The 65,162-nt window shown below is 36.7% G+C and overlaps 1 long non-coding RNA gene across 2 annotated transcripts; it reads left to right on the top strand.

Annotated features, from left to right (window-relative positions):
- Positions 1–19,209: 19,209 nt before the first annotated feature.
- Positions 19,210–31,506, top strand: LOC128084398 (uncharacterized). Of its 2 annotated transcripts, XR_008208513.1 has the most exons (4): positions 19,210–19,312; positions 19,526–19,618; positions 19,765–19,945; positions 30,188–31,506. It is a non-coding gene; the product is annotated as an uncharacterized LOC128084398 (long non-coding RNA). The 2 variants fall into 2 exon arrangements; XR_008208512.1 differs by lacking the exon at positions 30,188–31,506 and having other exon boundaries at positions 19,765–20,415.
- Positions 31,507–65,162: the final 33,656 nt, after the last annotated feature.

Here is a 65,162-nt window from a genome sequence, read left to right as displayed (position 1 = left end):
TGCCAGCTGAAGAGGAAAATAAACTTTTGTTTCACAGTAGCTTTTCAGACTTTTCAGACTTCAGAAACACATTAATTGGAGTTCTTCTGTGAGAGTCTTAAGCTTAGTATATATAGATGGAAATTGTGAAAGGGTTTTTTTTTTTTTTTTGTTACTTTCTCCTTTTCCCTGCTTTGAAATTTTACATCAAGGTCAGGTTAGAAGGCTATATGTGGATAGCAGTAAGTTGCTGGAATTCCTTGTAAATTTAAAACAGAGAGCCCCCAGTTAAGTGCTGTTAAGTGCTGTTTGCAGACAGCAGCACTAATATCATTTTCCAAAAGCTTCTGATAAACAGAATGTACCATTGTGATGCTTCAGACCAAAGAAGGAGAAAGAACAGAAATTTGCTGGAAATAGAAAACAACTCCTTGGCAGAAAACTGTACAAACAGTGGTGCATTGTATGTCAACGTCTTTCAGATGTTGACGGTCCCTCTTCCATCTTTGGTGTACAGAGGGACCAACTGATACTAACTGCAGATAATTTGTGTAGGGTTTTTATAGTTATAGGTCAACCTCTTTCTTTCTTGCATATCCTTGCTGTTTGTTGTCTCAATTTTAAGTTACATCGATAGCTCTGATAATAACATATTTCATGTGGGAGTGCTGGTTCAGCAGGTGTACAAAGCGGAATCATGTTTTGTTTTTGCTCCCAGCTAATGAGATTCAAAAGGCTGTGAAAATGTGGTTCCAAGTCAAATGATCAATAAATATTTGCTAATCCAAATAATTCTTCTTTTTAAGATCAGCCAGTTTTGTCATGAAGTCAATACTTAAAAAAAATTGATGGTAATGTTTACTCAAAAAAACTTTCTAAGTTACAGGAAGCTGTAATGTGGTATTGAGCATAGCCAGTGGATTTTCACCTGTGCTTTTATGGTACCTTTGCTTTAGGAAGAGGTGGTGGCTCACTCCTCCAGAAGGCTGGAACACCAGCCACCATCCCCAGGGAAGCCCAGGGTTCTTGCCCAGAGCTCCACACTGGCAATAGACTGTTAACCAGCTCTTTATGCTATTACTGAAACCTGAAATGTTTGCCATCTAATGAGAAACTTCTCATGCAAACGTATTTCCTGAGTTTGGTTTACAGCAAAGATGGAAGTAAATTCTAGTGATAAGGCACATTGTTGGGGTTCCAGAGACCTGGGCTGTATTTAATCTCTCATGTCTTAAGCCAGCTAAACTTGCCTGTGTTGGCTCAGAATTTCATGCAAATGCAATACCAAGTCTGATTTATGCTTTGGAAATGTTTGATTTGTTATTTCTCTGCTGAAACAATTCAGCTAAATAGTGGATGGGAGGGGGGGGAAGAGAAGGGAAGGGTGGGAAAGGAGAAGCAAAAAAAAAAAAAAAATAAAAAAAATCTTCAGCCAGTATTTCAAAATTACAGGGAAAAAAAGTGTTCTAAAAATATGAAGACATATTTCTTTTATATGAGCTATTTTTCTGTGGTCACTTCTCGTGCACAACTGGGAATTACTTCTGCCTACAGCTGTTTTGTAATATAGAATATTTTTTCTTCCTGGAACTTCATACTTTTCTGTACAATAGTTATGAGCAATATTTTTATACTTTGCTACATAAGCTTGATGTGATTATGAGGTACTGTGGATTTCTTGTAAGTGTTACCTTTAGAAAAAATGATAGGTGTATCTCAGATTACAGGCAAGAAAGCAAAATTGACAGCAGAGGTGGGAGCTTTTAAAAGATTCTCTAATCTGTAAATGTGTCTGGGGGACAAGAGGGTGTATAATAAAAGTTATGAAAAACGAGCAGCAGATACTGGAAGGAATACTGGGGAACTTGTTTGAGACAAGATGTGGCTTGGATTGGAGGAAGAAAGGATGTCACTGATATGGGAATGCTTTGTAAGAAGAGAAGAAAAGAAATATAGAATAGGACAGGAAGATGTTATGAAGAGTAATAGGGTACTTAAGGTGTAGTTTTCAGTCTGAGATAGGCTGGGGAGAGCTTCTGGGAAGAGGAGGAGGGATGGTCCAGAATTATGCCTAATAAAGGCATCGGTGGTGGGACTGAAAACTGCCCAGCTGGGGAAATGATGTTCTCATCACTTAAGAGATGTTTCTATCCCGAACTGGAAGAACAAATGGCAACAGCTGCCTTCCTGAACATACAGGTATAGCAGCAAGAAAAATCCTACAAACTGCCTGTAAAGTGTATATTTAAATTGGAATTGTGTTGGAAAGAGATAGTCTCCCTAAGGACCATGTTTCTTGGGAAACAAGGTGAAAAAGAAAGAAGGTATAACCTTTTGTTGCTGTTTCATGCCTCATTAAATAGTTTCTAGTGTATGCATAGCTTTTCTTACAATCAATATTCTAGCATAGGAGTGGTTCATTAAGACTCTGGGCAATGCCTTCCACAGATGAATGTTATCAATCTGATTATTATTCTGAAATTATCCACAGTGCCTGATTTCCTTCAGAATAATCGACAGTGGGGGTGATTGCAGGATATATTTGCATTTGTAATAGTCTTTTTGAATATAGATCAAGCATTGCATCTTTTTGCTTAATCTGAAATTCAGGTGGGATTAACATACTACTGAAATGCTGTGGATGTATCTGTGAAAACATCTATGTTACTCTAGCTGTGAGATTAGAAAGCTATTTAGAATCTCAGTATTCATGTTTCTTTTGCTCTCTTAGCTGTCTGAGCAGATGTATTTGTGCTTTTCACAGTGTTTATTTTTCTTTTGATTGCTTTTGTGAAAGTCTGGGATTTTGGGAAAAAGATGCAGGAAGATTCCACTCAGCTCTGACTGTAGGTTAGTACATTTTAATCCTTCTACCATTATGGTGGAAAGGAAAAATAAGGTTTTGTGGCTTAAAAAACAAAACAAAACAAAAAAAAAGCAACAAACCAAAGCAATTCATATGTAAGCACTTATTTTTCATTATTTATCTCTTCACGAGAAAATTTCCTCTCTCTAAATATTTAATTATTAGGATGCAGATCAGAAAGTCCTTGCTTAATATTTGATCAGAATGGGTGTTATTCATCACGGGAATGGTGTAATGTTGCAACAGTGATAGTTTCTAGAAATCAGAGGTTTTTATCCTTGGATCACTATTTTCTCCCTTCTAATGGCTGTCTAAAATACTTGTACATCAGTAGCCCGTTAATCATCATTCCTTACTCAGTAGGAAACTATTCTGTGTGTATGGAAGGCACAAAGTTCCTCAGTAGTTGCACAATGAGACTTGCCATTACTCTTTTAATCCATAAATCTCGACTTGCTGTCTTGTATCCACTGATGCAAACTGTAGATGAGACATCTAATATGAAACCTGCACAGAACAAAGCTTGATCTGCTATTTGCTGCCACAAACAAGCATGCTGAGAAGCTGGTGGGCTACAGATTAGTGTCTTTTTCCTGTTCAGTGGCCAATCTTTTCCAGTATATAATCATTCCTGTGCAAGATGCCAGTCATCTCACATGAGATGGCGATGCAGTCATACATCTGTATGTCAATTGAGAATGCATATTAGTAATATACTAGTGGTGATACCAAACTGGGATCAAGATCTGGACTGAAGCAGGAACTGATGGAACCAGCTTGTTACTGTGATCTGTTCTTATAGCTTAAAAAACATCATGGTTATTAAAAAGAGAAAGAAAAAAAAAAAAAAAAAAAAAAAGGGAAAAAAAAAAAAATTGTTTGCAAAAGGGAACAGGTAATATGAAAAAATTCTGTGATTGTGCTGAGTATTACAATTATGAAAATTAACCCGCAAATTTTTCTTGCTCCAACTGGTCTATAGCTTCTATTCCCTACTATCTCTGTGATATTTTTCATTTGTTAGTGGGGAGAAGAAAGGAAATGTACTGTAAAAGAAACTATTACAAATGCTTCTGTTGAGTTTGTATTTTAAATGCCAATTACTCAAGCAGGTGGCAAGCTTAGCTTAGCTTAACTAAAGCTTAATTGAATGTTTGCTCACTACTGAGAAGTGTGATACCTAAATACTTTGATGCTAGGAAGTCAGATTTTGAAATCATGTCTTTTTCCAAAGGGACTGATGAAGGAAATATTAGGAAATCTCTACTCATTTTCTAGTGTATTATGCTGTATGTGTTTCAAGAGCAAATGAGCCCTTTTTCTGAAACCAGAACTTGGTGCTTGTTTTCTTCTTTTTTTTTTTTTTTTTTTTTTTAAATTTATCTTTAATGGTTGGAACAACAACTTGCATCTGTAGCGCTCAATTTTTAAAGCTGTCATAAAGGTATCATTTACTACATAGAAAGTAAAATGAAATGTGCCGTTAAGCAATTATCAGGCAAAAATGCTAAAGGAGAGATGTTCATCTGTGTTGCTTAAACTTATTTTCACTTTACTGGCTTCCCTACTGTATACTGTGATCACTCATTAAGAATTGCACAAGCTTTGAGCTGTAATTTGCTGTGCACATTTATCTAAATCCTTCATTCTGTGGCAAATGTGAAGACAATTCTTTACATTCCAGCATTCATATTTTCTGGAGTTACTTGGTTTGCCCTTGTATTATTTTCTCTGATGGAAATGAAGAATTCTGCTTTATCATCTGGTAAAATATATATATATATATATATATATATATGTATATATATATATATATATGTTGCTAACTTAAAAGAGAGTATAAGCTGAATCAGATAGAGAAGAATTGTTCCTTTCTGTACTTGTTACAGCAGGTAGAGTCGGGTTGCGTTGATCTCCTTGTTTCCATGGTTTCATATTTACAAGGTGTAGTGGAAATGCTTAAGTCACAGCCTGAACCAGTGGTTGACCACCTGATGGGAAGGCAGGGCCAACCCAGGGGAGCTCAGTGCATGCAGTGCACCTGAGTGACTGGAAGGGGTGGAAACAGGATCTGCCCCTTCCCAGACCTCAGTAAGTGGTTGTTGGAGATCCCTGCCTACCTGAGGCCTTCCAAAGGGTAAGCAGTTTCTTTCCTTTATTTCTGTGCCTACGGCTGGTGCATGTGAGCAAATCCTCACTTGGGACTAGGACTTTGCTACTCTGCTGTCATTGCTCCATTGCATTACACAAGGGCTCAACAGCATTGATTATCACTTATGCTGTTTTTTGACAGGGCACCTTTCATTTTATACACTGATATTTCTCTGTTGACCCTACACCAAGCGTGTGAGGCTCTGCTGAAGTTGTGTGTGAGCCGAAACAGTTTATGGAATTGCTGCAGAAGTTAACGGAGGAGTTTCTTTTGTTCCAAAGAAACACCTGTTTGACTTCAGAAATAAATGAAAAAGGTGTTAAAAAAACACCTATGGTCTCCTTCTGGTCCTACTTCCGAATTTTAACAAATACGGTAAATATGTTGAATTATGTTACTGTGACTTAAATACTTAAATTCAGATATTATTTTAAGGGTGAAAATCGAAGGTGGAACAGTATTTGCTTGTTTTTAATGGTCAGGAATCACGCAGCAGTTGAATTCTGCAGTTACTAAGAACAGCTTCACACAAGCTTATTTGTTTTATGAGCATAAGGGTTTGATTTCTCAGGCAGTCCCTTGAGAGATTAGACTTGGCCACAACAGTAGCCTCAGAGTGTTTCATTGATCCCCTTGCATCTGGTGAGTATTTATGTGGATTGAAATAAAGACTTGTTTACACTGTACATGTATATTTCTATCTTGCCTTAAGACTGAAAGTGAGGGCTAGAGCAGCTTTAGCTACCTTCAAATTCCTAGAGCATGTGCTGACCTAATGCCTCTCCTAAAGTTGTTTACTTTAACGCCTCCTGAAAGAAAACGTAGTGGAGATATGTGTACCATCAAGTGCAAAGATTATACAAAATGGTGGTGCAAAGCATACAGTAAGTCTGTAAAAGACTTGTAAAACCCATCCTTTGCATTTTAGAATGCTGTTGTGTGTACTGTAACTCCTCTGACAAATGTGTTCCTCTTTGCAGCGCGTGTGCTCGGATGTGTTACGTTCCCTTTTCACTTTTTCCTCCCTCTCCAGTCAGTTCCTAGGAGCACTTCTGTGCACTCAATACTCTGTGAATCCTCGCTGCTTAGTCCCACTTGTGAAGGCATGGCAAATATGGTGTTTATGTGCATTGTCTCTATAGCCTTTTAAATAGCAGGGTGCCATAGATCGAGTGAATGGCTGATTATTGGTACTATGTGGATAGAGAATTAAGAATTATTAGGGGAAAATGTTCAGCTGTATGAGAAACACACTATCCTGTTTGCAATCCAAAGTTCAAATTCATTGAGGCGCTCAGCGTAATTAAATATTTTTTTCTGAAGATCTTGAAGCTCCATGCATTGAATGTGTGCTTAATGTTCTACATACGGATAATCACTTTCAATTAGATTCTAAACATATACTTTAAATAAATGCCTGAATACTTCACTGAATTGAGTACTACATAACAATGTTTCTAGTAATCAATGATGAATATATCAAAAACGAATATGTTTTCTTTGATCTGAGACACTAAGGGCACCTATTTCATATTTGTGCTTAAGCACTGGTAGACTTTTTCAGACGTGTTTTTGAGATGTGTTTTGTGATCTATTCACCTTAATGAATTCCCTTTTTGTATGTGAAAGGATGGAAGGTAATGCAGTTTATTTGTTGTGAGTAAACTAGGAATTTTATTATTGTCCAGAATATAAGGGAGGAGAATACTGCACGTGTATCCCCTGCCCCCCACCTCCTACTGGTTTGTTGCAATTTTGAGTGGCTGTTTTCTGTAGCCAGAAAAACAAAGGATTGATATTTATAAAGCCACATTCCTCCAAAGTGCTCCGGAGTTCATATTCACAGTTGTTGCTATAATTACAGATTAAAGGCAATTTGAACCTCCGCTCTCACAGATTTCTAACACACTTCCTTATAATACTTGTAATTTTGAATGGAAATAGGTCTGATGATTTTTATACCTGAGGGAATGATTTAAGGAGGCAGTGAATGGTAACAAGCTACCAGGTTCTACCAGGTGCAAAATGAGAACATCTGTCTCTACTTCCTGTAACAAGAGCCTTTATTAAAGCAAAATGCTGCAGTGTTGGCACCATGAGCAACGTGCACTGAGATGCTGTTAAAATACAGTGCATCTGCAAAGTACCCTCTGCATTCATGTAGTCACAAAGGGTAGCTTTATTTTTATCTGTTACTGTTTTTCAAAATAATGCCAAATGAAGGTAAATAATTTAAAAGCTTTGAAGGCAACAAGTAGTGATAATTCTCCATTCAATAATTTCAGACTCATTCCAATGGATTTTGAATCCTTTTATTGAAATGCTTCCATGAGTTGCCTTAAACTTTCTTCATTACGATACAAAATTGGTTACTTTGAATACTAATGTTTAGGTCATGCAGCATTTATTACTTTAACTAGCAATATCATCCTGAATGTGCATCTCCCTTAGATGAATGCTATCTGGTTTCAACAGCTTTTAATTGCCAAGTGATGTCAAATATAAAATATAAAGAAGCTCTTATTTTTTCTTCCTGGAATTATTTTTCCTATAAGGTTCTTTTGTACATCATGATTCAGTAGGAGAAACAGTGTCTGTAGAATGGTGTTTTAAACATAAAAATGAAAGATTCTCTGGAGAGTACGTACATGCTGTCCAGATAGTTTTAGAGAAATAGTTGTACATAAGAGCAAATGAATGTCATGCATTCCTAGGGAGAACTACATGGGGCTGTGTGTATGGATTTTACCAACTTTATATGGATAATTCTTAGTTTTAACTAATATTTCAGTGGAGTGGGAGCAGACTTGTGGTCAAGATTATGACTGTAGTATTAAGTAAGTGCTGCTAAATATGTGTGTATGAAGTCTTTGATTCCTTTCATTTCTGGTGAGTTTATTATTTGTTAACTGAGTAATAGAAATATTCAGAGAAATAAATTTTAGTTGTCTTGTTGGACAACAGAACTTGTTTTTATATGTCCAATGAAGTACCTCTTTATATCCTTCTGTTAGTGAAATTAAGTCTTGAAAATGTAAACCTTGCTGAATAATATTCTTCACAACCCTAAAATGATATGTTCTCATTTTAGTTGATAGCTATCTTAGAGAGTTAGTTTCTTGGTGGTTTTTTTTTTGTTGTTCCACATTAATATCTTGTTACAGATATTTTTTTCTTGTTGCTACTTCTGCACTTGTTGTGACTGCCATTGTATGATAATGTATTTCTTATCTTACAAACCATAGGAATCTTTCTTATGGTGAATCTATACCAATCTTAATGCTTTCTGCGTTTTATCATACATTTTTTTCTTCCTATTTTAAAAATTATTAGATGTATTATGCAATGGTAGTTTATAAACATTTTGTACTTCTTGATTTTTAAGTGCATTTTCTTTGTTTTGGTAACTATCTTATTCCTCATAAGATATTAATACCTGGAGTGTTACTCTTGGGTCATATTCATCTGTACGGGCGATCTGTATTGGACAATATGTACAAGTGATCTGGTGAATTGATTTCAGAAAATCATAGCATAATTAATTCTGGAAGGTATCTTGGGAGGTTGCTAGTCCAGTCCTGAGGTCAGCTCAAGGCTTCATTCAGTTGGACTTTGAAAGCTTCCAAGGATGGAGACTGCACAGCCTCTGTGGACAGCCTGTTCAAACTGCCCTAAAAGAAAAAGCCTTTCAGGTTAGTATTCTTCTGTTTATGCCTGTTGTCTGTCATTCTCCAGCTCTGTTCTCTTATGGCTCTGTCTTTCTGATAACCTCACCAGGGAAAGCTGCTCTGCACCAGGGAAAGCTGCTGAGCTTGCATTTTGGAGGACTTGAGCTGGAAATGATATATAGACAGGGTCTGAGCGGTGAGTTGAGGGGAGAGTAAATCACTAATTGTGATCATGTTAATGCAGCCCATGATGCTCTTGACATCCCTTGCTGCCAGGACGCACTACTTACTGCCTTGTGTTTGCCTTGCTTTTGTTTTGTTTTTAAACAGATCTCCAACATCTTTTTTTTTTTTTTTTTTTTTTTTTTTTTTCCCTCCCCCCCCCAAAGAGCCACTTCTCAGCTAGTCACCCCCAGCTTACGTTACTGCAAGGAGCTCCTTCTATGCAGAAACGGGGTTTTGTATTTGTCTTTGCAGAGCTGCATGAGATTACAGGTGGTCTGCTCCCCCAGCCTGCCTGGTTCACTGCGAATTGCAGCTATGCCCTCCTGCATATCAGCTGGGGATGTCACCTGAATTTGGTGCAATCTGAAAACTCAATGAGTGAATGTTCTGCTGTATCAAGATATTAAAACACGACAGATCCCAAAGGAGAACACAGTGGGAGGCAGTACTGAGGGCTTTGCTGAATTCTCCACTGCTCTCCTCTCATCCCCAGTTCCAGCCATGTTATAAGAAAAGGTATGCAGGTTGTTTAGGCTTGGTTTGTCCTTGATAAATCTGTGCTGACTGTTCCCATTTACCAACCTTGGCACGTACTAAGCAATATGAAGGCTGAATAACTTCTCAAATGCATGAAATTGACAGTTTTGTAAAGCCATTATGCTAGGGAGTAATTTCAGAGGAACTGTGGTGTACATAAGAAACGCAAATGAGAGAATTTTGAATGTCTAGAGGGTACTGTTGACCTTGTACTTTTTCTTTAGATTCATAGTTTCTTCATGTCTTTGCATTTAATTTCTATTCCGGGTGTGAGGTCTCAGGCACAAGGGAGAACAGGAGAATTTGCTGTAGATGTGTTCACTTCAAAATGTGAATACTGATTTTTGTAGTAAAATATAAAATTTCTGTCAGTCTTGTCAGTCTTGCTAAAAAGCTGAAACTGCCTTTGTTATGAAATGTCTCTGAGCCACAAAGGATCTTTTACTTAGCACTGCAGTAAAATTAATAGATGTGTTAGGAAAGTTGTGGTCATGCAGCTGATAAGCCTAAGAAAGTGAAACTTTCTTGCTGTTAAGCAAGAAGCTTTTGCTTATAAAAGCAACAATTCTTTTAAAATTTAAATTTCTGACTTTTTACATTTACCTTTTTGGGCTGCATTTAGATAGATAACTGGCTTACAAACATCACAACAGAATATACAACCTGATTTTATGTGCAGTGTTCCTTTCCACCTCCCTGTTGGCAGCACTGCAGTGGGAAGAGCTGGAGCTTCGTTTTGCACTATGGTGTAACAGAAATTGAGGTTCTAATGTAAGTGATTAACCACACACTAGCAGAAGGGATTGTGAGTAAAGGAAATTTAAGTACTAATAATTCAATTGGAAAAAATTGCACTCCAGTGGATTATCACACGTTAATTATCAGGAGGTGGTTTCATCTACTGGGATTATGCTAGTGCTTCATGTGGCCTGCATAGATGAAATCCCTAGAGCAAGCACTGCAAAAACTATATGATTATTTATTTTTTAAAAGCCTGTGTATAATGAGAGTCTCCAATGAGAATATTTAATTTTGACTAACCATCAATGAAGTTTTGTTGGAAGAAATATTAGAATGTCCTAGGAGCATGTCTGCATTTTCCTATATTTAATGTCACATTACTTTTTAGTTTCGTGATGTCACCCACTAAGACATGATTAAGCCCAAGCTGCAAGGGAATGACATATTCTGTTTTCTGGTTAAAATGTTTAAGCCTAATGTTTCAATTGGGATGGGAAAACAGAAAGTTAAATATAGGTGTACTTTAATGCCTGGCTGTCAGGTATATATGGCCCATAGCAGATCTAATTTTTTAATATGTCTGAGGAAAGAATTAATGAAACTATGTTTTAAAACCATTTTGGCAGTGGATTTTCTTTGATGTGAGCAGGTAAAGAAATGGACTGTTGGAAATACTGGAGGCAGTCTCTTACAGGTATATAGAGAGAAGAGATTAGGAACAAGGTTGTGGATATGCTGGTTTTTCTACAATTTGAATTAGGCATTCAATAAAGAATGAATGAAGTATTCTATAAAGGATAAACTAAGCTCAGTAGTATTTGAGCAAGGATGTGGCATGGGAGTTTTAAAATGTAATAGAACATTTGTAGCCAGTAAAGAATTTCCACACATGGGTGCCTTTTCTTTGAGTCTTTGTCAGTCTAGATCCTGAGTATGTTAAAGTTTGTTGGATTGAGTTGAGGAATGGTTAATCAGAATGTACAGACATAATTTTGTGCAGTACAGTGGTGTCTGAACTAGTGACAAGCAAATGGTTCCTGAAGTCAGTCTTCATTTATTAGCATGAACAGAGTTTTACTACTCCAATCTAAATATTTCTAGCTCAACAAACGATTTCTATCTCATGTGAAATATAGCATGTGAAAAGTGTGTTGTAGAAAGCTTAATGAAGACAATTTAAATTTTTATGAGAAATTATTATTTATTTTTTTTTAAATGGCTTTTTTAGGTAAAGGCTTTGGCAGGGTCTTGCAGCATATTCAGAGTTAGTGAGGTTTCTGTTTCTTGTTGTGTGGTAAAATAAAATGAAAGCACAGTAGTTACAGGCTGGTGACAGTGCAATTACTGTGCCTAGTATAACTTAGAAGGCACTGATCTACTGGCAGGGGTCATTATTCCTTAGAATGTATTTTCACAACTGTAATTGTACCTCCCTTTTACCTGAAAAATGACCCAGAAAGAGTACTGCTATTTGATTGTGAGTGTTCTACTTTCTTCAAGTTTGTGCAGCAGCATTTTTAGTTTTACTCGAGCATGCTGTTTCTTACTAGCTTGTGACCCACTTTCCAGGCTATAAACACATTTTAACTGAAGGAGAAAGCATCTTATCAGTCAGCTGTTATCGAAAGATTCCAGGAATGTAAGATTTCCTACATATTTGTTAATTGTGTTAGGGAACAAAGATTATCTGTAGCACAACTTTGTATTCAAGACTGCTGTATATGAACACACATGCCAACTTTTACTCTTTCTTATGAAGGAAGAAGCCATCACATCTTAAAAGCGAATAAGTTCTTCAGTGATGTTACCATTGATTTCTTAGGTCAGTACAGAGGGAACTCTGTACTGCTACTGTCTCAAGGCACTAGTTGTCTCAGGGTCACTTCTGTCTAGGGAAAATAGAAAGAAAACTGAAAAGGGAGCTGTTGTTTGGTTTGGCTTGGCTTTACTCATCTGCAAGAGAAATGCAGGAAGGTTGCCTGTTACCTGACTGTGTAATCAATGAATATACAGATGTCATAATTAAGAGATATACAGGAAAGTTAGGCTAAACAAGTTACCACACTAAAGAAGAATGGTTGGAAAGCTTGCCCTTGTCCTGGGCTCACTGAAAAGACTCCAAGAGGAACAATCTCCAAAAGAGACCCTTCCCCACTGGCAGTCACTCCACTCCTTCTGATAGCACAGGAGAATTGCCTTCACCTGTGCTCCTAGAGCTGACTCATTGCTCACCTCATGTGGTCAATCAGAGGTTCAGGCCTTGATTCAGCAGTTCCCATACACTGAGCAATCAAAACATTGAGTTTATATAAGAGTGGTTTTTTTTGTTGGTGTAGCTGAATAACTGAAACATACAGCCCCAAGCTACTCAGAACCACTGCTTCTTTAATGTGCAAATAACTTTCCCTCATTATAACAGAAACTATTACACAGAGAATATTGGAAAGGTGTTTTGAAATGTATAAAGCTGTCAAGCTTCTGGAGGAAGTCATGGGCATAGAGATAAACGTAAGAAGACTCGCTGCCTTTGTGGAAGAATGGATGAGGCAGTCAACCTACAAATAGGTTATTATGAAGTATGTGAGACATGCTGCTTACTTACATATCTCATGTTGAAGCAATTTAATCCAGATATCATTTAAGTGTCCTAAATCCAAGTCTCCTGTGTGAAATTACATATCATGGCATTTATTTTCTTTTATAAAATACAGAATTAAGCTCCTTTGAATAAAAGTTTAACCAAGAAGTTCTGACAGATTGCTGAAACTAAAGCAAACATCACAATAATTAAATCATTACTTTGATTATGAAAAAATTACAGCTAGCCCAAGGAGAAAGTTCTTTGTTTTTTCTTCTCTTGTTGAGAAACTGAAGCCATGCAAAGTAGATTCTGAAATTCATTTTCAAGAATCAGACTTTAATACCAGCAGTCTGTCATCATTCATAGTCAATGGGTGCTGTTGTTCTTATGGGAAATTGTATTTAGCTATCAAATGTTTCTCCCTCCATTTAGAATGAGGCATTTTTATTTGTTGTGAGAATGTGACTTTACTGTGGGTCATGATTCAATTTAATCTGTGAATTATTTTTTTTTAAGTTGCTGGATAAAGGACAATATGCAATAGATCACAACATAAACAAGATCATTTTCTTGAAGATTATTTGCCATGATTTTTTCAGTAGTACTGCTTGACACAAATCTTGACAGCTGTCATTAACACTGAACTGTTGTCTTTCAGCAGGTCAGGAAAGATGATGACGTATTAATGAAAATGTAACGGCCAGATGAATATAGAAATGCATTTTGATAGGAATAAGGATAAGATTTTACCTGAGAGCTTGTGTTTTCAGGTTAAGCAAGAATAGGAGATCTAATGCTCTTGTCTGATAACCATGCATTTCAGTAACCCTGTTTTAAACATCAAGACTCTAGTTCTACTTATTTACACATATTTAAGAATGATGTAAGTGTAGGAACACTGGCTTAATGTGTATATTCTTTGGCAGTTTTTTATTTATGTTAATAATTTTCTTGGCTTGTAAGAACTAGAGCAAGAATTTGAAGCTGTTTAGTATGCTGAATACATGCTAGAAAAATGAATGTAAAACAATGTCTTTATGAAGGACATATAATTGAAAATTTAGGAGATGACGTTAGAGTTTGGACAGCTCAGAAATTAATTTTTTTTTTTTAAGAAAGTAAATGAATTACTGGTGACTACTGAGAATTGAAGTAATCAGAAGGCATTTAGAAATCTTGGCTTAATCCATAATATGTATGTTGTCAACTTAGATTCATGATTTCTTATATAATAAAGGACGAGGATGTTTAGGTAATAGTATTCCAGGATGTAAGTGAATAGGAATAATTAAATGAAAGAGTAAATACTGAAATGATTTAGAAAGTGGAAGCTTTGCAAGGTTTAAACAAAAAAAATAAAAAGAGCTGACCATATCCTGTGTTGCATCCAAAGCAGTGTGGTCAGCATGTGGAGGGGAATCACACAGCTGCTCTATACTCTGCACTGGTGAGGCCTCACCTGGAGCACTGTGTCCAGATGTGGAGTCCTCAGGACAAGAGAGACATGGACCTGTTGGACCACGTCCAGAGAAGGATCACAAAAATGATCCCAGGGATGGAATCGCTTTCCCAGTGAGGACAGGCTGAAGAACAGCTTCAGCCTGAAGAACAGAGGGCTCTGGAGAGACCTGAGAGTGGCCTTTTTGTATCAGAAGGGGATCCATAAGAAGGAAGGGGACAGACTCTTTAGCTGGGTCTGTTGTGACGAGACAAGGGGAAAGGGTTTCAAACTAAAAGAGGGGATTGGATATAAAGAAAGTGTTTCACAGTGAGGGTGGTGAGGCACTGGAACAGTTGCCCAGAGAGGTGATGGATGCTTTATCCCTGTAGATACTCAAGGTCAGGCTGCCGGGGCTCTGAGCAATGTGATCTAGCTGAAGATATTCCTGTTCATTGCTGGGTATTTGGACCAGGTAGCTTTTAAGGGTTCCTTCTAATTCAAACAATTATTTGATTGTATAAGATATCAGTTGTACGTGATTTTCTTACCTAACTTGCATCTTTCTTTCCATCTTGGTTGTAAAATATACAGGAGAGAGAGAGAGAGAGAGAGGATAACTAGGCAGGAGACAGCAATAATAGGAGTGTAACTGTACATAGCTTATGAAGAGAATAGAAATTTGTTCATACTAATATATACTGAAGTATTATTCTCTGAAGTAATATTCTGTATTATTCTTATTCAATGTTTCCATAAGCATAAGAGGTATTTTTGATAAATTAACAAGAAGTCTGTTAGAAAAATATATATATAGGAAATATATAGGAAATGAGAACTTCCTAAGCTTTTTGGCGTGCTGATGACCCTGATGTTAAGGGAAATGGAGAAACTTTGAGCTTCATTGGTCTGCTATGATCTGTCAAAATCAATGTAGATTAAATTTATGTTGATTATAAGTCTAGTTATGAGTTTGTTCTTGAAATCTTATTACTCATAAAAGGTACAAGAATGAACAGGTAGGAGGTTCTTACTTTCTGTATAATGCCATCTGGTGGAGCATTGCTTTCCCGAACTAATTTATTCTCTATGCTTCAATCTTGATGGTAGTGTATTATAATCTTCTTTAACTTTTGACTTGATCTGAGTTTTCCCATTCTCCATGAGTTATTCCTGATCTACGGATGTAAGAGAGCAAAAAATAGAATTGTAAGTTTCTTATGAGAGAATCAGGATTTTAGGTGTTGTATTAAAAAAAAATAATAAATTTAAAAAAATTGGCAGCTATCTCAGGTTTCACGATTTATGTTTTTTTTTTCTTCCTTCTGATCTTGGGCCATTCATTAGTAAGATTATATCTCTGCAGAGCTATAAACATCCAGGAAATTTAAATCCTTAGATTGTGAGAATGCTTTAGGGGGGAAAAAGTTCAGGGTTACATATGTGAAAATGTCCATGAGCTTGTTTCTGCTGATGTGTAAGGGACTTTTAACAAAATTGAGATGCCATTGAAGAGCTGGGGGAAATAGATAACTCTTGTGAAATTGGTTAGATTATTACAGTAACATGCAGAACCATATTATGAGACAAACCGTAGCTCTGGAATCTCTTTTTTTCTAAAACCCATTTCCAATCCCAACCATAGCCTTAACCCAAGACCACCAGATATGGTCCAGAGGAGGAAGCTGTTAGGGGAGATTTCCTTTGGCAGCCCCTTTCTGACCCTACTCATGCTGAATATCTCTATATCTCTCTGCCAAGCTTAACCTCAGGTCCTCAGTGAATCTTTATTCTACCAACTGGGACCCAGAGGAATTTGTTTTGGCAGCCTTCCCTGGTTTGGAGCCCTTTTTAGCCCTACTCATGCTGCAGCTGTAAGAACTGCTTTTCTTCTCAACCCTAAACCTAGGAACTCAGTTGAGCCTTAACCCAAGACCAAGAGGCATTAAATTTTTGGCAACCAACTTCTTCCTTTGGAAACTCCTTTTCAGCCTTACTTAAATGACAGTTTTAGGCTTTCTTTCCAAACCCAACCAGCCTAAGACTAATTGTAGTCCTTGGGGATATTTTACAAGAGTGTATTGGGTAACTTATACTCTTCTAGTAAACTCCAGCAATCTTTCATCCTTATGCTAAATGGGGCTGTAAAATTGCATTTCTGTATACTGAAAGGGAAGGCTGTTAATTTTAGTGTTGGCAAGTACTTGTTCTTTCATATCCTATTTTACTAAAATTTATGGTGGAGGAGTAGTACCAAGAAAGTTTTTGTTACTGATGAAAATATGATATCTAAAAGCATGTGTAAATACTGTATCAAGAGACCTGTCACAAATTTGCCAGCTGCTATATGATCTCAAACTGCCAAAGTAATTGAAATAACCAGTGTGTTTGATCCCAAATAGCTTTTGAATAGACTTTTCCTGTAGAACAAAAATGACAGTCCTGTTCTCTGAATATTATGTGGCCTAACTTAATACACTGCTTTGCATGCCATGGAAAGCTTAATTTTATGCATCAAGTTTGCCTACAAAGGAATGACATACTTTTATAAAGCCAGAACCTCAAAAGAACTCATGCTTCAGCTATGGGATGGGATGCCTGACTGTGATTACTATCTGGTATTGCAGTGCCTAATTTGACTTCAAAGTTTTCTAGGGATTTGAGCACATACAGAAAGAACCTCTTTGGTATTGCAGATAAAGGGCTTGGAACCTCTAATTTTTATGTTAATAATGGTATTGTTATAGCATGTAACAACTTGCTTTTTAAAAAACAAAACAAAAAAACAACTGATGGTGGGCTTTCTAAGAGACAGTGAAAAAGATAGTTTTTAAGAAGAAGAAACACACCTCTCTGATTCATGCACAGTTTTCTGCAGCTATTTAGTTCTCTTGTAAACAATGAACATTGCTGCTGGTGGCTGGTCAGAGAATACCCATTCTTTTCACTCAGGAAATTGTATTCAATGCTTGTTTTCTACTTCACATGACCTGCATTTAGATTAATGACTTCTAAATAAGAAGCTCTATCAATTACAGGTAATTTGGCTTATATTCCACAATCAGTTTCACCAGAGACTTTCCAAAGCTTTTCATTTTTCCCCATACGCTTAATGATTTACCTTGAGCATATAATGTATACATTGCTATACATTCTAGTTCTTCAAATGCTTTCATTATTAGACTGAGATATTCAATGAAAGCAATAAATTTTAGCTTAGAATAGCTTTAGCCTTTCCATAAAGACAAAAAAGCTGTCTTCAAAGTGTGTATGTGTTATGGGAGTGCAGCATTTAGAGAATGTACCTCTAGGGATCTGTCTTGCCTAGAATTAATTTATTTTTTCATGCAACTTGATTCCTTTTCACTGAGGCTGAAAAGAAGTCAATTTCTATGATATGTTACCCCTTCAAAGTCATAAACAGCCATGCTGATTCACGACAAGATTTCCATGCCTTCAAAAGTTCAATTAGCTTAATCTGAAATAGAATTTCCAAAGGTGGTGTTGTCCTTTGAGGTAATATAAATGTCAGAAAAAATGTTCTAGCTGAATAAATATCATCCAATTATAGTTAAATACTAAGGCTACCGATGGATTCTACCTATGAAACTTAAACAAATAGAGCCATATTGTCAAAGTGATTGCAAATAAGCTTTTTAACCCTGAGCAATCTTTTCAAGAAGAATTGATTACAATAAAAATAGGCCCACACAGCTCTAACATGGGGTACTCCTGAGTTACGGTTTTCATTTGTGAACCTTTTTCTACTTCGATTGAAATTACGTGCAGTGGATTTCTCTGCTTGCTATCAGTGGCTTTTGTGTGGTGGTGGTGGTGGTGTAACTTTTCAAGTTTCACTGGATTCTGAGCAGTTCTTATAATGGAATTACAGTGAGAAAAATAGAAGCTTTTCAATTTTGTAAAAGCTTAGCATTTAGGAGTTTCTGTGTCCAGTGCAGAGTCTGTAGGCCTTGCTAAGCTCTGTGCTTTTGTATATTGTGTGTACAGCTCTAGCCTCATGCCTTATGCAAGCTTCACTTCAGTTAGTTTCTTAATGCAAAAAAAAAAAACCCAACAAAACAAAACAAAAAAAAAAGCCCAAAACGAATTTACCTCTGCTTCCAAAGGATAGCTGTAATCTATGAACTAGATGGAGCTGGCATGTTCACCTCTTTAGCTGGGTAACTGCGAAAATGGAGTAAGAGTGTATAACATTTCATTTTAAGAAAGCATGGAAAGGAGACAAAGTGGGAGAAAAGCTCTGTAAACTAAATTGCTTTTGAGAATATCTTTTTACAAGAGCAGCTTTAATGCTTTTGTGTTGTGAAAACTACTTAGAAAATAATGTATTTTTGCTACTGCCAGGCTGTATGTAATATGAGGGAATAGTTTGGGATTCTTGTGTTAGAGATGCAGAGCCGAACTGCATGAGGCAAAGAGGAATAATTTAGTAAGGATGCTTCTTTTTCTTGCTTTAAAGCAATTAAAACAATGGACTGGGTTCAACATTCTGATGAGCTATATCTTCCAGGTGAGCCAAAATGGAGAACAGGAGCACCTGCCTTTTTTTGATTCTATGCAGTGAAATTGCTGGTGATGTTATAAACTGATACTGAAAGCTGCAAGAACTGGCAGGCAGGCATCATCTGAGCCCTGTGATCTGTTTTGAAACATTATTCTCAAAATGGCAGATTTTAATATCATGCACCATCTTTCTTTCTATTCCCAGTTTACATTTATGAGGTGCAGAGCTGTGATAATGACAGCATCAGGCATAATGCCTCAAGCATTGTTCCAGGGAATAATGAAGGGATTTCATGATGACAATTTCATATTAGTTTTTGGTGTTAAAAGAAGTTGCTACAAGGTAATTGTGCTGCTGCTGTCTTCATTTAGAACATCAGGAGACTCTTTCAGCACAATTTCTATCAAAATCTGACCAGATTCCATCACTCTTCTCTGTAGGTATTCACCTGTGAGGATCATGCTCTATCTTTTGGGTCCAGGAATACATTCTGGATTAGTAAAAGAAAGTGGCTATGGAAACCAAGCAACACTTCTGATGTCTGACTTTGGCAAAATGACCGTAATGCTGCAGATTTAAGTACCGAAGGAAAAGAATTAGGTACTAATAAATATATATATGTTTCCACCATGTATTAGCTCTGAAGTTTCTGTAACATTTCTCATAATATCTATTTGGTATATTTTTTGTTTGTTTGTTTGTTTGAAATACTGAAACATTGCCTTAAAAAAAAAAAATAAAATTATAAGTGTAGTATTTTGTTGTTTGTTTTTCTCCCTGGCGACAATTTTTTCATTGTATTTTTCACTTTAGTAAGAATCACAGCAGCCAGTGAACAGTCAGCATAAATCAGAACCTCTGGCAGAGTTCCCTGGTGTCCTACAACCATAGTCAACACTGGTGCAGGTAAAACCACTCTTGGTTAATCTGCAGTGAGTATTGCAGTGACAACTCAGCACTTGCGTTAAAAATCTGAAAATTGCCTTTGATCCCATGAATAAAATATGCTGTAGGAACTGGCTTTCTGAGTATTTGTCTTTTGTAATTTTCAGAAATACTAAAATAAGAAGCAGGACTGCAGGAGGTCAAATTGACTGCTTTATTATTCACCAAAGCCTACATCTTTGAGATACTGTAATTGAATATTGCAGAATTGATTGCAGTCTCATAAGCAGAATTGTGACTTCAAGTGTAGCATGAGAGAAGAAATAGATGAACACTTGAGCAGAAAAGGTACTAATTTTTGAACAATTTCAGTAAAAGAAATAATTAGCTTAAATTCTTCCTAAAGGAATGTTTTCTGGGTTCCTAAAAACTGTCAGATTTGGAGTAAGCCCTCAATTTTTGGTAGGAGATAACCTCAAAATATGTAATATGACTTTATGCAGACTATAAGCCATATGCATATTTGGAAAAGTGGGATGGGGGTATGAGAAGTATCTGAATAGGAATTGTGCTGCCTCAAGTCTGTATGAATTAATGTGAAATTGGAACAGTGGTATTTTTAATGGTACAAATAGCCTGAAAGGAATAAATTGTTTTAAATTAGTCAAAAGTATTCGTAATCTTGCTTGTAGTTTAGAAGTGTGCTTTTCTTTCCCTTAGAATATTATATTTGAGTTATGATGTCAGAATGGCATGTGTAGAAGGCAGGGAAATCAGAGGATGCTGTAAAACTGGCTGGTTTAAAATTTCTAATTCATGTGGTTGTATTATAACTAGACAGCTAGTTATTGTTATTAATTTTAAGAAGGAGAGAACTTTATTTTTTTTTTTTCTGTTGATGCTGAAGCATTGCTGCAACCAAGCCTGGACTACTTTCTTGATGGGCCAGTGCTGTATAAAGAGTACACAAAGACAGGACAGATATTTGACTTCTTTTTTTTTTTTTTTTTATTGGAGGTAACAAATAACATATGTAGTTTATCTGAAGCTTGTAAAGCACGTGAGTGGTTTAAAAGATCAGATACTGAACAGGAAAACAATACAACCTGAATTTGGTTTACTTTATAATCAGCAGCAATGTTTTACACTGTGCAAGTCACGTTCTGAAGCATTTGTCTTGAGCTATTTAGATGCAAGTTCAAAAGAATTAAAGTTACAGGATGCAGAAATGAGATATATGCCACAGCAGAGATTGATGTTAGATTTCAGGATGCTTTGAAGTGGGTTTGATCAGCTTTATAAATGGATAGAAAGAACAAGCTGATAATGTTAAAGTTTGCCAGTTGATGAAAACTTACTAAGTTTTTGTTCTTTATGTTTCGTTCTTTGCTAAAATTATTTCATAACTTTGTGAAATTATTCAGGGCTGTGTAATCCTTCTGGCAACACTGTGCTGTCCTTGCTTTGTGCTAACAAAAGACTTCGCTTTTCCCTTTCAAACGCTGATCAAGGTTTCATGTAGTTTTAATTCTTTTGGCTTCAACCTGCATTTTAGTGAGGTTCATGACTAACTTTTTAATTCTGCAGTCTTACATTTCTGTGTTTTTAACTCTGTAAGTACCATTGACTACTTTAAAGGAGCAGCAGCAACCCTAAGGCTGGGTTTCCAATTGTTTCATGCATTATTTGAAGCTGAGACACATCAGAGTGGATGGCTCCGTTTGTCAGCTGTTTTCTTCCTTTAATGAAGTTAAAATTGAGTTCTGCAGTATCATTTTTATGTAATGACTTCAGATTTGATTTTGAGTCCACTGGCAACAGTGATTGTGCAAAGCAGCACTTCTAATAATATTGCAAACAGTGGAAGTGTGGCTTAGTAGTTTATCAGACTGGAATACAGGCTGTGTTCACTACTTTCATTCTGTTTTTCCCCCATCAAAGGAAGCCATAGCATATACTGTAAAGAAAAAGTTGTTTTTTTTTTTTTTAATGCCCTATGAAACCAGTCAGACTGATAATGTCCATTTTGTGTGGAAATAAGCAGTCCTCTTTAATCTAAAAGATCAGAAGTATACAAATGTTGACTCATCTTCCTAATTTTTAATGTTTTTTGAAGGTGATCTCCTTTGTCTGAATTTGTCTGCACTAGGAGTATGCTTATGGTGTTAGGATGACTGTGCAAATTAGTGAAATGTTGATGATGGACAATTCTGAACAAAAGCTTTGAACTGTAATATGCTCAAAGCAAATACTCATTCATGTGGGAGAAAGAATTGAGGTAGGTTAGATGGGGCCCTCTTGTTTGACTTTGTTGTTCCCCTCAAAAAACTGAAATTGTTTCGGGCTAGGATTTTCATTGACTATAGGTGAACATTGGGATGAAATAATTTTGAACAGTACCAGTGTAACCTGTGAAATGAATAGTTCCACAATTACTGGTAGGCTTCCATGTGCAAACTGTATCCTCATACCTTCAACTGAAGAGACATTCCATGCCATGTTCATCTGATAATGCCTCTCTTGTCAATGCTGTCAACAGAGACAAGTTTCAGGTACAAAAGCTATTTTCTGCACTATCAACAACTGACAGATCAGTGGCATTAGTAGAAGAAAATTTTTGTATCCTGTATCATAATTCTTGATGTACCACATCCTCATTCTCAATTTCTAAATTATCAGACTCCATAAAAACTCCTTTGGGAAAGGTAATTTATTGATAAATGTTTTTGTTTTTTTTTTTAAACTCCTTAAAATCTCCTGAGCTCTAACCCACAAGTGATATTTGTGTGATGTGGTCAGTAAATGATTCCATAGTTAGTATCCCGTAGTGCATTCCAAACAATTCTGTATAAACTGTAAAATACGCAATAACCATTTATTTATTGAGGAAACATGGATTGTATTGTATGAGTCTTCAGAGAAATCTAGTTTAATAATTATTGTGTAAATTAAATTTGAGGCATCACTTTGCTATACTCAGGGAGAAAAAAGCTTAGATAATTTGAGCTAACTGTAGTTGGACTGATGTTTAAAAGCATCGTTTTGGGGCTCGTACGTGGTGATTTTAAAATGTCTGTAAGTAGTTTTTTGGAAACACGATATTGGTAAGCCAAGTATTTGAGTTCAGACTGGCTTTTTCTTCTCATTTTAAAGACACAAGTACTTCAACACCTCTTCTGTACTCAACTACTTTCTGAGTACAGAAAGGAGCAGTGGGTGGGAGAGCTAAGAGCTGCCCAAGGTTCCCTGTACACATACTGCAGTACATCAGGGATGTGCTGGCTGCAGGAAAGGCAGAGGTGCTTAGCCCTTAGTTTGCAGCTTGGAAGATGCAAAGCAGTCCCTGTGGCTGTAGGGCAGGCTAAGGAAGTGACTCTTTTCTGCTTATGTCCATCTAATGCCAAGAGCTTCCTCAGGCCATGGGAAAGGCACATGTCCTGAAGTCACTGATCTCCTTTCTATGAATTATTTTTGGTAGGTAATATGTAGCTTAATTGTGTATTTTGAATACTAAGGAAACAAAATCCTCCTTTCGAGTCCTATGTTGTGTATAGGGACATAACTCAAAAAGTGATGTCTCTTTTTTTTTCCATGGAAATTACAACAGGTGCAAAAAGCACAATAACACCATTTGTTAGAGCAAATTTTCAGTCACAAAACACTATTTTGCAGCACAGTCACTACCATTAGCTATGCTTTGTTTTGTTTTTATTTTCTTTTATGCCATAGCAAGTTCTTCATGACTATCTGGAACAAGGTTGGTCTTTCATGCTGCTGTCTCTACTGCTGAAATGCACCACCCACTGTTTGATCTCTGTCAGTGTTCAGTGAGCATCAATCAGTGTTAGTGGGTGCAGTATTTTCCTCGTGGAGGAATTCAGTGACACACCGTTGCTTCATCTGCACTTCCAGGTCAGGTGTCATTTTGTCAAACTGCCCCTCTGCTGCCATCTGTCACACAGCAACAACATGTAAAGGAACACTGATGGGAAGGTTCAACCTGTACTGCTGTGCCACCGTGGGCTGACAGAATGAAACAGGAGGCATTGCATTTGGAGTAGCACTCATGTTAGCAAATGATTCTCCAAAGATGGAGAATGTACCTGGGTGTCATTTGATTTAATATCATGAAAACGCTTTCGATTCATGTCTATTTGAAAATCAGGAGAGCTTCATTAGTAAGTCTGCAGTGATATCTCTAATGACGCTGCCAATGAAAATATGAAACTCATTTGGCCTCAGCAACCCAGTCCTAAGACCATGAGAATTTTCTTCTTTTTTTTTTTTTTCGTATTAGAAATAACAGTGTAATATCAGATACAGCAGTTGCCAAGGTAACTGTTCTTTTTTTAGTTTAATAGCAGCAGATGAATGGTTGCCTGGATATCCACAGCAATTTGCAGGGGCTCCACTAATTCACTGTAGATGTATGTGTTTCTCTTCAGAATAGTTGCTCTCTTACCAAGCCTTTAGCCAATAAAATTATTGTAAAATACATGATAATCATTAATGTTGTTCAATACTCTTTAATAATATTTTTCCTGCAGTGCTAATATTAGTACTGATTTTACTAATGTTTGTAACTCAGGATGTTTGAGCAAGGTCGTATCACATTATGATGCTTCTTTTCAGATAATCACGAGTTTATTTTTTTAAGCTTGATTCCCTGATTCGAGATTATTCCAAACCTTGACTAATGAACTTTATATTTGAATCTGGAATTAATGAAGAAAAAACTGCAAGCAGAATTTCTGTTTTAATTATGTCATCCTTTGGGGAGATTGGTAAGGTATTTGAAAATAGCTGATCTTCCATTCTAAATTTACTGCAGCATTCTCATGGATGTAAAAGAAAATATGCTTAACAAAGAGTTGTTCACATCTCTCAGGAAATGCTGTAGAATAATTATTTTCTTGATTACATAACTATTTTCTTGTTAAGCTGCTATTTGAATCCTGTCTATACAATGAAATATTTCCACTTAGAAGATTCATACTATTCTGTATTCTACTTCTTTATGTTGACATCCCTTCTGACATTTTGTATAAAATTTTTATAGTTTAGAACTTAAGTCTTTTGTGTGTAATAATTGGCTTTTAAATTAAATATAGCAATGCATTTTACAGCTTCATTCTTTTCAGTCTATTGGCAGACTTGCAAAGAGAGTCTGCTGCATCATAATAAATACAGTAATCAGAAAGTGAGTTCCATTAATTTTCTGTGAAGAAAATTTAGAAATTGGGACAATCTGTGAAATTCTAAAGGTTCGATTTAAGTGTATGATAGGCCAAATACCAGTCTCTGAATGCTGTGTTTGTGGCCTGAATTCAGCTGTTTAAATACTTCAGAATGGAGCAATCCTTCTCTAATAATTTCTTAATTTACCTCTCTCTGCAAAATAACATTTCTTAAAGGAAAATGATCTTCCTGGTTCTGTTACTGTTACAAATAAAATCAATATCGTAACAATTACTTCAGAGGTAAGCCTGTGATATGTAAGTAGCATTGCCACGTAAAACCATCAACCATCTTTATGATAACGTGGGTAAGACTGGTTCAAAGACACGCCTTGTGAGAACAAATGCAAAATTTTAAGTGGAATTATTCAGTAAACTGATGATGTTGATAATCTGAATATGGGAGAGGTCTTATTTGTTGTTTTAAATTTATTACTTCTGTAAATATTTTCTGAACACTTGAAGGGAGAATTTGAATTTGTGCTGGAAACAAATATTTCAGAGCTGACAATGGAAGTAACAAAAGTGGAGTTAGCTTTCTCTCAATTACTGAAACAAAATGCAAGGTGTGGTATCTTTTTTTTTTGTATGGCATATGTGGTTCTTGGCTCACAAATAAGATTGTTACACTACTCCAGAGGAGAGCTGGAGGCAAGTAGATTTGTTTTAAGCATCTATCTTAGCCAAGACTACCATCTGACAGGTAGACTCAACATCTTGACACTACTGTAAATGTTAATGTTAGGTCTGCCTGTGTTTTGATAGCCTTGTCAGACATTTACTTACCAATAGCACTTATTTAAGTAGGACAGACTCCTAGAATTAACGGCACTACTGTAATTCCAAGGACACTTCTTTGAAGTGTGTATAACTTCAAGCAGATATGATGACTATTATCTTCTCCATTTATGAATTGACACTCAGGGATGTAGCTCAAATCAATGGCCAGCGCTGACCAGAGAATTACACTAAAATTGTGTTTGCTGAGAATTTACATGTAGTTAATCAGATAGTAACAAATGAATGTCTGCTGGAGGTGCTTTTATTTTTTAAATTTTAATTATTGACATAAATCTGTCTGTTCCTCTAGAGAAGTCAAGTCTGCTAATAAACAATACCAAACTAAAAGCAATAATATGTAATTCCCTCTGCTTTAAGTAACGTGCTTTTCATTAATAAAATCTCCTAGAAGAATGGAAGGTAGATTCCTTTTGAACTGACAAACTTCTGGTTATTCCAGTAGTGCAAAACTCATTCTTTGGTAATAATGTCCTAGCATTGAAATTCTTTATTGTAAGGAAGCTTACTTTGCAAGGAGGTTGGACTTGATGATGTCTTGTGGTCCCTTCCAGCCCCTGCAATTCTGTAGTGGATGTGAGCACAGTGAAGTGGGGTGGTGGGTGGTGACAGCAATAGTAGGTCACTTCTGCTAGTGCAGTTTTGAATGCGTGTGGCATGCAGACTCTTGTTTACTGCTGATGAAAATACATAGCTATGTTTTTTAATTAAGAACTTGCTCTATCAAATTGGTGTTATTGTGCTCTTTGCATCCGTTGTAGTTTCCACGGGGAAAAAAAAATATAGGATTCGTCAACTCTGGAGTGATCTACATATCCATAAAAAATCTTAGAGAGAAAAATCATGATTTCTTCCTTCAAAAGGGACTATTATTGAAAAGGTGAATTATCTGTATATTGTCTTGAAAAAATATATATATTTTTTTACTTTATAAATGTAAAGGTAGGTACTTGCTGAGAATTTTAACAAGTCTAGTGAAATAAAATTGTAATTAGTCAGTAATTATTTGAACCTTAGAATCCAGGAAACAGCTTTGAAAGGACTAAGTATTGCATTTGAATAGAATGAACATTTAATTTCACCTTCTTCCTACTTCAGACTAGTTGTAAAATTTAACCTCTGTCTCTTGATCAGCAAGAAATTAATATCAGTTCATTCAAAAACTGAATATTCATAGCACTCTGTACCATTAAGGAAAACGTGTTCTATGCATTGCTCATGTTGTTCATAAGTGTGCTTCTTTAAGGAAATTAGATATTAGTTCAGTTTTCACTTTGTTGACAAGCAGTGAGTAAAGTCAGAAAAATAGAAGCATTCATTTGCTTCTGTGAAGAGGGAGCTTCACTGTGTTCTGTGCCAGAGACCAATTACAGAAAATCTGGCTAACCATCATACTTATGCATGGGCTAGATCCTTTAGCACTATGAACCATTCTTGCCTTCCAGATTTCATGTAACTTAACGTGCATGAGGGCAATTATTTGGAAAAAAAAAAAAAGGAATTTATATTTTGTGCCAAAGCTGTCTAATGTTTGGAAGGTGAGGATGAATCTCCAAGAAAAAATGTCCATAAAATTAGAGCTTCATATGAGATGCTTATAATATACACTGTTATATTATTATCCATGTATATTTGTCCCACTATCCAAGAAAAGTTGTAATCACTTAGCAATCTACACGCTGATTATCTTTGCTGTTGTGAAAGAAGAGGTGAAAATGAAGCACAGAGTGTAATTGTGAAGCACGACATTTTGCAGAGTTCTTTAGTAAAGAGAACACCCTCAGTGTGCTTGGATGGTGTCTTAACCAAACAGATCTCCATTATATCTGCAGTATTGCTCTGGTGTTCCATTGCCATTACAAAAAAATGGAATGTAGCTAAGTTGCAGTTTTGTGTTCAGTGGTTTTCATTGCCATGTGGATGATCATCTTTCTCCAGCACTGTGGAAGTGAACAAATGCGAGGAAGTTGATACTTGTAAGTTTAATATATGTTGAAATATTTCAGTGCTGCTGCTTCTATATGTGCATTTTCTTCGATCAGGTGATTACCAAAGTAAATTATTCTTGAATGTGGAAAAAGAAAAAGGTACATATATATTTGTGGGGAAACAGATGTTTAGACTCAAACAGCCAAGAGCCAAGGAGTAGAAATATTAGTAGATAGAAGAGCTGAAGCACGTAACAGAAGTGAGTTCTGTGGGCAGTGAAAGTTAAGTTGCAAAAGGTTTTAATGTGTTTTGTCTAACTGGCTCATTTAACAATGAAGTTAATTGAGCCTCATGAGAGCTCCTGAAACATTTCTAGAAATAAATGATGATGAGCATAAATATTTGCCAGGCAGTGGCAACAGAAAGAATGTTATTGAATTAAATCTGATTTACTACAGTCTGCCAAACAGGACAGGATTTATCAGTGTAATTGTTTTCCCTTTTTTGATAAGGGGAGAGGGAGGCAGGGGAGGAAGAGATTTTAAGAAGGCTGTTCCCTCTTCTTACAAATAACATAGTGATCTGCCATTTAAAAAAAAGCAAACTAAGATTGATTGGGGGAAAAAAAAATCAATCCTACCTTGACTTTTTATAGTATTTGGTCCTTTGTTCAACTGTTGGATGTGTTCGGATGTCATCCAGCGGACTATAAGAGTTCATCTCCAGCTTTCAGTACCAATTCTCAAGTTCTGTATAGCGTGGCTAAACACAGTCCAGGCATTTATGAGAACAGATGGTGATTTTAACCAGCTGTACCACTGTGATGTAAGAGGAATTCCTTGTAACAGAGAAGGGCACTTCATCAGCTGAGAGGAATGTGAGGAGAAGCAGTCTAAATGAGCCAGCAGAAACATCTGTTGCACTCTTAAATTTATATGAGGCTGCTCAGCTTTATAGAATTAAAATTGTTTCACTTATTAAAATAAGCCATAAAAGAGATTGATTTTAAAATTCAGTCAGCATCTATAATTTGAAATGCAACCTAAATGTTTTTTTGTACTGCATTTTTACATCATGATAACATGATAACAAAATTAGAAATTAAGTAGTTTGGAACACAAAGTTAATAAGTTTACCCTATAACTTCTGAGAAGAGTCACAATTTGGACTATCAACAATGAAGAGAACTGAAATGCATTTTGTATATTGATTATTATTAAAAATTAATGAACAATCTTGAAATGTCTGTAACTCCTGCTTATCCAGTTTGAAAGTTTGATTCGTGTTCCCGTCATCTTGGGACTAGTCAAATGGGTTTATAAATGAAGTCTCTCATTGGCTTCAAAGGTTAGTTGATGCAAGTAAGTTATAAAATGGTTCAGTTAATCTACAGTATGAAACAACAACAGTATTGAAATTTGTAGTCCTACCAAACTATCAGTGCTGGTGAGGTCATCACAAGAATTTCTGTACATGGGAGAATAAAGATAGGCTCAAAGACTTAGCCCAAGGATTTTATTTTTTTTTCCCTATGAATCATAGAATGGCTTGGATTGGAAGAGGCAAGAGTCATCAGGTTCCAGCCCCCCTGTTTCGGGCAAGGTCCCAACCGCTAGATGGAGTACTAGATAAGGTCAGGTTTATCTTAATGACAGAACTCTAGACTAGTTAAATAAAACAGAGTTGAAGCCTCTTTTAATCTCTCTTCTTATCTGTAAACTCACTTTATTGTATGTTTACAAAGTTCTCAGTCTGTCAGTCCATTTTTCTATTTTTCTGAAACAGCAAACTCCAGTCCTTATTCAAGTTATGTACTAATCTGCTGTCTTTGCTTTATAGCTGTTTACTTCACTACTGATTTTTTTTTTTTTTTTTTTTTTTTTTTGTCATCAGTTTCTTTTACAAGTACAGCTCATTCTGCTGTTCTACTACAAATACTGTTTCCGTTTATTGGTACTCTTCATAGAATCATAGAATGGTCTGGGTTGAAAAGGACCACAGTGATAATCTGGTTCCAACCCCCTGCTATATGCAGGGTCACCAACCAGCAGACCAGGTTTCCCAGAGCCACATCCAGCCTGGCCTTGAATGCCTCCAGGGATGGGGCATCCACAGCCTCCTTGGGCAACCTGTGCCAGTGCCTCACCACCCTCTGGGTGAAAAACTGCCTCCTAATATCCAACCTAAACCTCCCCTGTGTCAGTTTAAAACCATTCCCCCTTGTCCTATCGCTATCCACCCTTGTAAACAGCCATTTGCCGTCCTGTTTATACGCTCCCTTCAAGTAATGGAAGGCCACAATGAGGTCTCCCTGCAGCCTTCTCTTCTCCAAGCTCAACAAGCTCAGTTCCCTCAAGCTTTCCTCACAGGAGAGCTGCTCTGGCCCTCTGCTCATCTCAGTGCCTCCTCTGAACACAGCTGGCCTTCCGGGCTGCAGGCGCACACTGCTGCCTCATGGCCAGCTTCTCGTCCACCAGGACCCCAAGTCCTTCTGCGCAGGGCTGCTCTCAAGATCTGCCCCCAGTCTGTATCAATACCTGGGATTGCCCCGACCCAATGCAGCACCCTGCACTTGGCCTCGTTGAACCTCATTAGGTTCACATGGCCACTTCTCCATCCTGCCCAGGTCCCTCTGGATGCTTCCCTTCCCTCCGATGCATCGACTGCACTGCTCAGCTTGGGGCCACCTGCAAACTTGCTGAGGCTGCACTCGATGCCATCATCTGTCATTGATGAAGATGCTGAAGAGCACCGGTCCCAAGACCGACCCCTGAGGGACACCGCGTGTGACCGGCCTCCACAGGTACTTCAGATTGCCATGTTTTTTTAAATATGATGGAGGGCTGCTCTGCAACCACATCAGCCATCTTCAACCAAATCTGGCATTAGTACTACAAAAAATCTATCTCGCTATCCTGATAACCATCCTTTTAAATGTGAGGGGGGCTCTGATATGCCTTAACTTTTTCATCTAACTGATGTAATTTGGATTAACTAGAAAGATTCTAAATGCTTATAGGCTGTTATTCAAAATATAATATATGCTGAAGCAGCCTGAAGAAGCAGCAATTTGATATTGAGTACTGAAGTTTTCACAGTTTACTAGCAAATTAGTTACTAGCAAATTACTTACAATGCTTTTCCGTGTATTTAAAATGAACACAAAATATTTTATTCAAGTGAAAAATTGATATTTAATAATCTTTTTTACTGCTAATTTAGGAGGAATAGATTATTAATAGTCCAAAATTTTCTTCTGTACACTAATGAAAGAGAAACTGGAATACTTCCCATTCCTGAAGGAATACTTCTGTCAGGCTGTGTTCTGTTTGAATTCTATTATGCTTGGAAGCCCTTCTTTAAACTTCGTGTTTGACATGAATTTAATTTTGGAATTGAAATTGTCTGAAAACACGCAGACATGTATACACATGGGTTCTTTTGTGCAAAGAAAATAAGAAGGCAGAGACATTCAGAAGACATCAAATTATTTTTTAGTTTAATGTGATCGTTGTCACACTTGAGCTTTACTACACCTCGTACTGATATCCTCTAGGTTCTGCCTCAAGGTGGAGCCCTTATATTTTCAGTGGCGATGAAGACATGAAAGCCTCTTATTTTCTCCCCTCTTGAATGCTGATTCTTATTTGAATAGATTGTATGGGTTATGTTGATAGAGAGAAATGGCAAGCAGTCTTCCTCCTCCTCTTTTCAAGATGAAAAGTTCAGCAAAAGCTGAAGTCAGCAATGTGTCGTGTGGGTGGATAGGACTAAGATGCTAACTGATTTTAATTCAATCTAACATTACCTGTCCTAGTCTGAGGAAGATGCATACCTTCCATTTACAGTAGGTATCCAGAGAATTATAACAGTCTGTGTAATAGCTGTCAAAAGCATTTTCTCATAAGCAGATTTTGGTGGTTTTTTTTTCTTAGTAATTGGTAATGTTTTCCCAGAAGGTTTTGTGTGTGTGTGTGAGTGTGTCTGTGTGTGTGAGCATATGTGTATGTATTGTGTTCTAATTAAGATTATCTGAGACAGTTATGGCAGGCTGTCAAATCAATGGGATACTAGATATATTTTAGTCTCTGCACTACAATCTAACCTTTTAAGGACTGTTCTTTCAATCTGGTAAATAAATGCTGAATATTTTTACGCTTAATAGGCTTTTGAGTAATGCATTCCACATGACTTTATTGCTGGAGCGAGACCTTCTTATCACTAAATACACAACAGTGACATGAGGTCATTTCAGCAGGAAGAAATGCACACATCTCATAAATGAACAGTTTATTGTGAAATTCATTTAAGCTGGAATACTCTAAAGTAAACACCTGTGGCAGTTCTAAGGAAAATGAGTACCTACAAGTACTCACTCTAATCGTCACCTTTCAGTCTGAATTCTCTGAACATCAGTCGTATCTGAATTTGCAAATGAAACACTCATTTCCCTCTTGCTTTTCTTCTGTGATTCACAGCCCTTATTCTTTATTCTGGTCATTCTAGGTAGACAAATTGCCTGCTCATCTCAGTTTCGACTAAGGATGACATCTACCAGAAGTGAGGAGACATTAAGTTGGACCTTTGAATAAGCATGTAAGCTCTGAGCTGGGAGCAAGACCTTTGTGACTGCCTGATAGGCTGGGTCCATGTGAAAGGATCCACGTTTTGAACTCAGTATTTTATGCAGAGTGTGTTGCCATTGGAGTATGTGGGTTAGAAACACTACTGATAATGGTTTTTCTCTCAGTGATGTGAATGATGCTCCAGTTTAACTCTATGACTAGTTCTTACTAAAAATTACTGAAATAAAAGTATTTCCATCTGGATAAAATCCTTTGCATTTATATATATATATATTGCATTTATATCCTTGCGTTTATATACTTTATGTACAGAATCTGAAGGATTCTAACAGACGTTTTTGGAGAAAAAAAATCTTACTCTGGTTACGAAGTCTTTCTTTTCCTTCCCAGATTACTCCTGGGCTGCCTGAGCACTATCAAACATCCAAAATTCTTTGCTAATTTGGAAGATCTTATCCCTAGAATGAAAAGAAACACTGGAAATTCTGTACCCTGTCATCCTCAATGTTATCAGAAAACAAGCCATGAAAACTAATGATCTCTAATGTGTGCTTTCATGGCACTTAGAAGAAATAATGTGATTGCATGATAGAGTTTTATAGGTTTGTCTATAAAGAAGAAATAAATGAAGAAAATCTAAGTTAAGCCATGCACTACAAAGCTGGTTTATATTTGTTGTTATGCCTTTGAACTAAAATTCATGCATTTGTGTCCGTCTTCTTGAGTGGAGAGGTGAATTTCAGTCTTACATGACTGCCTAATAAAAATGCAGAGTGATGTACCAAAATTTGTGTCCAAGCCTGCAGCTGGAACTGAAAGAGATGAAAATTGTAATAACTTTGGCTATTTACTCATTTTTATGCAACTAGCTTTGCAGCTAAGTTGTGTGGAGCCGTTTAGGAAGCTTGTATCAGCCATTTGTCTTTGTTTTACAGGTAGGCTTCTAACTTTCAAGGTTCGAAGAAGTGAAATATTTACAAAATAAGCACTATAATTCTGCTCAGTTTGTGCTGTAGAGCTGTACTTCTTGTCTTCCTGCTCAGGTTTTAACAAGTATTGCAGATGCACTGAAGAATCCAACTGCCAGTTTCACTGTGCACTGTTGCTTCCCAACACCCGTTCTAGCTGGCAGCCTTCAGCTCAGCTCAGATTGGAGTGTCCAGTGTTGTCAGAGGCAGCTTTTGTTATCCTCTCAGCAGAAGCAATCAGAAAAGCATAGCAGAAGGAAGATGAGCTGAATATGCTTCTAACAGGCTAATAAGGGTGAGTTCATAAACCCAGCCAGATTTGAATATCTGAAAAGCATACTAACGTTCAGAGTTCCTGAGAAGGGCTTGCTGTACTGCTCAGTCTTTGTGCCAGAGCTATGTAGGTGGATAAACCATTTTCACAAAGATATTTCTCCCCTTCTGTTAGGCAAAGATACGTCATTAGGAAAGAATCCCTAAAATTTATGGGCTGCAGACCTGCGTGTATTTTTCTTCCTTTACTGATATTTTATAAGTACAGACAAAGCAATGAGTAGACTATTCAAAACATGCCCCTATTTTTATTAATTCTTGTGACAGATTTTAGCTTATCCAAGCATTACAGATTTCCAATGCTGTTATCATGGCAAAAAAAAAAAAAAAAAAGTATGTTAGTCTAAAGAAATCATAGAGAATAATTTAACTGTGTTAAGAGGTTTCATCAGAAAGTTGAGATATAAATGACAGCCATTTTCATGACAGACAGTTTCCTGGGCATATCCCATTCTTCCTCTCCTTCAGTCCTGTGTTCTCCCCACCATCTCTAGCTTCCTCCATACTTTTCAGAAAGAATGACTTTGGAATACTTCCATTGGATTTCAGGATATCGTGAAAACCTGCAAATATCAACTGTACTTGCTCAGAGGAGTCTGTGCTGATTGAGTAGCTATGATTGTTGCAGGAAGTTCAGTGTTTAAAAGGGTTGACTCAGAGTGGAAGCACAGTTTAGTCAGATGCATGATAAAAAAAAAATAACACCTGTATAGAAGAAGTCCTATGCAGGATACTCTGAAATGATTTTCCAGAATAAACAATTTGTTCTATCAGTATGAAGGAAGGAAAATCTGAAAGAAAATAAAAAAAGGCAATAATTCGTAAAATTAATTCTTCAGTTAAAGCATTTTAAAACATGTAATTGTCTATTATACACATTGTGGGTTTGTTAAAAATATTAATTCTGGAAAAACTAATGAAACTCATAAGTTAATATTTTTTGTCAGTCAGGCTCTACTCGTCATACCTTCACACTATTTAAAAGTTCTGGAAACCTTTCCCTTATGACCAAGATAACATTTATTAAGCATTGAGTTACCAAGTTCTGTTCATATTCCTTTGCTGTGCCCATCACTGAAGTATTTGTTTGTCTGGTGTGTTCCTATGGGAACCATGTGGTTTTAATTACATGCTATGGCATGGGATCATCTTCTGCTTGGCAAGATTGCATACTGTCATTCCATCCATTCAACAACAACAAAAAAAGTGTTTTTCAGTTGGCACAAAAATTAAAGGTTGTCATGGCATTAACTAGGGGTGGTGCTTCTCCTGTTAGAGGGGTATGAGGGGCCTTTTGTTTATTCTTTGCAGTTGGTTGCTGTTGTTTTTGTTGGCGGTGGTTTATTTTCTGAGTATTTCTGTTCAAAAATGTTTTGCTGTTCTGGGCTGATGTGGTGGACAGAGGCATAATTACACTACAGTGCAGATATAAGTAAGAATAGAACTAGGTGTACTCTGTAGAGAAATAGAAGTCTGATGAAGCAGAGTATTGAGGGATTTAAAAGAGGTCTGACAGCCACTTTCTTTTTGGACTTTTTGGATTTTCCCTGAAACTTCCTTTATTGCAGTATACTTTTAGGTTGTAGAAATGATACTGCATGCATCTTATGCAGCAGCAATATCTTTAAAGAGACAAGGCCTGCTGTTAACCTGTTTTTCTAGGCGATATTTTTCCTTGTGTAATGAGGACTCTGCTAAGGGTAAAACACTGAATATATTCTATAAATTACTACAGGCCCTGATATGAATTAATCTTTTTCTTTGTTTGTTTGTTTTCTCTTGCTTGAAAGCCTTGATAAGATTTCAGCACGCACCTCTTCATTGTAAGAGCTAGGAAGTCATACTTACTTCGAGTTCAACTCTTTGAATTAGGAAAGATATAATCCACTTTAGTTTTAATTTGTGTTGCAGAATTGCTGTAGCGTTTCTGATAAAGAAGCAAGGATACCTTTTTTTCTGGTAATTAAAAAAAAAAAAAGTCTGAAAAAAAAATGACATTACTTCTAAAAAGCACTGAGAATAATAGTAAAAGAAAAATCTTATTTCCACATTCCTTATGCTAGCCGTTATTAAAATTTTTCATGAACAGAACACTGTAACAGCTAACGCAGTGCCAACACATGCATTCTTTTCTAATTAATAAAGACATACTGGTGAACGTTTTATATGAGGAAAAACTTTCTGAACAATATGGAAGGTGGGTAGAAATACATTTGAGTGTTCCTGTAGTTTTCAGTGTGGAAAACATTATTATTATGTCCAGTTTTCACTTAAGAACTTTGTTTTCATGTAAATCTCTAGAGTTCTCATTTAAAATACAGTCTGGAAAGTCCATATTTTCTTGCACAGTATTATAAAAGGATGAAATGCTTTATTTTTGCTTTTGTATTAGTTATTGGATCTAGTTACAGAACATCATGGATAACATCATTACGTGATTCATGTCTACGTACATTAGCTTTTCAGAATTAAAATATTTCCATTTAGACTTTGTTGTTCAAAATAATTATGTGGAATAGAATATGTGGGACTTCTGCACTCTCAGTCGCTATCGATTTCTTATCCTTACTAATATGTAAATAATAAACTTGATAGATGTCTGTGCTAATCAGAGATGAAAGCTAGGTATGAATAAAGAAGGATTGTTTTCTGATGTTGAAAAAACTTAGACTCCATTGACTTCAGTCATAAATTATGGATGTTCACAATCACTAAAATCAGATGCATATTAATTTGTATTCCACTACTCTTCTTTGACTTGAAGACTAAGCAATAGCACAAAGTAATGTAGCAGGTTCAGGACAATAATAGTCATATCATCATTCATCTGCTGATCTTAAGATTGGAGTTTTTTGCTTTTGCTGATGCAAAGACTATGGAGAGAACTTAGGTCACTCTTGACCTCATGTTTTTCATGCATGGAAATAACAACCCTGTTGCACATTCAAAAAGAAAATGCTTAAAGGAATATCCCAAACCTCTGTCAGTCACCTTTGACAGTAAGGCCAATGGAAGATTGTGTTGTAAAACAAGGAGTAGAAACGGGATTTCATGTGTGATTAATAACATCTCTCTTTCCCAGTGTAATTCCTTGTGGTATTGAAATGTCTTCTGTGGGTCTTCACGGTGGTCTTCATTTACTTGAAATGGTCTTCTGCCTTTTTGTTTACTTTTTGGTGATCTGTCTTGTTTTTGCTAACTACATTTGTTTTTTGATGAATTTTTTTTAAATGACATTTTGGACATTTTCAAAACACTGCAGTTGTGCCATAAGCTTGTTGTGCACGTAAGCACATGATCTGCACTCATATATATTTTTAAAATGTCACTTTCAATTTTTTAAAACCAACTTTTCAATTATCCACACAGTAAAATATGTTTTTCCTGAATCTCATCACTTCACTGCTAATGTCTTACCTCACCTACAGAAATTGGACAACTGTCCTTAGTTCAATGGCTTCATTGCCCAAGCATTTAATCTATTTAATTCTGAATTTCTATGGGAAGAAAATAAAAAAACAAACAAAAACAAACAAACAAAAACAAAAAACCCACATTCCTTTGTAGTGCTTAAAACCTTAAGTGTATTAAGTGTATTTTAACCAGGTCAATATTTCAACTCTATTTTAATTTTTCTCTATGTTGTATCTCAAGGTATAAAAGTAACAATTCTTGCCAACCCATTTCAGGACAGCCTGAACCCATTTATACCATATTAATTGAACAACTTCAGAAGAGTTTAAGGTTCAACCTACCAGACTGCTTTTTGTTACAAACTTACAAAGATGCATCAGGTAAAACATTTTAAACTTTGTCATATGACAGTACAGTATATTAAAATGACATTTTTTTGTTCAGTTCAATTTTTAAAAACTGAAGCTAAGCTTTTTCACTGTAATAATGTGAGACAGGACGATCTCTCTCTCCTGTTTCTCTTTTTTTTTTTTTTCTTCCCCTGGAAGTAGCCTAAATTATTTCAAAATAATTTTTAATTTTATAGTATTACATAATTGGTAATTTTTTTTCTACAGTAATCACCTTAATTATTATTTCTCAGTACCATAAATTTAGTAATGCGTGGGTACACTTCAGTCTTTCCTGATGTTAGTAGCAGTGTGCTTGGTTTATTCAGGTTGATGATAGCATTGCACTAGCATTTCTTGTCCATCAGTTTTATTTTAGACTTAAGGAAAACAACAGAGGAAAACAAAGGAGCTAGCAAAAGGAGCAACTTGCTCAGAGTGTTCTGAATTCCTACAAAAATGAATCTTGAGCCTTCAGCTTTTATTTTCCTGCAGCAATTCTCAGTCTTTCCTGTTCTGCTTTTATGGGTAATTGTTTTATTGTATAATTAAAAATGTTGCTTTTTAACCTGCATGCAGAAATAATTCAGTGTTGTACACAACTCATCTTTTAATTTTCATTTCTATCTTAATGTAAATAGGAATAGCATTGTTTGCTAACCTTTTCTCTCTCCAAATTATCCAGCAGCTCTACCCCTGACTGAGTTTTTAGCTAGTATATTTTTGCATACTCATGCTTTCTTTCTGTACTTTAATTCATTATAAATGTATATATGTATATGAACGTACTATGATCTACTGTCACACTGTACCAAAATTCTTACCCTTGTTAGTACTGAGCAGGTACTGAAGATGGGTGGTGGTTTCAGTATAAATTGTTGTGAGATGATTTTGATCTTTCCAGGGTTTTAGATTACAATTTTGTTGAGTTACTGTTAAAGAAAAATTTTGTGTTTACTCATTTCACACTTACAAGGAATTTTGAGCTAGAAATACGGTAGTCATGTGTACATATGTTGGTTCATACATATGCATCATATGTATATATGTATTATACGTATATCGTATTACATCTGTTCTACAGTTTTGTCTTGTCTGTCTTGGTTTTCTATTCCATTTTCCACCTATGAAAAGGACAAAATGATAGCCATCAAATATGCTTGCATTAAGTTACGCACTAATTTGTCTTACAGAGAGAAGTACAAGGTAGTCGATGTGGTTTTTAATGAAGGAATGTTCTAAGAAATATTTTTTTGCTGATGTAACAAGAAGCAACTTCATAAAATTATCAGTATATAGAGATGATCACCTACAATCAGTTTCTAAGACTTCTAAATATAATGCATGCAATTCTTGCAATGGAATGGATAACTGTTTTAGCAGTTTGCCTGGAAAATTCTGTTCTTGAAACAGGAAATTTATTTGCTAAGCTGTCCTGTGCATAAATTCAGCATCCAGGACTTTACCATTCATGTCAAAATAAACTAATAATTAATATTTAAAACTATTACTTTATTCTAATCATAGTAATTAAGTGAGTTCTAGGTGTAGCTTATAATTAGCCTTTCATAGCACCCAAATATTTCTTGCTTAGTTTGACGTGCTTAAAAATTTTTTTTTGCCAAGATGCTAGAGCTGAAAGGAAATTTAAAGAGCTCCTCTTTGTAAGTTTATTTGCATAGAGGTTCAGGAGTAGGTGATATGTTATCAGTATCTAGATTAAATATATATATACATATATATATTGAAGCCTTTTAATTAATTACTCTGAAACATGAACAGCAAGGTTTAAGGGAGGTGTAAGGGGAAATACAACTTCATACAGTCACCTCTACAGATTAAGAAAGAAATTATTCTCGTCAGTGATGGACACACCCAGCTCTTCTAAGAAGAAATAAACTAAATCAGTTGAGATCTTTCCCTTGGTATTAGCAGTCTGTGACCTGTGTGCATTTACGAGGCCAATGTACTAAGCAGTAGTTAAGTTTCAAAATCCAACTTTGAGTTACTGATGCTTACAAAGCTGATTGTTATTCCCTTTTGTTTGAAGTGAAGTTGCTTGCCTCTCTGGCTCTGGATCTCAGCAGCGGTTCCTGGAAGCTTTGCTGCACTGGTGCACGTCTCATTTGCATCTGTCTTCTATGTAAGGGATAATGTAATCATGCGTCCTTTTCTGGGCTACATCCTGCTCCACTGCAAATCCTGATGGCCCACGAAGGATTGAGGAAACATGGCACATCCCAGGCTGTTTCCCCATCTGAGACTTGGGAAACCAAGGATGTCCTGCAGCTGACAACTTCTTTGACATCAAGGCATTGTAATGACTTTTCTTAGGTAGGCTGCCTGTCATTTCTTTTTCTTGTCTGGGTGCAAAACCAATGTGTTGTATTCAGAAGTAGCTTACCTACCAAAACATAAAGGAGAAGATGGGTGTTTGCACATTCATTTTATAGGTATGGAAATGAGGGACTAAGCCTTCTAAAATCTTCCCCACAGCTTTGAGCTACAAAATTATCTTCTCACTGGACTAGCAAATATTGAAATATCCCCCAAAAAGATAATTCCAAAACCTCATATATTGTGATTTTTCATGATAAACCAGATAAGTAGGAGACCTAGAATTTTATGTCTTCATCTAGACAACTGAAGCGTTCAGCCTCCTCTGCCGAAGGGCAAGCAGTATCACTTGTTTTGGATATGGTGTTGCACTTGTGATCTTATCTGGAATTGTTTTCTTAATTACTTTGTGTTGCTGGACTTCATAATTTAAACTGTTTAAGATCTTCCTCAACTAAAATTAACAGAATTTATTTAAAAGACCCGATAGCTTGTTTGTAAATATTTTCACAAGAATGACTCATTCTGATAATCTTGATGTAGTTAACATGAAGAGCGCTGTGGTTTTAAATCTTAAGAATCACTGACTGTTTTGCAGAGTAGCAAACTTAGAGTAAATAAAATTCCTCTTTTTCTCCAGTTCTTATTTTTAAAAAACGCAACTTCTTGGTTACGTGGGGAAGGAAAAGACTTCAAGTCTGAACTAATCTACTTGACAACTATTTAGTGAAAACCTGCCTTCTAACCATCAAATTTCTCACCTCCCTCACACATTTCATTATAGTTAGTTCAGAGGCACAAAAAGAGTAAGTCTACATGATAGGTTTTCTGTATGGTTTTCAGTTATTTGTAAAGAGCTTTGAAATTCTTGCATGAAAAGGCTTATCAAAAGACTGATTCTGTTTTCTGTGCTTTGTGAAATACTACTTTTAGGCGGTCATATTTGTACAACACATTAATGCGTTCCACATTAATGCAGAACTTCTCTTTGATCCCTTCTTAACTAGAAAGACTGAGTCCTGTGGTTCCTGTTAATGTTCTGCGGATTAATTCTCTTTTCATCTCTCCATAATTCTACTTATTTCTATTCTGTATTTTTAGTTGTTATGCATCACAAAAACAAGCCTGGAAATGTGGAACTTTCACTGAGCTTTCCTCTCTCTCCTAAATCAAGCAATGGTGTGAGCTCCTCTGTATCAGCCCCCCTGATACAATGAATTTTACACTTCTGGATGCCTGGCAGACCAGTTTCAACTGGGGGAAGTATCCCATACTCTTGTGTCTGAGTCATTCTTTGGAGCTGAGGGAAAAGTTGGTTTATGGCCATGTGCTGTAGAAGCTATATGCTGTAGACTAAGACCTGTACTCTGGGGACAAGGTTATTAGAACATGATTACATTTTTTTTCCAGTATGTTTTAGCCTGAACTTTATATGCCAGGTAAGCTCAGAAAATGCCTAGAAAATAGGCACTCCAGGAGACTTATATAGGAAAAGGATTGCTGAGTTTCTGAATACTGAATGATGTGGGGAAGAAAAGAGGAGCTGCCAGAGCTATCAAACAAGTATTTTACCTGGTATTGATGCAAGGGCAGATTTTTAAAGGGGTAGCAAAAGACTTCAGGAAGCTGAGAAACCTGAGATGTGTGAGATCCTGAGGCATAGGAATTCTAGAGCATTTCACTGCTTTTTTGGACTTGTGACTACCTAGCTACGTTGTTACGACTGCAAGATTTCATATATGTGCATGGGGAAAATATAAGTAAAACCAAACTGAGGATTTGGCCCATAAAATGTCAGCTGGGCACTGATCACTTTTTCCTACAGTGCAGTTAAGTAAACCAGTTCCCTGCTGCCACTCGTCCATAATGTTATGTTGCTTCTATCAATTTGCTGGCTGCAGATGCTGCTGTATTTCCTAGGAGTGATCCAGGCAGTGATATTCAGACAGCTACTACTTGGCTTAGGTGGGGCTGTGGCTGATATGCCACAGCTTCTGGGCTATCCACTCTTCACTTTGTTACCTCTTGCTGGCAAGTGCAGTGAGTACGTGACTTCGTTCTTGAAGAGCAACCAGACATCTTGGACTCCTTTACGCTCTGAGACTGAAACCCAGGGACTCCCCCTGCTAGCCTTCTGAACAATTCCAAGTCCGCCACTTTGCTCACATGAGTTTGTTTTTGCAGTACCTAACTGAACAGTGTAACTGGATAATATGTCAGTGCAGCACAGTAATCTGCTTTCTGTGCTTTGATTTGTCTTTTTAGTAGAGCCTCTCTTATTTGCAGTTTCCTTGATTTGACTTGTCAGGCATCTAGATTTCCAACGTTTCCTAACATTAGAAGGGCAGGCGTTCATTTTTATTCCTAGCTCTATTTTCACTGAATGCTCTTTTCAAGACTACAGCCAATGTCTTAACTTTCTGTTAATGTGCTGATCTAAAAGTGGAAAATATTTTTTTCTAAGTCATTAGCTATCTATCGTGTTGTTAATTCTATCTTTTAAGCCATGATAAGCCACTGATGATTGAATGCAGAAATATTAAAATGCATTTCAAACTGTGTAATAAAGGACCACTTCTGTGTCTGCTAGGTGAGGACTTGTTCATAAGGGTTCTTGTCACTCACTGCCTTTGGCATTGTGGAAATGGGATTTCTATTTGTACGGGTTTGTTTTTGTTTTTGTACCTGGTACTTCCAACTCATGTCTTCAGCACTTGGCAGAGCTGAGCCTGGCAGCATTGCTTGCATTCTCTCAGAAATAAATATTTGGCTTTTTTTTTTTTTTTTTCCCATTTTTCTCGTCCTGTAGTATATGTGAAACGTTGAACATGCTTTAGCTATGCCATTTGATTACATGCCTGTGGATAAGAAACTTAAAGCAAATATCCCTTGATGCTAGAGACAGATATTGAAAAAGACCCTGTGTAAAGGGCACATTTATTCCAGTGTTCCAGTTTCATGTTTGACAAAATCTACGTTCTAAGGAAAAGAAAATTGAAACGATAAAAATATTTATAGAGATTTCAGGTGATCAGCCTTGTCTTTAATTTACAAATTATTGGTCATTTCTGTGAGTTCTTGTTTCCAAAGCAATTAAGAAGAGAATGAGTTGAAATATTTGGAGATGTGTTAACCAACGTTATCCAGTTCAGTAGTTTCTAGAGTCAGCAAAAGCTCTTCTTCTTTGTGTTGTTTTTGTGTGTTTTTGGTGTTTTTTTTTTTTTAATTAATTATTATTTCCCTTTCTGTTCTCCTCAGCAGCTGCAGTCCTACAATCTGCAGCTCTGTCATAGGTTTGGGGACAGGTATCTGGACTTGCTCTGCACTGTAATTAAGTCAGGTTACCCCGATCTTGTAATATCCAGGCACAGCTATGACAGTCTGCCAGTTTCATTTTCTCTGTGCAGAGTTGGTCAATGTGTTCTCCAGCACTGACAACAAGAAAATTCAGATCATTCAACCCCAGAAAACAGAAGTCCTCATTCTGGTATAAGTGTATCAGTATTAGCAGAGTCATATAAAACCTAGGAAATCTGTTTTGTCTCAAACTCTATAGGTAAGGCATATCCTATTGTAGATACAGTGAAACTTATTCACATGCTATCTGGCATGATAAAAATAGCACAGCTTACTTGCCTTACTCTGCCTTACTATTTCTGCAGTGTTAAACGGCCATTCTCTGCAGTTTTCCTGCTTCTGGAGGGATTTACATAACTCATGCTACTAATTCAGTGTACTACAAAAATATGAGGTCAGCTGACAGTCTGTCTATGCATACACAGATGGCAGAAGATGTAGAAATATGATTTTAACTCATGCCCTTGCATTGGTCTATAGAAACATTTTTCTAGATGTAAAAATGGTATGGATGTAAAATATAATACTATATTTGTACTGTATGACACACATAAGTGAAGCTGGGTGAAAGACAATGTATAGAAAGTTCCTTACAAAGTCTGTGGGTTGTGCTGTAGATTTTTTGCATGCTTTCCTTCAACTGATTGTTTTAAATCACCTTATCCTCAATTGTATGTGCTCATGGCTTTTAGATTTTCTTCTTTTTCTACTTCCACAGAGTTCTTTTGTTAAAGGTAAGGTTTGCTCATAAATGTTAACACAAATTTTCATATACTAATTAATAAGCTGGTTGTGCTCTTATGTTTTAATGTTTTTTTGTTGTTGTTGTTGTTGTTTTTTAAATCCTGAATTTTCACTTAGTGAAAATTTGAAGCAGTTTACCCAGAAATGTTTTGACTCAAAAGCTGGAAATCTGTGCACCAGAAAGAAATAAGAAGAGAGTCTGTAGAATATATATATATATATAAAATAATAATAATAATCAAATGCAGACTAAAGAAAAAGACTTAAACTCCAGCAGATTAAATTTGAAACTGTAGCTGGGAGGGCAAAAAAGAGTTTGAGGAGCAATGAGATACTGGGATGAAAACTGGCTTTAAATACTTCTTCAGACGTTTCAGGAAGGAAAAACCTGCTATTGCCTACAATATCAATTGCTATTCATGATATAAAGATAGAACTGAGAAAGGATGAGATTATTGCAGATAAGCTTAGTGAGTTCTTTGAATGGGAGCAGTGAGGAAGAAACTGCAGAGGTCCTGATTTGGGAGCTATTCTACAGAAGAGAGTACAAATGGACCAGATAAAGACTAGCACAGCACCTGAGCCAGACACTCAATGACAGATTTTAGGAGAACTCAGTGAAGACACACCTGAACTATTTATATACATGTTACATATGCAGATATATACATCAGCATAGAAATGCAGATGAAACCTGGGATGGAGATGTAGCTTTCCCTTTAAGCTCATGATTAACATAAATTTTAGCTGGGTGGAGTTCCTCGGTTGTCCTTCTCCTTTCAGGGGACAATCTGACAACCTTCTTATGCTCCTCACATAGGAGCTATAGAGCTCCTCAGCTTTTCTTTCCTGCCATACCCCACAGACAGATCTTCCCTCCATTTGCTTAGCTCTCCACAACTTCAGTTTCCTGGGAAAGTAGTGGAATGGTGTCAGAACATCTCACTCCTTGCTTCCCAACTTTTACTCCCCAACCACATCACAGAAGCATACTTTGAAATCAGTAACTGTGTGCACACCTGCAACATAAATATTTCAGAAGGCTGTAATCCATTGCCCTTCTCACTCCAGTCTTTATATTCTTTCAAAACTCTATAAAGAGACATGCTGTGATGTCAATTCCTGTATTGATATTTGCTTTCAGCTGTCCTCTGCATACGTTATTTGTCAGCCTACTGACAAATAAGTAACTGAGTAATCGTTAGCTTTTCTATTTCTTCTTAAATGAATTTCAGAATTCAGGCCTACCCTTAATTTCTTGAAGTACATGCTTGTGAAAACTATGGAGATAACACTCAGCGCAGATTGTTGCAGCTACTAAATTAAGTACACACAGGTCAATATGCATATACCACAAAACATAGAAAGCACCACTGCAAAACTGCCCTTTAAATCACACACTTGTTTTTGAGTGAGGAATTCTCAGAAAACTTTGTGGTCTTTGGTAGTTTACATGTCCAGGCATTTTAATATTTCTTGACAGCAACTAATAAAATCCTAAAAGTAGATGTTTTTTCATTAAAAGGGCATACAGGCAATTTTCTTTCTTCTTCAACAGGTAAAATATTATAGATTGTCCCTCAGTAAAGGAATGAAAAAAGCTTGAAAATATAAGTGGCCTTTCAAATAATTATAGCATCTGTGTAGTCAGTGCTTTGAGATTTGACATCAAGAAGATGCACGGTGATGGAGTCTGCAGAATGAAACATCCTGAAATTGCAGATTCTAATCTAAATATGGAAAAAATAAAACAAGCAGGGAAAGTCAAATAGAAATTGCACGCGCACAAACTACTAATCTCTTCTGTTCTGCACCTTACATAATACTACAGGAAACTAATGCATTATTCTTTGGATTCCAGCCTCAATATTCTTCCAAAGGTCTCATGAAAAATATTTTTATATTTAATTTTTTTTTTTTACTTTCTTTGCTTTCAGTAATTCAGAATTCAGTAATTCTTAAGAATTCAGTAATTCTTAAGTTATATTGCCTTCCCTAGTTAAATCAATTCCAATTTTCTTTCCATGACCCCTCAGTAAATTACACAGACTTACAGCTGGGGGGGATGGGGGAGAACCCTCTACAAGATATGATGCGTTTCACTGCACGCTTAACAGAAATACCATCAAAACCAATAAACCCTGCCAAAACAAACATAATAAATTAAAATCAAAATAAAGACAAAACAAGCAGGTTTTCAGTTAATTCTACTTTTGCTGCACAAAGTTTACTCTGGTATAGCTTCTACAGCTTTGGTGGAAGGCTGGTCTTCCACAAATCAGGCTTTCATGTTTATTTCTTTTGTCTGCTTTTTTTTATCCTCGGAAAAAAAAAAAGAGCAGAGAAATTAAAGATGACTCAATTTTTTTCTTTTTTTTTTTCTTTTAGAGGGAGATCAAACTTGCTTTTATCTAAAGTATCTAAGTTTTCTCTAATTGTTCAATGATTCATACTTTTAAGTTTATATTTATGATTGTGTTTGTATCGTTACTGGCCTACAATATTCTTAATGGAATGGTAACGAAGTTGTACATACATGCACTTGAAAGTCATTATGTACTTCAGTAATGAGAAAGAAGTTTCAAAATTATGCAATACCTGTGTGATATAAATACAACTACAATTTGCAAATTTTTCAGATCAGCTTTGACTCAATGGTATAGTTGAAGCCAAATTTAACTAACATGCTATTTTGCACGTGTACTGCTAATTTAAAATGCTGCCATCAATGACAGCTGCTTTGCAAACAGGTGATAGTTCATGAAGAGCAGAAAAATACACTCCCTAATTTATTGTTCTCTGCTTCACTGACAGTCTGTAAGATAAATTAGATTTTCCAATTACCTTCAGGGAAAGCAGTGACATTTTCTGTTATCCTTTAAGCACTTAGAGCAGATGAAGAACAAAGAAGTCAATAAGCAGCAGTATCTATGCCATACAATGTGTAATTACCAGTGCAGTATTTGAAAGTACAGTGCTACTCTATTTTCTAAATTTTCCATCTAATGGCAGATTTTTATGGGCTTTTAAATTTTAAGTGGCTATTGAGTGGTGGCCATTACAAAGAAAGAAGATCACTTCCTGAAATTTAGCCATTTTTTCTGTATTTGAAAGTACTTTCTGAAACACAGATCCAGAACACTGAATATTTTCCTGCTGCTCAGCACTGCTAGCTATAGTCTTCTAAATCACCTATCCTTCTTCCCTGTACAGAATTTTCCAGTTCTCTTCTGAACATACCATCTGCACATGAAGAGAACAGATCAGTAAAGCCAAGGCACAGCTGGAATTGAACTTGGCAAGGGATATGGAAATTAACAAGAGACTCTACGGGTACTATGATCAGAAGAGACAGATCAAGGAGAGTGTACAGCCTCACGTAAACTAAAAGGAAGAACTAGATACAGCAAACGTGGAGAAGGCTGACGTTATCCAGTTCCTTGCCTCAGTCTTCGTGGGCAGTCAGATTTCTCACATCTGTCGTATCACTGAACCCCTAGGCAGAGGTCAGGATAGCGAAGTTCCCTCCACTGTAAGAACAGAGTAAGTTCAAGACTAATCTCATGAAACTAAATGTGTAGAAATCTATGGGGCTGGACAACATGCATTACAGGGTCCAGAAGGAAATGAGCCATGTCGTTGCCAAGCCATACACTATCATATCTGAAAATCATGGTTGCCATGTGAAGTCCCCAGTGACCAGAAAAAGGAAAACATCTCTCTGCTTTTTAAGAAAGGGAAAAATGAAGAGTTGGGAAACTACAGGCTAGTGAGCATCACCTCTGTGCCTGGGAAGTTCACAGCTCTCCAGGGAGTTATGTTAAGGCACATGCAAGACAAGGAGGTGATCCAAGATGGCCAGTACAGCTTCACCAAGAGAAGATCTTGCCCAAACAATCCACTGGCCTTCTGTGATTGGGTGAAAGCATCTAGATAAAGATCTGAAGGGACTATGAAATTACTTTCCCAGTGACGAGCAAAAACACAGTCAGACACATGCAGAAAATCAGACCCTCACAGCCTGTGGCAGTACACAGCGCCAAAACATTAATAATGAAGGGGAAATGGCACTAGGGTAATGTACAGTGATGATGAATAAGATTCATCAGAAGTGTGATTTAACCCAATGTAATTTGAATTATATTCATTAGAAGGTGAATTTATATTGTTTGTACTTTTAGTATTTTTTCCATTCTTACTTTGTAATGATTATATGATGAACTCTGGTTAGATGCCTACAAAGTGAATTATATAGCTGGCAAAGGCAGCTGTCTGATTTCATCTCTGTGAAGTGCATAATAGAACACAATGGAGGAGATTCATTTAGTTCAAGTAATCTGTATGCAGTGCACATCATCAGCAAGATCATAGTGCCACAGTCAGTTTCTTGGCTAAGGATTATCAGACCGTATATCCTATATCAGGAAACATACTGAGCAAGTCCTCATGCTGATTAAAGAAATATGCCACGAGACTGACAATTCTTGTTTCCAGATACTAACTTTTCCTCCCTCCGTAAGAGTCAGTCTTAAAGATGTATGTAGCAGCTACTTGATCTGTCAGAGCTGTTTTGCATCTTGGAATGACTACATTACCTGAGGATGAGAAGAGTGCCATTACTTAACAACTATGTTTTAAAGCATTTAGCAGCATGACATTGAAGATAAACCAGCTGCTCAACCTACTTGCATGAGAAATACGAGAAAACACAAAGAAGTGTTCTACAAATTAATTCTTTGTGTCTACCTATTTTAGCTGATACTCTTGCAGCTTTGATTTGAATTGTCTGTTAAAAAAATTAGGAGGACTGTGTGATCTTGCAGTCTATGCAGAAGGTGATGACTGAACTACAAGGATGAAAAGAAAGATTCTGTATTGTATTCAATTAATGGCCTGTCATCTATAGACTACTACAACTGTGGCATTCACAAGTACGCTGGATGTCTTCTCAAGTTTGAGAGTAGTCTGAGTCCAAACAGATCCTGGGCTGAATCAATTCATCTTTCCTTCTAGGCACTAGAAATACGTGTTTATGGCCAATAAGCAGATTTTGCTGAAAGTGCACAGGAGACCCCTAAATAGCCTTGGCTAATGCAAAGATAAAGCACTGTTATGTACAACGTTCTTATCCTCATTTCTCGAGAATCTAATGCCCATACAGAAAAACAGCTACTTTTTGTAGGACAAAAACAAAAAAAGTTTTCTGTTCCTATGCATGTGCAGAATCCAGATATAAGAAATACTGTCTGACTGACTCTGAGAGCTGACACTCTGAAAATGGGATTAGGAGAATGAAAAGTATGAGTCCTTTTATCTTTGTAACCGTGAGAAATACTGTTAATAGTCACTTCAGATACAACAGAGTGAATGTTTTAAATGCTCCCCACTGGATTATACAAATAAAATATGGCTCAGTGCTTTTAATTGACATTCTGTTCTCGCTGCTGCTGTTACCGGAGAAAGTTGTACTATAGGCAGTGTTTCCAAAAGCTGGATAAACGTATTTGCACTCTATGTTTTAAATTGGTATCATCAGGACATTATGCCACACCAACTCTGACAGTCCATTATCACACTGGTTCTTTTTACTCTGTTTTTGTCCAGGGAACAAAGCGTGGAGGAGGCAGAGTACATACACTTTTTCTCACTTACAATTACATTTCTATCTGCATGATCAAAAATGTAACCATATAGCACAAGTTACAGCATTGCTTAAAGAAATTTATTATTAATAATTATTACTAACAGTAATAACAGCAACACACACTACAGCATAGAGACAGAACGTAACCAAAGAAATCTTCAAACTATGTTTACATATTGCAAATTATATGAATAAATATAGCAGAAAAAAAGCAGAAGTGAGTTGGTGGAGTAGATATTAAGAGATTATTTAAATTACACTGATTGGTGTTTTACTCTGTTTTGTGTAGTATTTTGTTCAAAATTGATTTCAAGAGTATTACTTTTTGAAGCTAACTTGCTTTTCTAACAATAAGTAGCTCTTGTTGTGAATTATATTCATATAATCATAGAATCACCAAGTTTGTAAAAGACCTCTATGATCATCCAGTCCAACCATCCACCTTTCACCAATATTTCCCTCCTAAAGAATGTTCCTCAGTACAAAATCTAAACATTTTTTGAACACCTTCAGGGTCAGTGACTCCATCACACAGAATCACATAGAATCACCCGGGTTGGAAGGGACCTCAAGGATCATGTAGTTCCAACCCCCCTGCCCAGCAGGGCCACCAAACACACACATTCAGATCAGGTTGCCCAGGACCCCGTCCAACCTGGCCTTGAACACGTCCAAGGACGGGGCATCCACAACCTCCCTGGGCAGCCCGTTCCAGGGCCTAACCACTCTCCTTGTGAAGAACTTCCCCCTAACATCCAACCTAAATCTTCCCTCCCTCAACTTGGATCCATTTCCCCTAGTCCTGCTGTTGTCAGCCCTTTTGAAGAGTTTACTCCCCTCCTGGGTGTAGGTTCCCTTCAGGTATTGATAGGCTGCAATGAGGTCACCCCGCAGCCTTCTCTTCTCCAGGCTGAACAAGCCCAACTCCCTCAGCCTGTCCTCATAGGGGAGGTGCTCCAGACCCCTGATCATCTCAGTCGCCCTCCTCTGGACCCTTTCCAAGATCTCTATGTCTTTCTTGTACTGAGGGCTCCACACCTGGACACAGTACTCCAGGTGGGACCTCACAAGAGCCGAGTAGAGAGGGACAATCACCTCCCTGTCCCTGCTGACCACCCCTCTCCTGATGGAGCCCAGGATCCCATTTGCCTTGCACCTCCCTGGTCAGCCCGTTCCAGTGCCTGACCACTCTCTCAGACAAGAAGTATTTACTAAAGTCCAACATGGACGTTATCTGACCAAGCCACAAACTGCCAGTTTCTCCACAATGTCATGGGAGACAGTGTCAAAGGTTTTGCTGAAGTCTAGGTAGACTATGTCAACAACCCTTCTCTCATGCTGTATGGGAATCACAGCCTGAACCTCTGATTGACCACCTGAGCAATGAGTCAGCCCTGGGAGCACAGGTGAAGGCAATTCTCCTGTGCTGCCAGAAGGGGTGGATCTTGGCTGCACCTATCCTTGACCCATTTAAGAGCTGACTGCCCCAGGGGGATGGATTTCTTTTTGGAGTTTTCCAGTGAGCCCAGCATGAGGGTAAGCCTTCTATCTATTCTTTTTGGTGTAATAACCTGCTTAGTCACACTCTCTTGTGTATTTTGTAATTATAACATCTGTATATTCATTGATTATACACGTGCCCCTGGTGGGTCATTCAATCATAGAAGGAGATCAGGTTGGTCAGGAAGGACTTGCCTTTCATGGGCCTATGCTGGTGTGAGCCCATTTGTAACATGTTTTAACTGTGTGTACATTTGAGGCATTTGTTACTGTCTTTATTTTGCTTTATTTTGCTGCATTTCTGTAAATATAACTGTTCGTTAAACCAAGACTGCTTTAAATATCCAGACCTAAGTTCCTGTGGTCATTAAATAGGTTGCAAGCCTTCAGGTACGAGATAAATGTCTTATGAACAGCAATGAAGTGTAACTGCTTATGTAATTGATGTAGTTGAAAAAAGGACTCTCTTTTAATTGTTCTTTTAGCAGGTAGCTCAAATGACAAATTAAAACAAGCCTCTGCTCATTAATACAGATAAGGGTTCTGAACTTTCATCAGAGCCCTCTTACATGTGATGTTGATGTAACAGTTGTTTCTGAAACATTACTAATTCAGTGATGTGTGCAAAAGAGAGGTATGATGACCCTTTTCACAACAGCTGTCAAATAGTGACTTTGTAACATTTAAATGCTTGAGTTTTCTTTGGAGAATCTGATGAGGATTGGAAAAAAAAGAGTTGTTTTTTTTTTAAGCAAACTTTTAACTTTCTGAGGGCTAATTAGTACCTCGTGAAAAAGAACTAGGGGGAGAAGAAATTTGATTCGATGTGATAGGAATGTGCCAGAACAAATGTATATTTATAGTTCTTTCTCCTTATTTTCTTTGTAAGCTTTTTTTCTCTTTTTCTCTTGTTTTTGTTTTGGTCATCATGTAGAAAAATCTTACCTTAGACATGAGCACTCTTGTGATGTAATCGTTGTGGAATGGGCCACAATGCAGAGAAAGCCTTAGGGACTGGCTTGCTTTCAAAAACTATAAAGAATTTCCTGGGATGTTTGATAGGTTCTTCTACCAGGAGTACTATGGTGTATTTAATTTGAATGTTTCAAGTTACACGTAATAAAATTTATTGCTGCAGATTGCATTGGGGAAATACAAGATGTGGGTAACTCAGAAGCTGAACACAATCCTATTTGAATCTGCTTTGTGATGACAGATTAAATCTTTACGTTTTCCTCATACTGGTATTATCTGTAGAGGGAGTACTGACCTTGTACTTGCACATACAAAGACTGCAGTAAAATACAAATTAGAGCATTGTTGCCCTAAGGATGAGATCTAGTACTGACAGCAAGAAGAGGTGATGAAAAGGGAGATGAATACAAAATGTAGATCTGAGAGCTGATCTGTGCTTGCTGATTTTCTAATAAGGGTGAGGAACTCAATGACTGTTTCTGGGAGAGGCTCCACAGAACAATGACCACTCCTTCTAAGAGGTAAAAATTCTCACTTCCTAGACCTCTTCTCATATCAGAAAATTTAAAAAGCCAAGTCGTGCTTCAATCCACTTTCTCAGCATTTTTTTCCCTCACAATCCTGATTCCTAAGGTTCTAGGATATACCTTTTTCATTTCTCATATTAATCATTATTAAAAACAGCATCAATCAACAGAGAAACAACAACAAAAAAAAAAAAAAAAAAACAGACAAATGCAAACCATTGTTGTTGTTAAATCATTTGAACAAGTGAACGGGGCTTTGAAGAACAAAGTGACAGCAATTTCCTTGTTTTCTTTTACTGTGGCTTCATGTTGGCTAACATTAAAACTTTTCAAAACAAGTTTGTAATGTGGAGGAAATATTATTTTCATAGTCACAATTTAAGGAACCTGAAATACTGTAAGGAAAGTTATTACTTGTGTAATTTTAAATGTTACAGAAATGTAGAAGTCCTGCTCAGATACTCAGGCTATAGCTCATGAAAAAGTGGTAGAATTGAAAGTCAGATATTTCTTATGCATGCCAAGATAAATGTTTTAAGTCCAAACCTTAGCTAACTTACAGTGTTCTTATGTAGCTTCACCTTTTGCTTTGGTTGGTCATAAATTATATAGAAGGGTTATGAACTTCTGAAGCAAAATATTTCCAAAAATGGCATTTCATGATGTGCACATAAACAAGTATAATGACTAATACCTTCACAAATACATAACTTTATTTGCATTTGTCTGTACTATAAGCACTATCTATTTATTTATTAATCTCTAACTTTGAATGCTGTGCAGTAGCAGTTATACTGGTGACCCTCCAGGTGTCTGAGGGCTGCAATCAATTTCATATGCATTTGCATAATTTTTACATCTCTTATGTCTATTTAAATTCCTGAGCTTTGAACATGTCATAGTGGAGGAAAATAAATAAATAAAAAACAACTGTTATAATCTTTGAAGGCTATTCTGTAAATTCTTAGCCTCTCTTGTACTCTTGCAGTAAATAAATTCAAAAGCAAAAAAGCTCAAGTGAGTGCTAGAAGAAGCTAGCTGTGGTGGTAATGATGCTTTATGTCTTTCATTATTTTTCAGTTGTAGGTATTTTTCATCTGTCAAATTCTGCTTCAACTGTCTTTAGAGCAAAGTAGTTTTCCTCACCTCTTCTAATGTCTTTCTTCCTCCTTATTCCTTTTGGTTTTCCTAGTACCTTTCTCATTTCTTGTTTCTGGTCTGCATTTCCCTCAAGGACATCCACGTAGAAGGAGTTTACTTGAAATAACAGGAATTTTTAAGGTATTTCTTTGTAATTGTGAAGAAAGCTGATTGCAGAAAGTTGTAACTTTCAGCTGAATTCCTGTTTTGAAGAAAATCCTTAAATATCTTGGGTAATGTGTTCAAATTGAAAGGAATATGGATTATAATGCTATGTTGTGACTTAGTGAGAGACTGAATAGCTGTGAATGGTCTCCAAAAAAGCTAATACTGTTTATTTTAGAGACATTTCCAGAGCAGTATCAGCTTCAGTTTTTACACAATTGCAACTAGTATGCATTCAGCTGAGTCCAATAGAAACAGAGCTAGGAATGAACTTGCATTAAACTTATGCATGGGTGTCTCTCATTTTCTTTTATTTATTTATTTATTTTTTTAAAACAAGTGGAAGAGAGTATAAGATAAAGAGGAGAAAAGATCAATTTATAAAAAGAGAAATGAAGAAGAGGAATTGTAAATTAGATAATAGTGGTGAGTGAAAATAGCCAGAGACATGACACTGTGTGAAATGAAGAAACTTAATAAAGAAACTTAATAAAGCATAAACTTAATAGTAAAGATGATTGTGGTTTTTTTTTCTATAGAAATTTCAGTGGGACATTGTGAAGTGGCATGATGGATAAATTTATGAGTACGCTGATCCCACTTGCTGACTGACTTTAGTAGGCCTTACACCAGCTTTGAGAAATTCTGAAAAGTCTGTGGGGATGGAAACAAGTTTATTAAGCACAAGAGAAAGCAATACCACTGTGCCATGTCTAGAACTAGATCTGGGTGCTTATGAGCTTCCAGGTGCATGATGCTTTGGGATTAATATAGCAGCCCTACAGAGAAGGATTTGGAGGTTCTGGTGGATAAGAAGCTGGATATGAGCCAGCAGCATGCATTTGCAGCCCACAAGGCTGACAGTATCATGGGTCAGTATCAAAAGAGTGCTGACCAACAGGGAGAAGGGAGGTGATTGTCCCCCTCTACTCTGCCCTTGTGACTCCCCCATCTGCAATACTGCATCCATTCCTTGGGCTCCCAGTACAGGGAAGGTGTGGAGTGTTGGAGTGGGTCCAGAGGAGGGCCACAAAGATTATCAGAGGACTGGAGCACGTCTACATGAAGAAAAGTTGAAGGAACTGGGCTTGTTTAGCTTGGAGAAGAGAAGACTCCAGGGAAACATCGTTGGAGCCTTTCACTGCTTAAAGGGAGCTTATAGAAAGGATGGCAAACTAACTTTTTATATGGTCTGATAATGAAAGGAGCAGAGAGTGTGGTTTTAATCTAAAAGAATGGAGACTTGGATTAGATTCCAGGAGGTAGTTTTTTTGTTCAGAGTGGTGAGGCCCTGGCGCAGGTTTCCCAGAGAAGTGATGGATACTCTCAGTAATTTGCAGATAGCATCAGGCTGGGAGGAACTGTTCATTTGCCTGAGGGTAGGAAGGCCCTACTGAGGGATCTGGACAGGCTGGATAGCAAAGGTGTGACTGAATTTTGCCACGCAGAAAAAGATGGCACACAATGACATTCATCATTGCTTGCTGAATGTTTATGGAGACCAAACAGTAAATGTGAGTACAGGGGTCAGTGGTGCATTTCAGCAGTGGGTAGTGACAATGGGTTACCTCCACTGGTGCAGATTTTTACACACATAGCTCATGTTTATTGCAGGCTCTTGTTTATTGCTGGGAAATGCATAGCTGATGGTGGTGAGTGTGTTGAAAAACAAGGATTTTTAGCTGAGATTTTGTTCTATCAAGTGTTGTTCTTGAGCTCTTTGTATCTGTTGCAATTTCCATGGAAATAAATGGGAGGTATTACTTTTGAAGCAACCTACACATTGTAATATATATATTTTTTTTTTAATTAAAACTCTTCAAGAAGCTTTAGCTTTTTACTGTACTGTTAAGCTAAACATCAGTCTTGTTGCAGTCAGTTCAAAGCAGACAGTACTGATTTGGGATAAAAATCAAACATTGCTGAAAATGAAGTTCAAGTAATTGTGTTTTTGACGGCAAGTTCAATTTTTTCTTCTCTCACCTCATATATCTAATTATGGAGAGACAGAATTAAGTACACTTTTTGTGTACATTCTTGTCAGTGTCCCTTTAAGTTGTGAGGATGTGCAGAGCAGTTAGGAATGCGAGATACTGTAGGGTACCAAGTGTGTGATGTGATGTTGCTAAGCAACATCCTTTGTTTTAAACAAACTTCACAGAGCTGGCAGCAGCTGTTAGAGATCTTGGCTTCTGACAGCAACACAGACTTCAAAAGGACCTAGAGCAAAGAACCTCCAAAACGAGCCATAATATAAAAAACAATACTGTGGTGCTAGAAAATGTGAGGACCTATTTGTTAAGATAGCAGATACTGGAAAATTCTAACAGATAACGGTGAGATATTCTTGTGACAACTACTCATTTTGTTTAGTTGAGTTTAAAAAATATATCTCTACGTATCCATATTTCAGTTTCATTTTTAGCAAGAATGCCTTTCGTAACTCTCAGTGGTAGCAACTCTCTTTGACTATATTGGAATAGCATTGTACGCCTGCAGTCAGGGAAAGAAAAAGTTAGCTTTAGGGTAGCTGTGCCCATGCACGTGTTTGCAGACTTTCCTTTTTTTCTTTATGTGTATTCTTACATCTCAGAAACAGAAGCGAGCTCCTGTTTGACAGTGTTACAGTCCATAAAAATAGGTGTAGGTGTAGCACACTAATCTGTCAAAATGGCAAAACTTTCAGACAGGAGCCAGTCCCCAAAGCTTCAATAGGAAGCCCAGGTCTGGACTGAAATAACCCAAGACCTGTCAAAATTTTTCACATTAGAGGCAGACAAGTCTGTAAACAGTCTAGTAGTCTGGAAATACATCTGGAATGTGAAAAATTCAGAGTTCCTCCATGCCAGTTGTTTTCCCATCTCCTCAGTGTTGAAAGCAAACCAGCATACATCCAGCAGCCAGGCAGTGTTGTGCTGCTGCTAATATTCATGTCTCTCAGTGCAGCAGTACTTCAGATGCAGCAACTTATTAGCTAGTCTGCCTAGCTATTGCATTATTCACACCCTATGACAACACAAGTGAGATCAGCAACTCAGTGCCTGGTAATGTTCTCCTAGTTCCCATGTGAATGTTCTGACCATCGCATCACTGGCAGTGCCATGTTGTATCTCATGTCATCGTTCTGTTTTATCTATACTCATCAATAAAAGGCAGACTTCTCAGTCTGTCTAGTTAAAGCTGTCACTGGAAACTTCTCAGTTCTTGAGTTGCTCTCCTTGGTGTAAGGAATATTTAAGGACATGGAATAGGACTTTCTTCTTGCCCTGTAAATGACCAGACAACAAAGTTTGATTGTACTGGATGTTAGTATTTTCTGTATTAGACACAGATCTACTTTCTTAGATCTACTTTCTGTCTCCTTGTTTAGTTTTTAATTCCATCTTATAGGGATTTATCTTTTTCAGGATAAACTTAGTCAAACTTGATCCTTGTCTGCTGAAAAAGTTTAGAATGTGAGAATGACCATACTGGTTCAGTGCAGGGATCTGTGTAGCATGATATCCTGACCTAAAAGAGGCATGTGCTGGTGCCTTAAAGAGGAACAAAAAATAAAATGAGTAGAGTGAGACTTTCTGAAGGAATTCTTCTGCTCTCTGACTAGACCTTTGTTCACAGGATTTCCTGAGTTCCATCCGACTTACATATTTGTGTGTTTAGTATTGATATGGTTCTCTCTAGTAATTTTTAACACTTCTCCTTGCATTTTCTTCCTTTTAAACCCCAATACTTTCTGCATCCACAATGTCTTCTGACTGGGAGTTGCACCGTTCAGCATAGCATAGCATTAAATCACATCCTATGGTTTGTTTTGGGCCTGTCTCTCTCAGTTGATCATTTTCTTTATTCACAGCCTCTGTTTACATTTTAGTCTAGTCAGCTTTGTACCATTTCCATGCATTTTATGATTTTTAGGTTTTTAATTTTTTCATCAAGTGGAACAGTTTTATGCTACCCACTTGCTCTTATGAAAAGCATTACTTCCCTTTGCTTGATTTCTTTGTAATTCTTCTATATTCTTTCTTAGTTTCGTACAGTTTTCAAGGGGATTAGAAGCATAATGTTTTTTGTTTTCCTTTTTTAATAATTCCTAGAACTTGACTATTTTTACTGCCTAGCACAGAGCTAGTATTGATCTTGACAAATCATTATTTTCCATCAATAAGCCAGCTGATTAAAGAAACAATAATCCATTCTTCTCTACACTACAGATTTATTGCATTTTCACATTTTCAGCATCAGTTTATCTAGCTGTTGATCTTTTTTTTTTTTTTTCCCCTGTATCATCATTACCTGAGAAATTTATTTTTATTGTTTTTTTTTTAAAATTTAATATTACTAAGGGAAAAGTACAAGAGGTGGTTTGAATGCATTAGTCTGTCAATTCTCACCTGTGAAGCAGAAATTTACCTAGTGATACCAACCTGAAGGCACTAATTTAACGTGCAGTCTCTGAGGGAATGTTACAGATTATTTGAACATCTGCTTTGAGAACCTATGTGAAAAATATCCATGCATGATATAATAGGAGTATCTCTGCTGTGTGCCGGAGAGCACTGATAATACTGCTGGCAGAAGCAGAGGTAGTAAAAAGCTTTTAGGGGTTACCTGGGGCATTTTGTTGCATAAAATATGTAATTTCGCATTTTCATAGTTGTACTTTGGTGAAAACAGTGGTATACTACACATGAAATTGTAGGGGGCAAATAATCACTGAAGAAGACACTTTAACCTTGTTATCTGGGATTCTTTGTTCTCATATTTATTTATTTATTTATTTATTTTGCCAAAAAAAAATCAAAGACTGGCAGTATTATGGCTGTGAAAAGCCTATCATTTTGCTTAAAGCATGAACAGCATTATGCATGTTGTACTAAATTGGCAGGAAAGAGGTCTGGATTCACATATCTTTTTATCGTATTGAATGTCCAAATAATGAACATCGTTTTCTACACTGTTTGGAAGCATCTGGACTTCTTTCCTCAGCGAGGCTTTCAATACATTAAATCCTTTCTGTGGGATGGCATACTTTCTGCATACATGCAAATCCTGCTTAATGTAGGAGTAACCATGTGAATAAACCACCTTGTTTCCTCAGCTTATGAGCTACTTGTATGAATGTCCAAACTCAGATTTAACGCTGACTTCAGAAAGGACATTTGCAGCACATATACAACACTGTGCTTTGTAGAATGAAGTCGATTAGAAAAAATCTGGGTAACCTGTAGTTAACTGCTAGCAAGTTGTAATTCTATACTCTTGAGTACTTGCCTTTTGTATCACAATAATGAAAAGAAAATGGATATGTTCACCATTATGTACCTTGTTTGTACACTGCAGTGAAAACTTTAAAATGTTAAGCCCAGTCATTGTCATACAATAGGGAAAAAAGGAACATGCCAGAACTTAATATTTCAACGTCGTTTTTAAAGCCTTATGGCTACAGCTGTTTGAGGCATGCGCATCCGATCTTTTGGCCTGCCTGGGCTGTGCTGAGTGAAGAAGAACCATCTTGGGCCATGGATATAAGGTGTAATATCTTTTAATGCATATAATAAAAATATTTTAAAAATATTTTTTTAAACATAGCAACAAAACTAATGGGGTATTTGACATCATTTTTGTGAAATTAATGCATCAGTCTGGTTCAGTGGAAAGGTTGCAATTCTCAAGGAGCTTGTCAGAGATTTTTGATTAAACTTTATTCTTCCTATACTTTATTCTTGAAAACAGTTGTTCAAAAATGTACATACTGTACTGCCCAAAATTGATGACATAAATAAGACATGATTATAAAGTAAGGAATTTCTTCCTTTGGTCAGAGGTTTTAAAGAGTCTAGTAATTGGTGATCAGATATTTCTTTGAGTTGAATATCTGATTGGAAGTCTATACATCGAAAATTGACAGGTAATGTATTTATCTTAACTGAAATTGAATCATAAATATAGTGAAAAATTGGGATTTTAAGTCATCTTGAAATCTATTTTCAAATTCCTTTGCCAAAAGGGAAAACACAACTGCATATTTTTTCACTCTTCACGAGACTGTTTATCAAAATGCATGAAATTATTTGCCATAACTTGAGCTGGCACTGCACTGCACCCTCTCTGTCTCCTGGTTTCAATCCAGATGGCATTAATAGCACAGCAGTGTGTGGTTGTCACTAAGTGATGGGAATGGACACAGGGCCAGGTTGGGCCTCTTGGCAGGGCAGAGCCCCCACCACAATAGTGTGAGGCAGGAAGCAGCTGCAGGGCAGGTTGGACATGCCTGGTTTAAGGTGATTTCCTCATAAACATTACTAATGCTAATGCCCAGAAGTATGTAAACTAACATCAAACGATAGAACCGTATTTGGCTCAGTTATGTTCCATTCCTCAAAATGCCATCCCTGAGGGAACAACTTTTTTCAGCTTGCCAGTTAAATCATGAAAGAAACATCAAAGGAACGAATCTGTAGTTACAGCAAAGCCATAGAAGTAATGTTATATTTACATATTACTGTTTACAACCATACAACAAATGTGATGAAATCAACCCATCCCTTCAGTGTTAGAGTTAAAGGAGGGTGAAGTCTAGCTCTCCATGTCTTCACACCTCATTTGACTAATCACTTTCCTTCAACTTCATTGAAGCTGCCAGTGCACAAAGCTTCCTATGAACAGGGAGTGGTACAACAGAATAATTGTGCCATGTCATATGCCCATCAGTGGTGAAGAGGGGTAGCTAAGACCACTTGACCACGTAGGCACTTCAGAGAGAAGTATGGGAAATGGGATCAAGTGCAAGTGTGCTTTTTCTTTATCAGCTTTTCTGAAGGATCATTTGGATACTTCTGGGTCCATTTGCAGATATTGATATACTGACTTTGTGCTGTGTTTAGAAAGTGTGATTGGTCTATCAATTCTAGTTTAACTACAGCAGCACAGGATGTCACCTGTTCTTCAAAAGCTCGTTTATCTCCCTGATTGCCTATGCAGGCAACTGTCTGAAGTACTTGTCCTGTGTTTCACAGCTGCTTGATTAAACTCTCTAAATTAAAGCTGGCTTGGATATGCTAAATACATACCCATCTGCAAATAGTCATTTCATTGAGGGCAAACAGGAGAAGAGAAAGCAGGAGCTTCCATTAGGCAAGGGGGAAAAGTGACCTCAGTTTGTGGCAGGGGCCTTTTTTAGATTGGATATCAAGAAGAATTTCTACTTGGAAAAGGTGGTCAAGCATTGGAATGGACTGCATGGGGAGGTGAAGGAGTCCCCATCTCTGGAGATCTTTGAGAGATGCATAGACGTGATAGTTGGGGACATGATTTAGCAATTGATCTGTAGTGCCAGGTAGATGGTTGGGCTTGATCCTAAGGTCCTCTTCTGACTGGAATGATTTTATGATTCTACTCTGTCCAATGACAGTGAGTCAAGTATAGACCAGAATGCTACTATGTGTAGCTCTCTGACAAGGCGTTAACTGCTTTATTGCTGTGGCAATTCAAGATGAAAACATGGATATTCAGTTACTTAAGTGCTTTTGAAACTCCATAGAATTACCTAGCTTATTTATGCTGCTAGGAATTTCTGTGCTATGTTCTTGGTTTATTGTTGCTAATTGACGTGGTGGTTAGACATAGTCAAATATAGACTTGGTAAGGAATACATCAAGAGGAAATAACAAAGGTACAGGTTTCTTCTAGAGCATTCTGGTTTCACTCAAGTGTGAAGTGGGTTATTTCCCAAAGCTAGCCCTGAAAAAATACTTGGATGGACAGTTGGGGAATGACACTGGAGAAGGAATTAGCAGGAGAGTACACAGGCTTTTCCCATTGAGTAGTGAAGATGAATTAGGTAGTGATCTGTTGAGTTAGCTTGCTGGGCTGGGCTGCAAATAGAGGATTGAGGTGTACATGACAAAGTAATTGTCAGAAGTTATTCTAAAGCCATTATTTCTGGGGAAAAAAAAAAAAAAGGAAGAAGTGCATATTTCTCTATATCGTTTGCCACATGTAAATTAAAGCAAAGCCCTTTGTTTCTGGTTCTAGTTGACAACATTCAACACTTTGTAATGATTAAACAGTGAGTGAAATAAAACCTCCTCACTATTTGAGAGTGGCGGAGTTTGTGGTAGTTTAGAATGATTTTGCTGTGGTGTTCTGCCCAAAATATTGTAGCTAAGCACTGAAATTATTCTGGGCAGTTATCAGTTCAACTCTGTTATGACAATACTTTACTGAAGAAAAATGAAATAAATAACAGTGCTGCAAAACTCAACCTTTTAAAAATATGAAAATCTGAGAGAGTGACTATTTATAATCCTAGATTTTTGAAACAAGTAATTTTATGCATCTAGGAGGGTACTGGTTACTCTCTCTGCCATATGTTTTTCCATTCTTGATTCACATTCATCTGGCTCAGAAATCTGTCAGAGTGAGAAAACTGATTTGAATGATCTTAGAAGTAAAAAGCATAATTGTATTCTGGCTTGTGTAGATTACAGAAAGAATGGCTTTTAAAAAACTCAGTATAGTATTTGGTATGAGTAGACAGTGCATACTAAGTTTTCTGCAAGCACTTTCCTTGCTTTTCATTTGTTTTTCCCCCTGCAGAGAAATACTTTTTCTAATTATTTGTTTTTTAGATGAATCTGTTACAGTAATTTATCATTTGGGATTTACAGCAAGAGCTGGTGGTAGGTAGTGTGTCATCACTTGCCACTTGCTATTAATTATGCAACTACCAGAGCTACTGTAATTATTGTAGCTGCCTGGAGGGTCCTAGATAACATTAAACATCATTGGAAGGATTTCACTGCAGCATTTTCACTAGCATTTTTATTATTCAAATAGTTCAAAATTAAATACTTCCAAAACACAGTGCTGTGTTGTTTTTACACTTAATTTTTGCATTAATAAAAACTTCATGGGAAGCTGAAGTAATCAGCTAGCTGTTTGATAAGGAAATAGCAGGATCTCTAAAATTGTCCTTGGCCATCCCTCAGGCCGGAGCAGCCATGTTTTTACTTTTACTTAATATACAAAAATACTATTTCATACTGAGTTTTAAATGTGAAAGAAATATTTTTCTTAGCAGAGGAGTCAGAGGATGTCAAGGTAGATACTGTCATGCTTTTTTTTTTTTTTTTAATTTGCCAATTATATTGAAAATAGAATCAGCTAATATGCATGTGCTTCCATATTTTAGTGCATTTGTATTCTAGTATGACTGTAAATCTTTTCCCCATTCAGAATTATAAAGAATGCTGTCTAATGACCACTTCATGTATGACAATTACCTATAGGAAAGAGAAGTTATATTAATTTTGCATTTTGTTTCTATATTCACAAGTCAACACAGAGAGAAGTTACAACACTGAATGCATTCAAGCTTGCAAGGGAAAAAATGAATTTGTTGGAAGAAAATTCAGGAAGTTTTTTGAGAAATGTGACTAAATAAGGTGTTATCTGCAACACACACAGTTTATGCTATTAAAGAACTGAGATTTGTCATGTGATTCTCCTTGACATTGAGCATAATCTGAATTTCAGATTCTGAACATGTATTTATATTATTTGTAAGGTAGTCTGAAGCAAATTGTGTTAAAGTTTTTTGTCTAGGTTATTTTTTAATTTGTACTTTGCATTTTTTTGAAGGTTTCTTTTTGGAAGACAAGTTTTTATCAGTTCACAGACAGTTTACAAACTGAGAATTGTCGACAAAATACGGAATGTGACTCGTTTTCATCTCCACTTCAATAGGGTATTGAATTATTTGCAGAGAAATATTTTTTGTTCTGTTCAAAACTCTACAAAAATTAGAAGAGTATGGAAATAAAGCAGATGTTTCACTATGCTTTTACTTTTCCCCTTGTTTACATTTTCTTCATTATAGACAGAGACCCACGAAATTGTATGCAGATAAGATGCTTATTTCTCAGTGAAACATTGTCTGCAGTGTGTGTTTTTGTTTGTGGGATTGAAATTACACCTGGCATTCACTGCGAAAATATTGCTAATAATTACTTGGTGATGTGAACATGAGACATGCATTAAGAATAATAAAATTTGAATGTAACTTTAGGCTTTTATGAAGTCTAAGAGCTAGAACAATGTATTGTCTATTCAGTGGCCTCCATCTAGAAAAAAAAAAATAGAAATTCAGATGTCTTCTTTGCTAACATGCTGCATATTAACTCAGAGGACAGCCCGGGCATAGGAGAGTAGCAATTTTAAGTCTTTACTTCTTCTAAGGACTACTGCTGTCTGTTGTGGGCAGACTTCAAATTCCAGTTAGGCAGATCGTGAGGCCACATTCCAATAGCTACTTTTCAGTTAGCAAACAGCTAACAACAGTGTTTATGCTGCCTCTGTTCCTCTGTGAAACCAAAATATCCTCAGAAATCCTGTGTGAATCCTAAAACCAGTGTTATGAGCATACAGTGAACTTCAGATTAGCAATGACAAAATCTCACTAGCAGTAAGTTGTGAGTGTTGCCAACTGCATTATCCTAGTGCTCTGAATTGCTTTTACTTGTGTTAGTTGAGAGCACAGCATATAGTGGAAAAACATATGAGTATATAATTAAAGTATCTATGCCAGGGTTATGCATCTCAGAATTTAAGCAGTCTCCAATATTAATTTCCAAGTGATTTAAATGCCAACTATTTGCATCCTGTAATTATGATTTTTAATGCTTCTATCATTATCAAATCCTTCCTTTGCAGGATAATACACTTCTGATGAGAACTCTGTAGCTAGGTAGCTAGTCTTCAAAAATTTACATTGATTTTCTTATTTTATAAACAAATTGAAAGTTAGTTATTAACTTTGAGACATAGCTTCCATGTTTCAGTTTCAAAAGCTTTGTAATTCTAAAACACACAGGAAGAAAACATGAGATTTCATCCCAACCTAGTAGATATTGTGAGATTTAATTCCTGTTACATATGATTAAATATTGGAACTGTAGTTTTAATAAATTGCCACTCATCTTTCCATGAGCGTATATTCCATGGTGTAAGAGGATTCTTAGACTGCTAGCAACAGGCTGTATCTTCTTGTTAAGATGTAAAAGGTTTTGTACATTGGTTCTGATTTTATCCACATTATTTATCCATTGTACTGCAATCGATACAAATGTTTGCAGAAACTCAAAGAGAACACAGTTTATTTTTTCCACATTCAGGAAGTTGATTTTTAGGGTTTCTTTATTTTGCATGGGTATTTCGTGTATAGATGTTCTTAATCCTGGAATCTGACATTCTCAGACTCAGAGATGACTTTCTTATCTAAGTGTGCAAGTACACTTGGAGCGCAAGTTAGTGATGTGTTACTTATTGATCAAGGCCTCCTAACTCTGCAGATGCAGCATTAAATGGATAGTTACATGGCTGATTTGCCTAATGTTTCTTTGAAAATGGCAAGCATCAAGGCCAGCTTCAAGTTCAGTGGCTTTAAACAGAACACTGCAGGAGAGAAGAGGGCATGGCCCTGGCTTTCCTCTGCCTGCACAGTGCTATTGGATATCCTTGGG

This window comes from Tympanuchus pallidicinctus, unplaced genomic scaffold (genome assembly GCF_026119805.1).
Source record: "Tympanuchus pallidicinctus isolate F22 unplaced genomic scaffold, pur_lepc_1.0 scaffold26, whole genome shotgun sequence".
Taxonomy (NCBI): Eukaryota; Metazoa; Chordata; class Aves; order Galliformes; family Phasianidae; genus Tympanuchus; species Tympanuchus pallidicinctus.
This window is presented reverse-complemented; position numbering and strand designations above follow the sequence as displayed.